Consider the following 57,500-nt stretch of genomic DNA (forward strand, 5'->3'; position numbering starts at 1 on the left):
AGAATATCAAGTCTACTGCTTCGTCCGTTAAGTATCTCTCCGCCCACTCAACCCTAAAGTTCTATCTCTAGCGCCGTGGTGTAGCTATTCTTAGTGCTAGTGAATACCAGGCTGTTAGAGTATGTGTGCGTGTGCATACTATCAGTCGTGTTGGTGCGTGGCTGCGTGTGTAAGTGGGCGAGTGACTGTTTGGTCATTGCATTTGAAGACTGAAGTTATTACTAAGTAATGTGTTTGTGAGTAATAGTGCTTCTTTGTCTTGTTAATATATTCTAGTATTAATATATTTCTAGCTTAACCTGTAGCTTCAATTTTCCTACTGAGGTATTATACCACTGACTGGCTGGCGTTTTCGGTCCTAAATGACCGGGGTAGGGATTAAAGCTTGCTTTGCCCTTTTACATCACTGCATAGTAACCCTGCCCCTGGCATTAATAATATAATAAGTGCTCAATAAAATCAATATCTTGGTCTAGAGGTGATGCTTTCCTCCCATATATAAATAAACATCGAAGGAAAGATTGTTTACATTAGGGAAGCAGGAATGGGAAGGAAGTGCATGGAGTCAGTACTGTTAAGCACCCAACCCTGTCCAGCGCCAAGGGAGAGTCGTAGTAGTATAGAGCACGAGCCTTAAAACAACGCAAGTAAGGCTTGTCGTGTATGCTGCCGCGAGCTTTAATGCGGCGAGCAGCTAGACAAGAGAGCGATGTTGTGATGGTCTTGGCGGGAGTGTGTTCTGACGACGCTGAACATAAGCCGACATGAAAGAACACAGAGGGAGAGAGGGAAGAACAGAGGCTTTGGTTTGGTCTGTATCCGCAGACGCTTCCGCCTCCCACATTAACTATTTTCAAAGCCAAAAAGGAGATTAATCGGGTTCTAGTGAGTGTTTTGGTTCATGGTACAGAGGAAGGATCGAACTACCACCAGAGTCTAAAAATTACTGCTGGAAATGACCAAAATTCCTACGAAACCCTTGCCAGATATGTTTCTTTAGGTTCATGGTACAGAGAAAGGGTCAGACTACCACCAGGGTCACAAAACTACCAATGGAAATGACCAAAACTCCTCCGAAAACCTTGTCAAATATGTTTCTTTAGGTTCATGGTACAAAGAAAGGGTCAGACTATCACCAGGATCACAAAACTACCAATGGAAATGACCAAAACTCCTCCGAAAACCTTGTCAAATATGTTTCTTTAGGTTCATGGTACAAAGAAAGGGTCAGACTATCACCAGGATCACAAAACTCCTCCGAAAGCCTTGTCAAATGTGTGAGCTGTAATGTTCGAGTACGGCCTCTGTTTTGGTCCCCGGGTAGCGAAGAAATCTCTGGGAACAGTATAGCGCCCAGGGACTGCATGCATAAAAGGTGACCTGGGTGGGGATTTATCTAGCTGGGCCGTGTTGGGACTGACCTGATCTGACCTGACTTGACCTGATCTGTGTTAGTTTTTTTTATACTTTTCTTTTTCTCTTGTTATTTCGACTTTTTTTCTCTTCTTCCTTCTCCTCCTCCTCCTCTTCCTTCTTCTTATCTTTCTATTCCTTCTTCTCCATCTTCTGTTTCTTCTTCCATTTCCTCTACTTTAACAACTTTTTATCTACCTCTTGTTCTTCTTCCTGCTCCTCCTCCTCTTCTTTTTCCTCCTCCTCCTCTTCCTCCTCCACAAAAACTGTACATGGTCTTTCCTGTTGTTCTTGATAAGCATTCACAGGAGGAGGAGGAGGAAGATAGGAGGAGGAGGAAGAGAGAGAGAAAAGAGAGAAAAGGCAAAACGAACAGGAAATGCAATGTGTGTGTGTGTGTGTCTGTGTCTGTCTGTGTGTGTGTCGTGTGTGTGTGTGAGTAAGGGAGGACGCTTGGCTTTGTAAATGAATGTCTAAGCTAAAGAAAACAATACAACAAGAGCCAAAACTAAACAAAACAGCATCAATATAGGAGTCAGAAAGGTAAACAAAGGAGTTGGATGCTACGTTTCAATACCTTCTACACGTTTCAATACCTTCTACACGTTTCAATCCCTTATACACGATTCAATCCTCTCTATACACGATTCAATCTTCTATACACGATTCAATCCCTTATACACCAATTAATCCCTTATACCCGATTCAATCCTCTATAGACGATCTTATGCCGGGGTTGGAAGAGGAGAGCTAAGGGGTTCTGAGAGGCGTTTCAACCCTCTATACACAATTATTTCTCTTAATAGATGTCATCATTAATATATTTAGACATTGCTAAGATTGGGACTCGGAATTAGGGTCTCTAACTCACCACACCCGCACGCTGACCACTCCGCCACCGCCTCCCCAAATATTTATCGTTATTATTAATGTTCTGATGTTAAAGTTAAATGAAAGTAACAAAAAGAAATGGAAAAGGATATTAGGATGTACAGTAAGTAATAATGATGATGGTAATAATATAAAACAACGGATATAAATGATAAATGAAAAATAAGATGACACAAAAATGAAAACTATGGAATAAAATGAGTAATGAAAACAAATAAAAATTAAGAAACGGTAATAGAAGTAGAAAAAAAACAAGAGCGATAAAACAAACAGTAAAGGAAAACAGAAAAAAAGAGTAACAAAAAACAAAATATAAACAATAAATAATAAATAAAAACAAAAATAAAAACAAGAGGAAAAAAATAAATAAAAACTAATAAAAAACGAGAGGAAGAAAAAAACGGCAATAAAAAACAAAAAATAAACTGCAATAAATATGAAAATAAAGAGTAATAATAATAATAATAATAATAAAAACAACAGGTCACCAATAAACAACAACAAAATAAATAGAAAATAAAAACAGTAAAGGAAAGTAAAATTAATTAAGTGAAGGAAATGTTACCTGAAAAAAACCCACTTAATTTATTTCCCGACAAATTGTTTTCAGGTGACAAGAGGGAAATTAAGAGGAGCTAATTTCCTGTTTCCACCTGTCCTCTCTCTCTCTCTCTCTCTCCTACGAACGGAATCAATACCAAGGTTGACGCTAACTAGAGAGAGAGAGAGAGAGAGAGAGAGAGAGAGAGAGAGAGGAAATGGAGGAAGGAAGTCTGTATAGAACATTAAGAGACAACGAGAACGAACACACACACCTTAATTTTGTCCCATCTCTAGTAATCATCACATTTCTCTCTCTCTCTCTCCTTTTTCTCTCCTCCTTTCTCATTTCTTCTCCTTTTATGCCTCTTTTTCCTTCTCATTATTTCTCCTTCTCTCCAATTTATTCTTCTTTATCTCCTCCTCCTTCTCCTCCTCCTCCTCCTCCTCCTCGTTCTTCCTGTCTTCTTACTCCTCTGTCTTTCCACGCTTCTCTCTTCCTCCTCTCATTTGTTTCTCCCCTCGCTTTCCTTCCGTCTCTCTCATTTTATTATTTTTCTTACTTTCTCCCTTTATTCCTTCTTCCCTTGCTGTCTTGATTCCTCTCTCTCTCTCTCTCCACTCTCTCTCTCTCTCTCCTTCCATCTTCTCTCGTCCTTAATTCCTTCCTTCCCTTCCCTCCTTCCTTCCTTCCTTCCCTCCCTCCTTCCTTCCCTCCTTCCTTCCTTCCCTTCCTTGCAAAACCTCATTTGATGTCTTCCTTTATTTGCAGACGCCATTCCCTTGTTACACACTGCGGTGGTTGCTCTCTCTCTCTCTCTCTCTCTCTCTCTCTCTCTCTCCTGACAGCGATATTCCTCAGCGATTCTACAATTACTCAATAGACAAACAGACAGACATATAGACAGACAGACAGATAGATAGATAGATTGACAGCTTATGCAAGGATGGACACGGTGGATTAAGATGAAGTAATGAGATAGTTAGAAGACATAGATAGAATATGAAGACACACAAATGGTTTATACAAGGATACAGATGCGATGAAACCAAGATGAGAAATATAGATAGATAAAGAGATAGATATAGGGACTGATAATTAACTAGAAATACATAGGGAGAAAGAGAAGAGATTTACAGAAGAATAGAAGACAAGAATGAATATGATAAAAAAGTAAATATAGAAGTAGATTATAATAGACGAAATAAGGTGAGAGAGAGAGAGAGAGAGAGAGTGTTATCAAGCGCTTCCTTTGTGTCTGTGAGTGTGTCTGTTTGTCTGTTAAAGAAACGAAACAACTGGGCGACAGACGAGCCCTGTTCAGCACCCGCTAGGAATAATTTGTGAGCTCTCTCTCTCTCTCTCTCTCTCTCTCTCTCTCTCTCTCTCTCTCTCTTTAAAATTCATCTTTACGCAAGGAGGTTCTAATACTAAAGAGGAAGGAAGAGAAGGAGGAGGAGGAGGAGGAGGAGGAGGAGGAAGAAGAGTTGTAGTGTTAGTAGTAGTAGTAGTAGTAGTAGTAATAGTCTTTCCTAATATAGTAACGCATTCATCAAGTCTATTCTGACACTAATGGTCCACTTACTTATACTATCTCTCTCTCTCTCTCTCTCTCTCTCTCTCTCTCTCTCTCTCTCTCTCTCTCTCTCTCTCTCTCTCTCTCTCTCTCTCTCTCTCTCTCCATCGCTATTTCCCTTCCCTCTCACTTTTCCTTTTTTTTTTTATCACCGGATCACTTTCCCTTCTTTTAACACCTTCGGAAAACAAAAAAGAAGAGCAATTAATTCCATCGTTTGCAGTTCACGCAGAAAAAAAAAAACTTGTCAGGTGATGAAAAATGTGTCTAGTGAAGTAAAAAGTGGACGATGGAAGAGGAGGAGGAGGTAGGTGGTGGTGATGGTGGTGGTGGTGGTAGAGGGAAGGGACGGTGGAAGGAGAGAGAGAGAGAAAGGAAAGAGAAAGTTGAGGGTAGGAAAGGAAGGAAGGAAGGAAGGAAGGAAGGAAGGAAGGAAGGAAGGGAAGGGAAAGGAAAGACAAAAAGGAGGAAGGCAAGCACTAAAAAAATAAAAGGAAGGAGAATGAGAGGAGGAAGGAAAGAAAGAAAGAGGAAAAAGAGGAGGAGGAAGAGAAATATGAAGAGGAGAAGGAGAACAAGAATAGAAAGGACAAGAGGAGAAAGCGAAACGAAGGAAGGAAAAAACAAGAGGAGGAGAAGAAGAAAGCAGGGAGGAGGGAGAGCAGGAGGATGAGAGAAGAAAGGAAGAAAGCAGAAAGAGGAAGAAGAAGAGTAAGAGTAAGAGGAGGAGAACGAGAAGGAAGAGAAAGAGGAAGAAAAAGAGAAGAAAAGGAAGGAGAAATAAGAATACCAAGAAGAAGAAGAAGAAGAAGAAGAAAACGAAGAAGAAGAAAACGAAGAAGAAGAAGAAGAGGAAGAAGAAGAGGAGGAGGAGGAGGAGGCCACGCTGAGACAATTAACTTCTTTTGCTTTAGGGTGCCCGTCGTTCCATTAGGCGTCAGCGGCGGACACGGCAGGGGACACTCCGCTAATCTTCACGCGTACGACTTTTTTCTTCAAACTTTTTTTCCCCTCACTTTTTTTTTTCGTCTCTCTTCGAAGGTCCCCGACATAGCGTTTAAACAAGAGTTGCTTCGCTTTCCTCTTCTTCCTCCTCCTCCTCTTCTTCTTTTTCTTCTTCCTCCTCCTGTTTTTATTTTTCTCGCTCTGTGTGTGTGTGTGTGTGTGTGTGTGTGTGTGTGTGTGTGTGTCAGTCTCTCTCTCTCTCTCTCTCTCTCTCTCTCTCTCTCTCTCTCTCTCTCTCTCTCTCTCTCTCTCTCTCTCTCTCTCTCTCTCTCTCTCTCTCTCTCTCTCTCTCTCTCTCTCTCTCTTTTTATTCGCATTTATTTATTTTCGTATATTCTGCTTCCTTCTTCACTCCTCCTCCTCCTCCTCCTCCTCGTCTTTCCTCTTATCCCCCTCCTCTTCTTTTATCCTTACCTCCTCTTTCTCTTCCATCCTCCTCCTCCTCCTCCTCTTTAACCTCACCTTCACCCTCTAAGAGATGAACAAACTTGGCTCCCAGAATGTCCTAACTTCGAATACTATTTACATACACTTTTTTTCGGCCACTCCTTTTTCCCTTTCCCTTCCTCTCCTTTCTGTCCACTTTTTACCCTTTTTTCTCTCATTCCGGGAAGGAGACGGAGGGCGCTCTTTTCCCCAATGGCCCCTACCTATGTGCCCCTTTGCCCCCAGTACTGTTATGGGACGTGGGGAAGGTTGATAGGGTCGTTTTAAGCCAATAGGGCCAAGCGAGCAAGCGGGCGAGTCAGTTTAAGTTTGGTACAAGCGATCGTTCTCCTCCTCCTCCTCCTCCTCCTGTTCTACTTTTTCCCGTTTTTTGGCGTAGGAGAGATAGGGTGGAGAAGGAAAGAATAAGGAGGAGAGGGAGAGAAAGGGAGAGGGGAAGAGGGAGGGAACAGAGGATGAAAGAGTGAGAGGGAGAGAGAGAGAGAGGGCGTGAGAGAAGGAAAGAAAGAGAGGAAACATGTAAAGATTGAATAGATGGATGAGAAAGAAAGCAAGGAAAAGGAAAAGAGAGAGAGAGAGAGAGAGAGAGAGAGAGAGAGAGAGAGAGAGAGAGAGAGAGAGAGAGAGAGAGAGAGAGAGAGAGAGAGAGAGAGAGAGAGAGAGAGAGAGAGAGAGAGAGAGAGAGAGAGAGAGAGAGAGAGAGAGAGAGAGAGAGAGAGAGAGAGAGGAAGGGGAGAGGAGGAGAACGAGCTATACAGTGACACACACACACACACACACACACACACACACGGTAACAAATAAGAGGAGGGGAAGGGAAGGGAAGGTGGAAAGTGAGAAGGAGAGGAAGAGAAAAAGGGAAGATAAAAGTTGAAAGAAAGAAGGAAGAGGAAGGAAAAAGAGGAAGAAAAGAAAGAAAAAGAAATAGTAAGAAAATAAAATAATAATATAGAGAGAGAGAGAGAGAGAGAGAGAGAGAGAGAGAGAGAGAGAGAGAGAGAGAGAGAGAGAGAGAGAGAGAGAGAGAGAGAGAGAGAGAGAGAGAGAGAGAGAAATGGAAGTACAACGGGAGAGAAAGAAAGATAGAAAGAATCAATGTAAGGAGAGATAGGGGAGAGAGAAAGAGGAGAGAGAGAGAGAGAGAGAGAGAGAGAGAGAGAGAGAGAGAGAGAGAGAGAGAGAGAGAGAGAGAGAGAGAGAGAGAGAGAGAGAGAGAGAGAGAGAGAGAGAGAGAGAGAGAGAGAGAGAGAGAGAGAGAAAGTGGAGGAAAAAAAGAGAGAGAGGAACGAAATAGTTACTACAGCAATAGTGAAGAAGGGAAGGGAAGGGGAGAGACAATAGATAGATAGATAGATAGATAGATAGATAGAGAAAGAGACCAACACAGAACAACAGAACAGGAATAACAGAAGACAAACAGGAATGGAAGAGAAAGAAGAGGAAAGGAGAAAGAGATAAAAACAGTGGAAATAAAAATACGACAATAACCGGAGGAAGAGGGAGAAGAGGGAGGAGGAGGAGGAGGAGGAGAATGAGAGAGAAGGAAGGAAAAATGAAAGAAGAGATAGGAAGGTGGGAGAGGAAAGGGAGGAGAGGGAGAGGAAAAGAAAAATGGAGATAAATGGGGAAGGAGAGAAAGGAAGGAGAAGAAGAAGAGAGAGAGAGAGAGAGAGAGAGAGAGAGAGAGAGCGCGAGCGAGAGAGAGAGACAATTATATCAACAAGAGAGCAAACAACCGCAGGAGGAGAGAGAAAGACAAATAAGAGAGTGGGAAGATCTCTCTCTCTCTCTCTCTCTCTCTCTCTCTCTCTCTCTCTCTCTCTCTCTCTCTCACGATAGCAATTCCAATTTAGTAGAGAGAAGACAACCGCTATCCAGGGACAATTACCGAGACTTAAAGGAGGAGGAGGAGAAGGAGGAGGAGGAGGAGGAGGAGAGTGACGAGGAGGAAGAGTAATAGGACGAAGTGGAGAAGAAAGAAGCAGAAAAAATATATTACGTTTAGGAGGAGGAGGAGGAGGAGAAGGAGGAAGAGGAGGAGGAGGAGGAGGAGGGAGATGAGAAGTAAGGAAAGGAAGGGTAGGAAGAGGAGATAAAAGAAAGGAAATAAATGAAGAAAGAAAGCTGGGAAAGGAGAAAGAGGAGGAGGAGGAGGAAGAGGAGGAGGAGAAGGAGGAGGAGGAGGAGGAGGTAAAATTGTATATCGGAAAGAAATAATTTAACCTTTACACCAATATCAAAAGATGGAGTAACTAAGATCGATAAATGGAACTATTATTGCTATTATTATTATTATTATTATTATTATTATTATTATTATTATGATCATTGAAGAGTAGGTTATAAGGTGAAGAAGAAGAGGGGAAAGTAAGGGAAGGTAAGGGAAGGGAAGGGAAGGGAAGGGAAGGGAAGAGAATGGAAGGGACAGAAAGGGAAGGGACAGAATGGAAGGGAAGGTGAGATATGGTTTGGTAAGGTTAGGTAAGGTAGGGTAAGTTAAGGTAAGGTGAGGTTAGGTAAGGTAAGGTTAGATAAGATAAGGTAAGGTAAGGTAAGGTTGGGTAAGGTTAGACAAGGTAAGGTAAGGTAAGGTGAGGCAAGGTAACATAAGGCAAGGTAAGGTAAGGTAAGGTAAGGTAAGGTTAGGTAAGGTAAGACAAGGTAAGGTAAGGTAAGGTAAATTTAGGTAAGATAAGACAAGATAAGGTAAGGTAAGGTAAGGTAAGGTAAGGTAAATTTAGGTAAGATAAGACTAGGTAAGGTAAGGTAAGGTAAGGTAACATAAGGTAAGGCAAGGTGTTGAAAGGCATTGTAAGGTAACGTAAGGTGAAGTAAACTAACGTAAGGTAAGGTAACATAAGCTGAGGCGAACTTATGAGGTGGTGAGGTGAGGTAAGCTAGCTCCCCCTTCCCCTCCTCCCTTCTTCTCCCCCCTCCCCTCTCTTTCCCCCTCCTTTCCCTTCCCCCCTCCCCCTCGGCAGCATTAAAACTCAATAAGCGTAACTCTGGTCGCCGGCGGAGGCTCGCCATGAGAAGGCAATTCCCAGCGCAAATGATCGGCGGCCTGAGTTATGGACGAGGCGCGCCGTTAGGGAAGAGCGATTGTGCCCCGCAGCTGACGACCCGCGAGGCTGAGGCTGCTGGTACTGTTACTACTGCTGGTGTTGCTGCTTTTAATATTACTGTGCTTCCTACCCGACCTCCTTACGACCCCTGGAAGCGATAATATAAGGGGAAATAAGTTAAATAAGGAAGGATGTTGGGGGGTTGATGTGGCAGCCATGATGGATTTGTATAGACGACAGAATAAACAAATGACGGTCGAGTGAGGTGATGGAAATAAGTTCTTGTGATACTACTGTTAGGGAAGAGCTATTGTTTGGGCCCAGCTGACGACCCTCGAGGCTGTTGCTACTGGTACTACTGCTGCTGCTATTACTACTGTGTTAGGGATGTTACTGCTTCTGCTACCACTAATACTGTTTCTGCTACTACTGTTATTATTTCTGTTACGATTTCTATCAACTATTACTGTTTCCTCTCCTGTTTTTGTTTTTGTTTTCCAATTTCTACTTTTTTCTTCTTTCTTTATTTGTTTTCTTCCTTTTCGTTTTTTTTTCTTCCTCTTCTTCTTTTCCTCCTGTTCCACCTCCTCCTGCTAGCTGACAACCCTCAAACCCTGCTACTACTACTACTACTACTACTACTACTACTACTACTGCTACTACCCTGCTATATAACTTCCATCTACTATCTATCTCTATCTATCTATATTTACGTCACTTTCGTATCAAAAGAAAATCGTAAACTGTTGGAAAATTCGGATCTATACTTAAACTTATAACTCTCTTAGCCTTGATGGTCCTGGGTAAGGCTTTTTATTATACTCTCTTACCTCGAAGGAATGAATGATTGAAGGAACCTTTTAGTGATGGTCATATGCACTCGATATTATGGTTGTGTGTGTGTGTGTGTGTGTGTGTGTGTGTGTGTGTGTGTGTGTGTGTGTGTGTGTCTCTCTCTCTCTCTCTCTCTCTCTCTCTCTCTCTCTCTCTCTCTCTCTCTCTCTCTCTCTCTCGTCTATATTTGGTAAGTAGTCTCGTAATGTTTAGTAAATGGATGTCTCTCTCCTTTTGTATGTATTATGTTTTATTTATTTGTGTTTTTCTTGTTTTTCTTTTTTTCTTTGTTTTTTTCTTTTTTCTTTCCTTCTTTCTTTCTTTCCTTCCTTTCTTTTCTATATATTTTTTTCGTTCTTTCGTTTCCTTTCTTGCTATTTTTTTCTTTTATCTTTCCTTGTTTTTTTTTCTCTCTCCTTCCCTGTCTTTTTTATATATTTCTTCCTATTTCTTTTTTTTTCCTTTCTTTCTTTGCTTCTGTCCTTCCTTTATTTCTTCCTTTCTTTTTCTATATATTTTTCTCGTTCTTTCGTTTTCTTTCTTGCTATTTTCTTCTCTCTTCTGTGGGTTTTTTTTTCTCTCTCCTTCCTTGTCTTTATATTTTTCTTCCTAGTTCTCTTTTTCCTTCCTTTTTTTCTCAAGTCACTGTCGAGTCTTCCTTAATTTCATCACGTTCTCTCTCAGTCTTCTCTTCGTCCCTTTTGCCGCCTTTCTTTCATCTTTCCTTTTTCATTAACTTCTGCTCGGTCTTCTTTTCTCTTTTTTCTTCATTTCTACGTCTTCCCTTTCTTCCCTTTCCTCCTCCATTCCTTTTTATCTTTTTTTTCTCTCCTGTATTCCACTATTTCTTCCTTCCTTCCTTCCTTCATTACTTCACGTCTTTTTAAATCTCTTTCTTCTGTTCTTTTCTTTATTAATTTCTACGTCTTCCCTTTTCTTTGATTCCTTTCTCCTTTATTCCCTTTTCTCTCTCCATTTTCCTTCTCTCATTCTTTCAATATTTAACGTCTTCCAATCTCTTCCCTTCTCCTGTTCTACTCTTTCTTACTTTCTTCATTTCTTTCTCTTCATTTGTTCTTAATCCCTCTTCTTCTTCTCCTCCTTCATTTCCTCTTCTCTCTTATTCAACCATTCCTTCCTTTCTTTCTCCATTACTTCGTCTTCTTAACTAACTGTCTCTCTCTTCTCGACCTTGGTAATATATGCAACAGTTCTTTTTTATCCCCTTTTTCCAGCGGGCGAGCGAGTGAGTGAGTGACAAGCGGAGGAAGGAAGGACAAGGTCAGTGGACATCAATCCCTTTTAGCCGCTCGTGTGGGGGGCTGGAGGCGGCCTTTCTGGGCTAATGGAGGCTTTTTCCGCGGCCAGGAAAGGACGAGGCACTGATGTCGCTCTGAGGGCCTTTGGGAGGGGAAAGTGCCGACGACCCTGATGCGTGGATGGACGGGAAAAGGCGGAAGAGGTAACCTCCCCCCACCCACCCCCACCCCACACACACACACAACCCCCCCCCCACCCCATCCCACCCGCATACACACACACGCCCCGCTCGCCTACCTAACCTAACCCGCGGCTTTGACCATTCTGACCCACGCAGACATTTGTTGGGTTGTGTTATGTGTGTTTAAGTTCTGTTTGTGACGTGGTGTGTATGTTTATGGTTGTGAGAGTATAGGAGAGGAGAAGATATGGATAGTCAAAGTGTGAGAGAGGAAGGATGGTAGTTGGAAAGTTTCGTTTAGTCGGCGAAACATCTGTGGTCATATACCGGAGAGAGACAGGAGACGGGACACAACCCCCGATTAATACCTGGTATCCATTCACTGCTGGGTGGATAGGGGGGTAGGGTATCGGAAAGAGGAAGGATGGTGCTGTCTGACATTCATTAATAAGATTGTGGAAATATTTATAAAAATATACGTATGAAATAAACTGTATGGAGTAAATAGTAATTGTCGTACATGAATGATAAGAGAGGAAGGAACACTGCAACCTGTCGTTCACTATAATAGAGGTTCACGGAAAACTCATAGGAAACAAGATCTGGCTGAGTAATACTGTTGGAAATGGTCTCGAGGTAATGGTCAAGAATGGGAGACCTTGTAATAAAGGGCGTAAGACTTATTCCCATCAATTTGTGTACCTTGTTGCTCTTAATAAAATGAAGATCGGGAGGCTATGGAGCTATTCAGTAAAGGAGGAAGTAAAGAAGGAAACAAGATCTGGCTGAATAATACTGTTGGAAATGGTCTCGAGGTTATGGTCAGGAATGGGAGACCTTGTTATAAAGGACGTAAGACTTATTCCCATCGGTTTGTGTACCTTGTTTCTCGTAAAAAAATGAAGATCGGGAGGCTATGGAGCTATTCAGTACAGGAGGAAGTACTCAAGGTGGTGGAAGAAGTATTACCGGTGAAGAAAGAAGTATTGCGTGTGAAGGAGGAAGTACTGTGGCGTTAGGGCCGTGAAGGAAGGAACGGGCGAGGTGATGGGACAAGGAATGAACGGTCGCGGTGATGGGACATAACGGGGAATGGGCGTGGCCGTGAAGGGAAGTACTGTGGTATTAGGAGAAAATGGGCGAGGTGATGAAGCAGTGTTGCCAAGGTGCCGCGGAGTTTACACGCCCCCCAAAATAGCAAATGCGTGATAGGTGAGGTGATGAAGCAGTGTTGCCAAGGTGCCGCGGAGTTTACACGCCCCCCAAAATAGCAAATGCGTGATAGGTGAGGTGATGAAGCAGTGTTGCCAAGGTGCCGCGGAGTTTACAGGCCCCCCTAAAAATAACAAATGCATAATAGGTGAGGTGATGAAGCAGTGTTGCCAAGGTGCCGCGGAGTTTACACGCCCCCCAAAATAGCAAATGCGTGATAGGTTAGGTGATGAAGCAGTGTTGCCAAGGTGCCGCGGAGTTTACAGGCCCCCCTAAAAATAACAAATGCATAATAGGTGAGGTGATGAAGCAGTGTTGCCAATGTATATAGTGTTAGTTACCCGCGGGCTTATGTGCACAAAAAATACCCCCAAAATAATTTAATCTGTGAAAAATATTAACCTATCCTACAAACAAACGAAAACAACAACAACAACACTGCATTTGGAGAACTTGGAGAATTAGAAAGAAGAGGAAGAAGAATTTGAAAAGAAGAACAAGAAAAAAAGAAAAAAAGGGAGACGCGATTTTTTTTTTATTGAAAGAGGAAGAAAATTTAAAGAGAAGAAGAAAAGAAAAGAAAAAAAAGACGAAATTTGGAACAGTACATCACAAAACACAATATTCTTCTTCCTATACCACCAACAAGACATCAAAAACCAGCCCAAACATAACACAAAACCCGCAACTCTCACACCTTACCCTATAACCTCCCCGGAAACAGTTCAAACAGTGCCAGGAGACAGTGAACACCCTTGCCAACGGTGCTAGCTAGGTCGGTGAGGGCCTGTATACATTGAGGGCAGCGGCGGCGAAGGTAACGGAAGAGGGTCTGACAGTACGATGGGCAAGGGCGTGAAACGTTTGTGGGAGGAATAAAGGGAAGGAGAGAGGGAAGAGAGAGGGAGAGATAACGTGTTAGGAGGAAGGGTGAGGCTTTCTGGAAACGTTCGGGCCTGTACAGGCAATAAGAAGGGAGAGGTCAGTCCCCAGTCCAGCGAGTGGAAGAGAGAGATAACGTGTTAGGAGGAAGGGTGAGGCTTTCTGGAAACGTTCGGGCCTGTACAGCAATGAAGGAAGGTTGGTAGGAGGTCCCAAGTCCATGGGCGAGGGAGTGAGACGTTTGTGGGAGGATATAAGGGAAGGGACGATGGAAGAGGGAGAGAAAACGTGTTAGGAGGAAGGGTGAGGCTTTCTGGAAACGTTCGGGCCTGTACAGCAATGAAGGAAGGATGGCAGGAGGTTCTAAGTCCATGGGCGAGGGAGTGCGACGTTTGTGGAAGGATATAAGGGGAGGGACGATGGAAGAGAGGGAGAAAAAACGTGTTAGGAGGAAGGGTGAGGCTTTCTGGAAACGTTCGGACCTGTACAGCGGTGAAGGAAGGTTGGCAGGAGGTCCTAAGTCCATGGGCGAGGGTGTGAGACGTTTGTAGAAGGAATAAAAGGAATAGAGGAAGAAATAAAGTGTTAGGAGAAAGGGGAGAAAGGATGAGGCTTACTAGAAACGTTTGGGCCTGTACAGCAATGAAGGAAGGTTGGTAGGAGGTTCTAAGTCCATGGGCGAGGGAGTGCGACATTTGTGAAAGGAATAAAGGGAAGGAAAGAGGGAATGGAGCAAGAGATAAAGAGTAAAGAGGAAGGGAAATGCACATACACAAGACCAGTAGAGGATGTCTGCTCGTAACTTAATGGGGAAGGGAGTGAGACGTTGGTGAAAAGGGAAGGAGAGAGAACAGAGCAAGATTTAATGTGAAGAGGAAGAGACGCATTCAGAAAGAGATGTCACACAGAAAATGGAAGAGAGAGAGATGAATAAATCTACAGAGGAAGAGAAAGTGGTAAGAGGAGAAGGGAAAGACAAAACCAGAAGAAGAATAAGGGGAAGGAGATGTCGAATAATAAAGAGGAGAAAGAGAAAAAGCAAAAGGCATATCGAGAATGAGCTGGAGGAGGAAGAGGAATAAAAGAGGAAAGAGGAGGAGAAGGAGGAGGCATATCTAGAAGGAGGAGAAGGACGAGTAATGAAAGAGATGATGAGGAGGAGGGAGAGGCATATGAAGAGGGAGATGAAAGGAGGAGGGAAGATTAGAAGGGACTGTCTTTGTATTGAGGAGAAAGAAAGAAGAGATAGAGGGCAAAGAAGAAAGGAAGGGAGAGGGATTGTAATGAGGAAACAGATGAAGAAGGAGATGAAGGGAGGGCCGAGTAAGTGTACAGCAACCACGCAAAGCAATCAGATCGAAGGAGAGGAACAGGAGTGAGGGAGGGAGCGCATTTCAAGTTGGTAAACAAGAGCACTAATTCGGCGACTCGTGCTCTCGGAATCAGCAACCAGCCACGCAACTTCGGCTCCGGGCAAATAATTATGAGCACTTGCGCGGCTTTTCTCGGCGGCTAACTCATCGTAATTTAGCCGACACGCGCCTTAATTCGCAAAACTTCGCCTCCAACTCACAGCTCGGAAAACATGCAACTAGTTATTGAGGAGAGCCTGCTGGGCCTTTCCTTAGCCTTTGTTCTGTTCTCTTCGCTTCTAAGACACTAATATATATAGGTAGTTATATATAGCTAGTTATTGAGGAGAGCTTGCCTGGGTCTTCCTTTACCATTGTTTTGTTCTCTTCTAAGGCACTAATATATATAGATAAAACATACATCTAGTTATTGAAGACTGCTTGCCTGGGTCTTCCTTTACAGCTGTTCCCTTCGCTTGTAAGGCGCTAATTTATATAGGCATACCGTCCATACATTATATATATGATACCTGTTTGTATGTTGGGTACAGGTATCATGTATATAGAGATGTATGGGATGGGAAGGGAAGGGAAGAGAAGGGAAGGGAAAGAGAAGGGATGGGAAAGGGAAGGGATGGGAAAGGGAAGGGATGGGAAAGGAAAGGAAGGAAAGGGAAAGAGAAGGGAAAGAAAAGGAAAGGAAGGGAAGGGAAGGGAAGGGAAGGGAAGGAAAGGAAAGGTTGAGTGAATATTACAGAGTAAGAGTATGGCCCAAGCTTTGCTACAACGAAGGACACACACACACACACACACACACACACACACACAAAGGACACTTCGCTATACAGAAAAACCTCAAGGTATTTCTACAGCAACGATCATACGAAAGTTTTTTTTTATACCTAAGCTTACATTTTCTAGGGAGCGACCATCGACCACCACCATCACCACCACCACCACCACCATCACCACCACCATTATCACCACCTCCCACATGTCCCTTGCTTTCAGACGGTGGTGATAATGTGTGTGTGTGTGTGTGTGTGTGTGTGTGTGTGTGTGTGTGTGTGTGTGTAACCTTTTAGCAGGCTGACCATAAAGACGTTTATCACTTCGTCCAACAGGCCTATTTCGACCTTCTCTCTCTCTCTCTCTCTCTCTCTCTCTCTCTCTTGGTTTGATGGTACTTAATAACGTTATATTATGAAGGGTGAGAGACGAGGGAAGGAGAATGATGAGGAATGAGGAGGAGGAGAAGGAGGAGGAGGAGTAAAGGATAAGAGGAAGGAGGAAATGGAAGAAGAGGAGAGGGAGGAAGGAAGAAGAAGAGATGAGGAAGAGTAGAAAGAGGAAGAGGACGATGGTGAATGAGAAGGCGAAGAAGAAAAAAATAATAATGAGAAAGAAGAGGAAGAGAAGGACATGGAAGAAGAAGAGGAAGAGGAGGAGGATGATGAGGAGGGGAAAGAAGGAGAGGACGCTGGTGATTGAGGAAAAGCGAAAGGAAAGCGAAAAACGAGAAATAATGAAAGAAAAAAAGCGGAAAAGTAGGAAATGGAAGAAGAAGAGGAGGAGGAGGAGGAAGAGGAGGGAAACACTTTATTTACTATGATGAACATTGGACAGAGAGAGAGAGAGCTCTGAGAGAGAGAGAGAGAGAGATGAGCGCAGAGAGAGAGAGAGAGAGAGAGAGAGAGAGAGAGAGAGAGAGAGAGAGAGAGAGAGAGAGAGAGAGAGAGAGAGAGAGAGAGAGAGAGAGAGAGAGAGAGAGAGAGAGAGAGAAAGGGATGATTAAGCCAGGCGGAATTGCACGCGAGAGAGAAAACAGAGAGACATTCGAATACCACTCAGTCCAGACCTCGATCAGGCGGTGTGTATTGGAGGTGGGAGCGAGGCACCTCCACCACCACCACCATCACCACTGTTACCATCACCAGCCTCCACTACTATCACCAGCTTCCACCACCATCACCTCCATCACCACCACCACTATCACCTTCAACACCCCCTCCCCTGTCGCCTTCAACACCACCACCTCCACCACCATAACCACCACATCAGAGTTAAAATAAGTTGCCTAGTTATCTTTTGACAAATTCTGCCAATCTTCGCCAAATAAGTAAATATGGCGTGAAAATCGAAGGGAAAATGCATAGTCTTAAGGGGCATCTTGGACGGACCCAGCCCGTAGTGGCTCACGCGAATTTTTATTTATAGTGGCTGCCGTGATGTATGACTCTTGCTTGGCCCATGCTGCTTTTTCCTGTCTTTCCTTCCTTCTGTCTCTTTTGTTAACATGGGACGGTACCTATTATTATTTGGGTCGGAGGCGTCTGGAAACCATCTCGGGCTTGGCATCGTCGGTTATATAATGGACACAAAGTTGCAGCGAGGCGGCGTTCGTTCCCTCACCAATACCTTGAGCAAATAGACACAAGGATGGGAGACAATACTATTTCCTCTCTCTTAGCACGCGTTGACGAGCCCTTTATTCCTTCCTCTCTCTCCCTCCTTCTCTGTTTCCGGAACTGTTTGGGTGTGAGAGAGAGAGAGAGAGAGAGAGAGAGAGAGAGAGAGAGAGAGAGAGAGAGAGAGAGAGAGAGAGAGAGAGAGAGAGAGAGAGAGAGAGAGAGAGAGAGAGAGAGAGAGAGAGAGAGAGAGAGGAATAAAGAAACTTGATAAACAATAAAAAAGTAACAAAGTGATAAAATGAGAAGGAAAAGATGGAAAAAGGAGAGAGAGAGAGAGAGAGAGAGAGAGAGAGAGAGAGAGAGAGAGAGAGAGAGAGAGAGAGAGAGAGAGAGAGAGAGAGAGAGAGAGAGAGAGAGAGAGAGAGAGAGAGAGACACACACACGCACACACACACACACCAGTCCCCCCTCTCTTCCTCCCTCCCATCACCGTTGCCAAACTTCGCGGGGTGGGGTGTGGGGGGGGGGGGGGGGGGAAAGACCTTCAGCAAGAGTATTGGATTTTGCCTCCCACGCCGCTTTCATTGCCCGCTGTTTTCACGGGCTAACGCGTTTTGTTCTCAGGCTCTTCAACACCACCAACACCAACACCACCAACACCAACACCACCACCAGCCGTTGCCGCTACTCTACCGCCATGCACAGCTGTCCGTGATTAGCCTACTCTGTTCTTTCCTCCTTCTCCTCTTCCTCTTCCTCGTCCTCCTCCTCCTCTTGTTCTTCTTTTTCACGCTTGTTGTTTGGGATTGTTCTATTTTCCCTCTTTTTCTTCTTCTTTTTCATCTTCCTCCTCTAATACAGATGTCCGTGAGTCCTCTTCCTTTTCCTTCCTTCTCTTCTTCCCTCCTCCTCTTCTTCTTCTTCCTTTTCCTCCTCCACTTCAGTTGTTCGTGATTGTCCTTCTTTTCCTTCCTCTTCCTCCTCTTTCTTCTCCTCCTCCTCCTCCTCCTCCTCCTCTCTGTTCGTGATTGCTAGTCATCCTCCTGTTTACTACTCCTCCTCCTCCTCCTCTTCTTCCTCCTCTTATCATCCCTTCCCACTCTCCTCACAGCTGTTCATTATCATCTTCCTCCTCCTCCCCGTCTTCTATTTCCTCCTCCTCTTCCTCTTCCTCCTCTTCCAACTCTTTGACGCAACACTGTAACTTGATTCTTCCCTCTCATCATCTCGCAACTATCGTCACGGGTGTTCATTATCTTCGTCTTCCTCTTCCTCTTCTTCCCCTTCTTCTTCCTCCTCCTCCTCCTCCTCTTTTTCCTCCTCTTCGTAATAATATTGTAATCTGATTCTTCTTTCTCTTCGTCATTATTTTCTTCCTGTTCGTTATCCTCCTCCTCCTCCTCCTCTTCTTCTTCCTCCTCCTCCTCCTCCTCTTCATTTTTTTTCTCCACGTTTTTTTTTTTTTTACACGTATTTAATTTTTTTCCTATTTTTTCACGTTTGTTATTATTTTTCTTTATATTTACACACGTATTTGTTTTTCTTTTTTTTATATATTTTCCAGGTATTTTTCTTACTACTATTACTACTACTACTACTACTACTACTGCTACTACTACTACTACTGCGCAACTCCTCTCTTATAACATCACATTTCCTAACCATATATTACTTACTAACAAAATATTATATAGACAAGAACAGTCAGCTAAGAAACATATAAATACCAGCTACTGAAAATTGGTTACATATCTATCTATCTATCTATCTATCTGATCTTGTCAAACTTATAATTATTTTTGCCTTCAATTGACATCGTATCTAATTTTTGAGAGAGAGAGAGAGAGAGAGAGAGAGAGAGAGAGAGAGAGAGAGAGAGAGAGAGAGAGAGAGAGAGAGAGAGAGAGAGAGAGAGAGAGAGAGAGAGAGAGAGAGAGAGAGAGAGAATGGTATTGATGATGATAACAATGATAAGGAAAAGGAGGAGAATAAAGAGAATGAATAGGAGAGAGAAGAAGAGGAGGAGGAGGAGGAGAAGGAGGGGGAAGAGAGGAAAATCTATCCCCTAATTCGCAAGATAAACATTTCAATTCCTTCCTCCTCCTCCTCCTCCTCCTCTTCCTCTTCCTCTTGCAAACTTTCTGATACACAAACTTTCCCTCGGCAAACTAATTTAAGAGTGAGCATCAGTAGTATAGAGAGGAGAAAGTTTTATCTAATTATTATCATCATTATTCGAATATTATTTCATGTTCAATTTACGTTTTTTTTTTCAATTTCCATCTCCCCTTCCTTTCTTTGTGTGTGTGTGTGTGTGTGTGTGTGTGTGTGTGTGTGTGTGAGAGAGAGAGAGAGAGAGAGAGAGAGAGAGAGAGAGAGAGAGAGAGAGAGAGAGAGAGAGAGAGAGAGAGAGAATAATAATAATAATAATAATAATAATAATAATAATAGTTGAGCCAGTAGCTAGCCAGGCCTGAAACTATCCCGCCTTCTCTCTCTCTCTCTCTCTCTCTCTAATATTAAGGTTTCCACACAAGCTGCTTCGTCTAATCAACTATTTTTTTTATGGGAAGGGAGGGAAAGGAAGGGGAGGGAAGGGAAGGGAAGAAAGGGAAGGGAGGGGAGGGGAAGGGAGAGGAATGGGAGGGGAAGGAAGGAGGAATGGGAAGGGAAGGGCGGGGAGGAAGGGAAGGAAATGGAGAGGAATGGGAGGGGGAGGGAAGGGAGGGGAGGGGAAGGCAAGGGAGAGGAATGGGAGGGGGAGGGAAGGGAAGGGGGCGTAAGGGTTCAATTTTTTGGGTACATAATTTCTGGATCTCTTTATTAACTGCATCGTGTTTCATTTTAATTAAAAGGCCAAAGGAGTATTGCTAATATTATTTTCCACTCTCGTTGTACCGTTCCTACTGCTCTTTCTTCCTCTTTCCTCCTCCTCTTCTTCCTTCTTTTTACTTGTTATTCCTCAAACTATCATCTAAAAGTCCCTAGATTTGTGTACTCAGTAAATTCATATATGCTTCCTTGGTAATGAGTCTTATTATTTAACCAAGTGAGGTCTTTCTTTGTTGATATACGGTACAAGTTGCCCCCTGCCATGCCTAAAGATACCCTGAATATACTTAGAGAAATATAAATCGTTACCATATGTTAGTAAAATCATGTGTTCTAATTTACAAAACCCAAAAGAGTTACCATGTGTCAGAAAAATCATATATGCTTCCTTATCAATGAGACCTTCTAGAAAACTGAGGCCTTTCTTTTTTCATTTGTTACCATGTGTCAGTAAGATCATATATGCATTCTACCTAACAAAATCCCAAATAGTTACCATGTGTCAGAAAAATCATATATGCCTCCTTATCAATGAGACCTTCTAGAAAACCGAGGCCTTTCTTTTTTAATTTGTTACCATGTGTCAGTAAGATCATATATGCACTCTATTTAACAAAACCCCAAAGAGTTACCATGTGTTAGTAAAATCATATATGCTTCCTTACTGATGAGACTTTCTATCTAACAAACTGAGGTCCTTCTTTGTTGATTCCTACCATAAATTTTAACTGCCTCTCATGTGTGTAAGAGCCCCAGACCTTATAAGCTGAGGTCTAAGCTGAGAGATGTTGATATAAAAGGTGAAATACTGAGTAACTTACCTTAGTCCTTCCTTATGTGATGTGAGGATGTGAAGGGAGGGAATGTTTCTGAGTCCCTGAGCAGTGTTGATAGATGATAAGCAGAGGGAAGGTATGTCCACTCTAGAATGAAAGGAAGGGACAGTGTCAGTGAGAAGGAAGGATTTGACTTGTAAGACTGGATAAGTTGGGTCTAAAAAAAGAGAGGAGAGAGGTGACATGACTGCGGTGTTTGAAGTGTTTCAAGGCAATGCAGGGAATAAAGTGAACTGATAGAGATGTTATGTGGGGTGGGGTATCAACAAGGGGACATGGGAATAACTGAGACAGGATACATAAATGGTTTAAAGATTTAACTTATAAGAAGACTGGAAAAGTTGAGGCTGCTAAAGAGAGGTGACGTAACTGCAGTGTTTAAGGCAATGCAGGAATAAAGTGAGCTGATTGAGATGTTTAAGTGAGGTGGGTATCAACAAGGGGGCATGGAAGTAACTCAGGATACTTAAGGGTATAATGAAGTACAGTTTTCCACATAAATATATTGCATTGTGGAGTAGCTCAGGAAATATCTCTGGGCAGGTTGGAGCCTCAGAGGTGTTGTGTGTGCCCCACCAACACAAGGATATGCCCTGCTACTTCATCATATTCAAATCTTCTGTTCTACAATCTATTTCCTACAAGACTAGACTCCTATATTCTTAACTATGTTCCCTTGCCTACTTGTGTCCCTCCCTTCCACTGTTGTTTGAGCACTTTCCTACGATACTTTTGGTTGATATTATGCATTCAGCATCTCAACTATCATCCTTTGGCAATTTAAGTATATTCCATGCTTCCGCAGTGCAGTGGTTAGTGTCTTGAACTATGAATCTAAGGGCCTGGGTTTGAATCTGGGCCTAGGTAGTTGGCATGAGGCCCATCCAACTCTCCATCCCTCCTTTCAGAATGGTCAATAAATGGGTGACTGGGGAAACCTGGGGAGGTAAACTGTGGCTCTCTCCGACCAGTCTCAAAGGGCCAACGCCAGGAAAGTAAGCTGCAATATGAGAGGAGTGAGTCGCTGGGAAAGGCAGTTGTTTAAAAGATGAGAGAAAAAAAAAGTCCTCTGGAGAAATTTGTGTTTATTTTTTGACTGAGAGATTTGTTTATTTTTTCACTCTGAGAAGTTTAGTTATTTTTTCACTCTTAAAAGAATCATTGTATTTATTTTTCACTTGGAGAAGTTTGTTTGTTTTCACACTGAGTTTATTTATTTTTCACTCTTAAAAGACTTCGTGGGTCTATTTTTCACTCTGAGAAGTTTATTTATTTTTCACTCTTAAAAGACTTCGTGTGTCTATTTTTCACTCTGAGAAGTTCATTTATTTTTCACTCTTAAAAGTCTCAGTGTGTCTATTTTTCATTATTTAAGTTAGGCCCCAAACTAGCGAGGCTTTTCTAGTCTCTTGGCCCCACTGTAGGCTGATTATTTACCTGAAAGAGAGAGAAAATTAAATGTTAAACAACCTCAAACTTCAGGCAGACAGTATTACACAAGTTCCATCGATTTCTAAGATAACCTCACAATCTCTCATTCAAACTACGTACATTAATGAGCCTTAGTGCTAGCAAAGTACAGTTAATCTCTATGTTACTACTACTGTGTTCAATTGCTTCTTATTTATTTATTTTTTTACAGGAAAGGAAGCAGCTCAAGGGCAAATATGAGAAAAAAAGTCCCATTAATCACTGCCATTATGAAAGAAAGTATACATGAGTGGATACAGCTTCTCATAAATAAACAAAACAGGTGATCAGGCAGGGATGAAGTAGAGTCCTCACCTTGTCACTCCTGGTCGGGCTTGCAGGAAATGTAGGGCCTTCGTAGGGGCTGGACCTGTGCCCCATGTCTGTAAAAGTTCCTGTGTTCCTCATTTTCCATGCGAGAGGAGGTGCTGCTGTCTCCCTGGGTCTCACTAGCATGGTTACAATCCCACTCTTTGAGCAGGACTGATATCGAGGTTTCTTGATCAGTCTCCTCTTCTTCCTGCAAAAATAATATTATGGTTAACCCCTTGACTGCAGATTTCCTACAAGAAGACATCAACAAGCTACAGGAATGGAGCAAAAAGTGGCTGCTACAATTCAATGAAAAAAATGTAAAGTCCTGCACCTTGGGAGGGGATATCCAGCATACCACCACCACATGGGAAACACTCCACTATCCACCATAGAGCCAGAGAAAGACCTGGGAGTATATGTTATCAGGCTACCAGTGAAAGACAAATCCGTGCCAGTCACAGCGGACGGGTTAAGATGCAATTCCAGTGTGAACCGTAATGTTTTTCTTACTAAATATTGTACCATAGTTCAGTTTAGTGATAAATATTGTATCAAGGTGGTGTGAGTCAACTGTAACTGCCTGTACAACCTTGACGTGATTGTTGCCGACACCGAGAGTAAGGATTTGCGGCAGGGCGCTGAAGGGGTACACGACAATGCTAGGCCTGAGTTTCCCGCTGGGCTCAAAGATCTCGAAACCACTCCTGAAAAATGTAAAAAAATCATCGTAAGCAATGTGAAAATCTATAAATGCTGGTGCTGTATGGAACTGACAGATAGCGAAAAATGTAGTGATATGAAATCAACAAAGAATGACCTCACTTTGTTTTATAGTCTCATTAGTAAAGAAGCATATATGAATTTTCTGAGTCAAGACCTATAGTAACTGTTTGGGGTTTTGGTAGGTTAAGTTTAGGGTATCTTCAAACACAAGATAGTCATTACCTTATGGTATAAATTAACAGAGAATGACCTCACTTTGTTGTATAGAAAGTCTCATTAGTAAGGAAGCATATATGAATTTTCTAAGTCAAGGTCTACAGACTACCTAACAATCTGGAGGCTGAGGGGAACAACAACTATCCATAAACAAACTGTAGGATGGAAAACTTATCATATTAAGTACCTAACTATCTAGAGGCTCAAGTGAACAACTCTCCATCTCCCCAATACAAACTTACTCCACCATGAAGAGGTAGAGCTCGGGGTCATCCTCCTTCGTGAATGTCACCCCGAGGTGCTTCACTTGGTCAAGCCAGACGTGTGGAAGGTCCGAGTCCATCACGCACAGGACGCCGCGGATCTCCATGGTCTTGATGGTCCCGAGGATGTTGAACTCGAGCCAACGTAGCCGGTAACTGTAGCATGGTGTTGGATATACGTAGTTGGAGACAGTGGGAATAAATGCTACATCTATATATACACTTTTTTGAGCTGTGAGAAGAGAGACAGAGGGTGGAGTGCTGAGGACGGTGGAGGGAATGGAGGTACTTGGAAGGAGACCATGGAGAGGAACAGTGCAATGAGACTCGAAGGTGTTAGAAATAGAGGAGGGATTAGCAGCAAGATGGAGGAGGGTCATTACACATCCAACCCCAAGAACAGGAGAAGAAGAAGAAGAAGAAGAAGAAGAAGAAGAAGAAGAAGAAGAAGAAGAAGAAACAGCTCTAAGTGTAGCAGAGTGTAGTGTCGCTGCTTACCTGTCCTGCGGTTCTGGGACGGCAGGTTCGGGCGTGGACGTGGAGAAACGATAGTCGTCATCTCCTTCGGCTGTTGCTCCTCCTGCCTCAAAGTCCATCATGTCGCTGCTGCTCTCTGGGGTGGACAAGAAATCATGGACCTTGTACTCTAGGGTATACTCATTACTTTTTTCTCCCCTATTGTTCACTATTTCCTTTTTTCCCATTCTTCCACTACTTTTCTTTCCCATTTTTCTACTTTTCTTCACTTTTAAACGTTTTATTTTCTTGGGTGCAGCTCAACGGCAGCCAAAGCAGTAAAAAATATTCTTCTCAGAAATCTACTTTTTCTTCCTTTCACAATTTCTATCTTTTATAGCCCCTAGAAGCAGCTCAAGGGCAACAAAGAGTGAGCAAAACATACTACGCCTTCTAAGAAATCAATACTCATGCTTGTTAACCCCTTGACTGTGGATTTCCTACAAGAAAACATCACCAAGCTACAGGAACAGAACAAAAAGTGGCTGCTACAATTCAATGAAACAAAATGTAAAGTCCTGCACCTTGGGAGGGGATATCCAGCATACCAATACCACATGGGAAACACTCCACTACTCACCATAGAGGCAGTGCCAATCGCAGTGGACAGGTTAATTTGTAAGCATCATTACGATCAATACAGTCGTCCCTCAAATAGTACGGTTTCCAATAGTTCGGTTTTGGTTTTATACGGATTGTCATAGAAGATCTTTTAAGGATTTTTAAATATCTTGCTCATCGGGAAATTCAAAAATCCAAAAAAAATCTTCTATGAAAATCCACATAAAACCGAAACCGAACTATTGGAAACCGTACTATTTGAGGGATGACTGTACTCATAACAACAATTACCTTCAGGCTCTCTGGTGGTGTTTGTCATATTTGCAATAGAGGACTCCATTGGAGAGTCTGGCTTCACGGCAAGTTCACTGCGGCAAGGCGAGGTGCTGTGATCAGAGGGGTTCACCCACATTGCCATTCCCTCACTCACCAGAAGCTCTGCAATGTTGACCTCCTCCCCCTTTGATGTGTCCCAGAGCTGGAGGATAGTTTTGGTCCCCCCCTGGTGAAGAAGAAAAGAAAGCATTAATACATATATCTCATCCTCAATACTATGGCCGGAATTTGTACGTAAGTGAAGATATGTATAATGTTTCGTGGCTATGTAATCATGTATGAAATTATCCTTGTCTGTATTGCTGCCTTCCTAGAATTTAAATTGAACTGAATGTCATTTTAAGAAGAAAGGCATTTGAGAACGAATAGAGAGAAGTGAAAACAAGGCATTAGAACAGTTTTGGTCTTCCCCTGGTTAACCCCTTGACTGGATTTCCTACAAGAAGACATCACCAAGCTACAGGAATGGACCAAAGAGTGGCTGCTACAATTCAATGAAGAAAAATGTAAAGTCATGCATCTTGGGAGGGGATATCCAGCACACAAATACCACATGGGGAACACCACTATCCACAACAGAAGCAGAGAAAGACCTGGGAGTATATGTTACCAGGCTACCAGTGAAGGCCAAATCCGTGCCAATCACAGCGGATGAGTTAAGAGGAAAGCCATTTGAGAAGGGGTAATGAGAAATGAAACCAAATCATAAATACATAAATTCGACTTATAACAATACGACTCAGGGAGGGTTTGCTGTGCTAATCTATCTTTACCTGCATGTCCATCACCTCTGCCTTCATTTTCTGGTTCTCCACCATACGGAGGAACTCATTGGAGATCTTAATGGGCCACCGAGACTTCTTCTTCGGGGGCGTCACATTGTACAGCGCGCACTGGCAATGAGCAGATAGATAACATAGCAGACAAGTAGATAGGTATAAGAGCAAAGGGAAAACAAATTAGCAGTCATGCCGTAAAAATGTCAGATATATGGAAAGATAGGCAGAAAAAAAAGAGATAGATACTGTAACCATGTTGTGTCACTCGGATACTCGGATAATCCACAGTACAAGTGTAATTTATGACATTTAAAAGAGAATTACTTGTGCTCATATTTGTTTAAAGTGTTCATTTGCAAGAGAATCTATATAAGTTCTGTGTAAGGGAGTTCTATCTATACATATAAGTTCTATTAGGGAGATCTTGCTTATAATCTTGCTTGGCCAAAGGTGTGTGTATACAATTTATTTAAAGTGATCATTTGTAAGAATCTATATAAGTCCTATGTAATGGAAATTCTATACATAAAAGTTCTACATATAAAGTAAATCTTGCTTATAATCTTCCTTGTCCAAAGAGAATCCATATATGTTATTTGTAAGGGAATTCTCTCTCTCAATACATACAGGTTCTATGAGGGAAACTGTACCTTTATGGCCTGAGCTGGGAGGTCGAAAAATCTTCTATGCATCAGTCGAAGGCAGTCGTAGGGGCAGTTGTAGATCGTCCCGTAGTCAACAAAGAGAACCTGAAAAAGAATCCTGGAGTTATGGAAGTCAATAGAGAGGTTTGAACACGGCTCCCTACTCGAGCTAATCCCTACTCTGTCCAAGTCTCTAATGCAGGAGTTAGCCACTATTTTTATTCTTTCATCCCTTTCACTGGTATAAATCCTTGACAATTATGAGAGTACCAATGTGTTCCATAGAGAGGTTTGAACATGACTTTATATGCCAGCTAATCCCTATCCTGTCCAATTTTCTAATGCAGGGGTTGACCACTATCTTAATTCTTTCATCCCTTTCACGGGTATAACTTCTTGACAATTATGAGAGTACCAGAAGTGTTCCATAAAGAGGTTTGAACATGGCTCTCTACTCCAGCTAATCCTTATTCTGTCCAATTCTCTAATGCAGGAGTTGACCACTATCTTAATTCTTTCATCCCTTTCATGGGTATAACTCTAGGGCAGTCTTCATACCTTCAGTCACATTTCACTTGTCCTACAGCTAAAAAAGAAGAAAAGAGGAAAATAGGGAAGGGAAAAGACACGAGGAGAGGAGAAGAGCGAAAGAGATATACTTACCTTGACAGTCTTGAGGTCCTCCACCGACAAGACAATGGCCCTGTAGAAATTCCTGTCATTCATGTACAAGGCAACCAAGGGTCTCTGGTGGCTTACTTTACCCTCCTGCACCCGGTAGCGCTCACTCAAAGGGCTGCTGTAGAACACACTGTGGGAGGAGGAAAAACTAAAATAAAATACCCTCCAAAAAGACTACAACTAGACTACAAGTGAATGTCGAGGCAAGATCATTAGCCACTACTCACATCATATTGTCCATCAGTGTGTCCAGGTCGAAGGAGTAGCCCTCCCCGTAGCGCATGACCCAGAAGAAGTGCGGTGTGTAGACATCCCCGACTATCACGTCCAGGCAGCCCGGGGTGAGGTCCTCCAACACAGGGAAGCGCTCCCCCTCCTTGACCACTGCCCCGGTGTAGGAGGTGTTGATCTGGAAGGGAGAGAATTGTGTAAAGGCTTGTTCAGGGGTGGATAGGTAGAGAGAGCACTGTGTAAGGCATTGTCCAGAGGTGGAGTCAAACAGAAAATAGAATGAGAGGCAATGAGAGGTCAGTTTTGGAGACTATGTATTAACAGAAGTAGGGGAGGAGAAGAACACACCCTGAGACGAACACTAAACTTTGAGAAGGCAGAAGACCACCAGGAAGGCCAAGGAAGATGCAGAGAAGGGTGGTGGAGGAAGATCTGAGGAGGCAGAACATCACGGAAGAAATGGCTATGGACCGGTAACAGTGGAGGAGGCTCATATCCCGTCCAACCCCACCATAGGGAATAAATGGACGTTAAACAATGATGATGATGATGAAGAGGGGAGGACTAGGAAGGGGGAGAGGGCGGTGGTTAGGTTAAGTTAGGGTAGGTGAGATAGAATTCCACTTTTCATTTGTTTTTTGCTGCGTTTGATGCCTAAAAATGATGAAAAAGGAGGAGATAATAGAAGTAGGGAAGGACTAGGAAGGGAGAGGGGGGTCATGTTAGGGTAGTTTAGGTTCTATGTATTACTCAATGGAAAAAAAGTACCAAGAAAAGAAGAAAACAACAACATCCATCTTTCGGCCCCATGTGACATCACAAAATTATGGGTGGGTCTCCTCGGTACTCTTGAGAAATTGTCACTATACTCACGTGTTCGGGTGTGATCGTCTCCAAGGGCGTGGGAGGCAGGATGTGCACAGCGTTTTGGCAGTTGACGACCGTGGCGATTTTAGGCCGGGCAGTGAGGTAGGCCTCCAGCGTGCGATAGCCATACTTCTCGTAGTTCAGCTCCTCCACTCCCGTGCCGTACAAGCCCTGCAATTTTTTTTTTTTTTTTACAACAAAGGAGACAGCTTCAGGGCACCAATAAGTAAACAATAATTTTTTTCCTACAACAAAGGAGACACATATAAAATTATAAGTTTACAATATATATTAGAATGGTACTTTATGGTTTTTTTTTCTTTTACATCAAAGGACACGGCTAAAAAAAAAAAAAAAAAAAAGAAAAAAAGCCCGGAACTTGCCGCTTTCATAACAGATAACAGTAAAGAGTAGCCGAAAGAGAGGTCATGATAAACCTTAATTTCTTCACCACAGCACTATCAGTTTATGCAGGCACCTTTTTTCAACTACAATCAAGTTCTTGGTCCATCTCTCTTAACCTGGTAGCAGCGACGGGCTAAATTTGTGCCATGATTTAACCCCCCAAAAACAGATGATACATAAACTGATCACAAATGCTTTGATATATATTATGAAATCGTTTGTGTGAGGGGTGATTTTTTCTCATTTTTCTCACTTAGAGGGACCATTAAGAAACACGATCCCCGCTGCTGCTGGGTTAACGTAATGAAAGAGTTACGGTGATATGAGGCCATAATACTGCCATACAGGAGACAATTAACTAAATACGTAATATCTACTGCCAACACTAGACCAAGACTGATAAACTTTCTTTCTGACTTTCTGAATATAATACTTTAAATGTCCAGTGTACTTAACAGGCAGAAAGTATAAAAAGTACTGACCTTGTACGCACCAGACAGCTCCTCTAGCTTCAGCCCATACGGAAAATCCTCCTGGAGAAGTTGCTGGAGGTTCTCTGCGGCTCTGATCTCACTCTTAAGCTCGGCCTCGTCTTCTGCAGTGTCTGTATGTATTATTATCATTATTATTATTATTATTATTGTTAGTAGTAGTAGTAGTAGTGGTAGTAGTATTGACATCTACGGAGGGCATTGAGGGAGGATAAAAAATTGATAAAGACCCAAACAATTCCTTCTAATGAGCACACTTGGATATGAAAAATGAATGACTCAAAAAAAAAAAAAAAAAAAAAAAAAAATAAATAAATAAAGGATATGAAAACCAAGAGACAGACATAAAAAAGGATGGATATAAAACACAAATGAGTGACAGAAAAATGTATGGATATGAAAAACAAATGAGAAAGTGACAGAAAAGTATGAATATGAAAAAAACAAAAGCAACAGAAAAAAAGTATGGATATGAAAAACAAGAGAAACAGTCAGAAAAAGGTTTTAAGACAATACGAGACCTTCCATTCACTTACCTTGGGGCTCCGGTGTTTCGCTTGGCAGGTTCAAGGCCATGTCAGGTTCCACGATGATGACCCTGCCGCGGTACTTCATGACCTTGAGATCCCCGGCCATGTGGTTCAGGAAGGCGGGCAGGGACGTGAACCCCAGCTCCTGAAGGTCAAGTTTCTTCCCGGTTCGTGACTTGAGAGAGTTCGGCGGACGTTTGCGCAGCGTGAGAAGAGAGGGAAAAAATAAATAAGAATAAGAATAAATAAATACGTAAATAAGTAAAAAAAAACCCATAGAGTAAGTAAGACAAGAGAAAAAAGGAAATTGAGAAAAGAAAAGAAAAAAAGAGAAAAAAAAAAACAATTATCGTACATACACTAATCAAAAATAAATCAAAATAAAGAATTCCACCACCCCTCATTTTTTTGTGTATTTTTCTGCCCTTGCGCTGCCTCCGTTACTGATAAAAAAAAGTAAAGGTGAAATAATCAAAGGTTTCTCCGCTCACCTCGTACTCGGGAATGATGGAATCCAACTCGATGCCTTGCAGCTGCTTGACGATGTAGAGGACCATCTCGACAACCTCCTGCAGCTTTGTCTTGCTTGGTGGCTTCTCCATTTCTTGCTCGACTGGCAGTGGTGGCGTACTTGTTTTGTCCTTTGCTTGCTTGACTGGAGGTGTTGGTGTACTTGTCTTGTCCTTTGCTTGCTTGACTGGAGGTGTTGGCATACTTGTCTTGTCCATTGCTTGCTTGACTGGAGGTGCTTGCATACTTGTCTTGTCCATTCCTTGCTTGACTGGAGGTGTTGGCATACTTGTCTTGTCCTTTCCTTGCTTGACTGGAGGTGTTGGCATACTTGTCTTGTCCATTCCTTGCTTGACTGGAGGTGTTGGCATACTTGTCTTGTCCTTTCCTTGCTTGACTGGAGGTGTTGGCATACTTGTCTTGTCCTTTCCTTGCTTGACTGGAGGTGTTGGCATACTTGTCTTGTCCTTTCCTTGCTTGACTGGAGGTGTTGGCGTACATGTCTTGTCCATTCCTTGCTTGACTGGAGGTGTTGGCATACTTGTCTTGTCCATTCCTTGCTTGACTGGAGGTGTTGGTGTAATTGTCTTGTCCATTCCTTGCTTGACTGGAGGTGTTGGCGTACATGTCTTGTCCATTCCTTGCTTGACTGGAGGTGTTGGTGTACTTGTCTTGTCCATTCCTTGCTTGACTGGAGGTGTTGGTGTACTTGTCTTGTCCATTCCTTGCTTGACTGGAGGTGTTGGCGTACATGTCTTGTCCATTGCTTGGTTGACTGGAGGTGTTGGCGTACATGTCTTGTCCATTGCTTGGTTGACTGGAGGTGTTGGCGTACTTGTCTTGTCCATTGCTTGGTTGACTGGAGGTGTTGGTGTACTTGTCTTGTTCATTCCTTGCTTGACTGGCAGTGGTGTCATACTTTGTGTCTCCATCTCCTTTCTCTCTTGTTTGACTGAAAGGACATTATGTAACTTAATGACTATGAAAAGTTTAACCCTTTGACTGTGGATTTCCTACAAGACATCACCAAGCTACAGGAATGGAACAAAAAGTGGCTGCTACAATTCAATGAAGAGAAATGTAAAGTCCTGCACCTTAGGAGGGAATATCCAGCATAGCAATACTACATGGGGAAACACTCCACTATATACCAAAGAGGGAGAGAAAGACCTGGGAGTATTATGCTACCAGGCTACCAGTGAAAGCCAAGTCCGTGCCAATTCGCAGCGGACGGGTTAACTGAAAGAGCATTATGAAACTAGTAGTGATTATAAAAAGACATTGACCTCTAGAACCTAACCTATATATGCTAGTAACAGAAGTTTGGCAGTCAACAGAACAAGAGCTAGAACAATATATACCTCATCTATCTTTTTGTAATGATAATAAGACATTCATAGGAGGAGTAATTAGCGGGCTTTTTGTTTTAATACATTTTCGCCCTTGAACTGCTTCCTTTACTGTTAATAATAATAATAATAAAAAAATCAGTGGTGTACATTTTGATATTTGAAAGTAAATTGCAAATTCAATCAATAAAAATAAATAAACATCCCATTACCATCTCCTCCAGTGGACTTCAAATGGACAATCCACTTCCCCTCCTCCGGCTGAACCCATTTAATCTCCAAAACGTCCTGAAATGAGTCCACCAGTTTCCCCATGCCCGAGAAGCCTAAATTCATTGGAGAGATCCACTCCCTATACTTCATAAAGTAGGCCTGGTTAAGGTTCTCCGCGTACAGGCCATTCGGATACCCCATCAGCACCTTTCGAACCCTCTCCTTGATCAGCATTAGAGGTTCCTGTTTTGTGCCACTCCAACCTCCAGTGGACGAACCTATGGAAGAGAGCGAATACGGCATTATACCTACATGACCTGAGTGGGCTATGGATAAGTGATAATTTACAGGATACAGAAGCTTGGGAATAATGCCAACATGTTATTTTTGTTAGGTTGGGGAGAGTGGCTAAGCGGTCAGTGTGCAGGCGTGGTGAGCCCATGGACCTGGGTTTGAGTCCCACCGATGCATGCTGACAATTTTTAACCATCGCTGGGTGGTGGAAGATTACCCACGTGCTGCCTGGATCTTCAATTAACCCTAACTTCAGCGACTTCATTCAAGTGGAGAACTGAGGGGAAGCATGGGCCAAGCAAGTCATACATGTGGCAGCCAATATACATAAAATAGACGGCACCTAAAAAAAAAATTAAAAAAAAAAAAAAAAAATTATAATAATGATGAAAAGTAACAAGTGACCTCAAGATGCCCTGGGCTCCATAACAGTAATAGTTTAGTGGCTACGGAAGCTTGTGGAAGAGAGCAAATGTGTAGGCAATTGGCTTAACTGAACTTTATCGCACAAAACATATTGCCTTCACCTCTGTGGTACTTTGAGAAGAGAACTTTGCGGAGTTTCACTTTATGCCTCAGGTCCACGATATGGTGAAGGGATCGAAGCATGTCTGCCACACCCCTGTAGCCAAACTCCTCAGGGATGACCTCCTTTCTAAACACATGCTGGTACGCGGCCACAAACTTATCCAGCTCGATGCCCCGTGGATATCTATGCAGCAGAGTTAATATGTTCCTTTTGGTCTCCAGCAAGCAGCGCAGGTCCAATTGTTGATTTACATCACCTGCCAGGCCTTTCCGCATTCCTAGTGCCATATTTTCAAGGCTTAGTTTGGATGGGGTACGCTGCATAAGTACCGGATTTTCTTGCAGGGGGGCCTTAAACCTGGAAGAGGATTATTACTATTATTATTTATTACTATGAAGAGGCAGATGATGTACCCAAAACCTGGAAATCACCAAAAAAAGACTTAGGCAATTTCTTTACAAGGGTGACGGTGTGGCTCTATGAAATGGGTGCCTGGGGGAAACCTGAGGAAGGTAAACTGTGGGAACCTGAATGTCAAACTGTTATAACCTTGTGTTCTAGGGTAATGGGTCCTTATCCATATAGGCTCAAGGGCTGCTGCTATGATATGAAATGAGTACCTAGGCCACATCCAGCTACTTTAGCTCAGGCTCCCTAAATAAAAAATAAATAAATAAGTGGTTCATTCTCATATAAGAAGACTGATTGGTTATTGTAAGTAGGTATCGGTTATTGCAAGTAGTGGAAATCTCTCAGTTACTTGAATATTGAAAAAAAACAACCCAGGATAGAAAGGCCCTGCAAATGATTCTAGTATATTAGTTTCCCCTTCTGGCTTCTTATAGATAGACGTGAAGCTGGGCTTGATACATTCACCTCACAGCTTCCATATTTCACATAGCACAAAGACCCTGAGAGTATGTGGTTAGTTAATTTAATATTAGATGAGCATATGCCCTTTTGATGCTATGGTACATAATTTACTCAAGAGAAGTCATGCTGGACTGCCACACTCATCTCACAGCTTCCATATTTCACACAACACAAGCCCTGGGAGTATGTGGATAGTTAGTTTAATATTGGACAAGTTGAGGCCATTTTGATGCTTCTGGTATAAAATTCACCCAATAGAATTGATGCTGGGCCAGACACACTCATCTCACAGCTTCCATATTTCACACAACACAAAGACCCTGAGAGTATGTGGTTAGTTTAATATTGGACAAGTTGAGGCCCTTTTGATGCTTCTGGTATATAATTTTACCCTTTTTCTGGATGTGATGCTGGGCCTAACATCTCACAGCTTAGTATTTCGCACCACACAGACCTTGATCATAGGGTTAGTTTAATAATACATACAAGGTCTCAAAATGTTACATCATAGCTCAAATGTAGGCAGACGCCCTAAAACATACCACAGCTTAAATATTTCACACAAAACAGCTGCTTGACATCTTAACTGCCATTCTTCACTATATCTAATACCTTGGAAATTATGCTAACACTACCAGACGTGATGTTGCCAGACTCCACATGTGCTGTAAGTGTATGTGAAGGCTGGGGTGAGGTGAAAAGATGTGACAGTGTAACGCCAGAGGGTTAAGTTAAATATGGAAGGTACACAGGCTCACAAAAGTAGGTATAAGTATTGTAAGTAATTAAGTGTCTCCCTCCGACCGTTCTTATACCTACTTTTGTGATCCTGTGTACATTGCATACATAACTTAACCCTCTGACATTACAAAAAGTCCTTGATATAACCTAAAATAAAGATGTAAAGATGTAGGTTGATGTCAGGTAAGGTAAATATCATATGGCGTCCCTCAAGGTCACACGTGCTCACACCTCATTACTGTAACCATCATTATCACTAGTTTCCCTTATTTAAAACTTCACTGCCGCTGTACATTTATTCTCTAGTGCCTTGGCTAATAATGGACGTATGGTTGACCTATCTCCAGTGTCTCCGTGATGGTGTAACGGCCGTATAAGCTTCAGATGAACCATTATGTAGCAACCTCAGTGACATTAGCTCCCACCCGCTGACTTAAACCTTCATTATCACCAGTTTCCCTTATATAAAACTTCCCTGCCATTGTACACTTATTCTCTAGTGCCTTGGCTAATAGTTTATGTACGTTTGGCTTACCTCCCGTGTCTCTGCGGTAAAATAAGGACCGTTTTAGCTTATGATGCGAAGATTCATCCCGGGCTGAGAGTGAGTCAGTGAGGTGTGCAGTCTTTCTCGGTCTGGGTGTCTTGTGTTTCTAAACCTCTTTACGTCTCCTCTTCCTTTCTTTTCTTTTCTCTTTTCTGCCAAAATTTATATAGTACTGTCTTTACTGTCTCCATTCCTGTGTTTTCAAAAAGAGCTCTTCCAATGGTGTTCTCTTCGTCCTGGTGATATGGAGGCTGCAGTGCGGGGATGCTGTTCTGTATCTAACCTGAGGAGGAGGTAGAGGAGGAGGAGGAGAGAAAAAACAGCAGGAAGAAGAGAAAGAAAAACAATAAGAGTATGAGAAAAAAACCAATAAAATAAAATAAAGGACATTGCTGCTCCTCTCCTCGTCGTGGGCCGGGCAGTGCAGGATGAAGTGCCTCATGTCGGTATTCTTAAACGCTCTCTTCTCACATCAACGCTTTCCTTAGGTCGAAAAGGAGATTAATCGGGTTCTTGGGAGTGTTTTTTCAGGTTCATGGTACAGAAGAAGGGTCAGACTACCATCAGGGCCATATAACTACTTCTGGAAATACTCCAAACTCCTACGAAAGCCTTGTCCAATATATTTACAAGGGCGGCGAAGTGTTTAAGAATATGGGCTTCAGGTCCTCCAGCTCGTCTCCACACATGATGCACGCCATACTCTCGTTGTTAAATCTTTTCCTATCTCTCAGCCTCATGTTGTACCGTTTACCGTTTACCGTTGATGAGGTTTCTGGCCCCGGTCCGCCGCCGTAGCAGCGCTCCACAGGGCCGCTAACATTATATAACATTAATATTAGCACCTAAAGTTGTCCTCAATCCTCATATTTGTTAAGTCGTAGGATTTAGTGAATGAGTCTTCAGCACTTTCTTGAAGATTGCCAGACTGTCACTGTTCTTAACATCCCCGGGTAACTCATTATAGAGCCGCGGGGCACTCTTCTCAAATGCTCTTATATGCAAGAACACAGCAGACAGAACAGAGAACAAGAACAGAACGAGAATATAACGAGAACAGAACGAGAAAGATTGAGACGAGGGAGATCAAGAGAAAGAGATATATTATTAATTAAGAGTTAGCGAGACCATGTATAAATTATTAACTATCAATTTAGTATCATCCAAACCAGCGGGCGAGGGAGGCTGAGGGCGAATCCGACAACTACCTCAAACCCAACACTTAAATGAGGTTTAGGAGCTTGGATTCATCCTTCCTGCCCCTATAAACTACATCAACGACTAGTGTTTATGTACAGTGTTCGATTGCATGCCGTTAATGATGTGAATGTGATCGCTTTTAGCTGGAAACCGTTGAAGACAATGTGCTGGGTAGGGCAATCTGGTAACTTGGGCAAGTGGGCGGGGCTTCTAGCGGGGAGAGGAGGGAGACTATAGTAATTCCTATATTAGCTGTTCTATGCCTATTGGAAGACCAACACCTACTTTTCTATGCCTTTCAATGCCTATCCCTATCCCCTATCTAGTGGTGGTGGTAGTAGTAGTAGCAGTACTATATAGTGGTAGTCGTCGTCGTCGTGGAAGTAGTAATAGTAGTAGAATTAGTGGCCCATCCCACCTGAGACAAAGTAGCTCGTGACCGTTCAGAGCGGCTCGCTGAGGCAGAATTGCGAGATTGAGGGGTACGGCCGGCCGGCAGCTGGGCCGAGCGTAACGGTCTTTACAGGAATAGCTCTCCCGCGCGTGGCCAGCGGGGGGCAGCGAAACCCCGGGCGGGACGGTACTCAAGAAACAGGTAGCGAATATGGTAGGGGAAGCGAGGGTTGAGCGAGTCGGCGGCGGACTTGCTCCACAACCCGCTCGAGCTTCCCCGGTGTTAAGGGCCGGCGCGTGTTGCACCCACCAGAGCGACTAATCGTTTGCCAACTTCTCAGACCGGGGCCAGCAAACATGGGTGGGATTAGTCTCTTGTGTTGCACGCACCGATCTCAACACGCCGTTGAACTGTATCCTAGTTCAAGCACCCTCCTGCGGGCTAAGACTCGGCATCGCTCACTTCCACCTGGCAATCCTCATTCTCAGGTTGATGTTGACAGCCTTGTCTTGCCCGCCCCTCTCTTTCATGAGAAGCTTCTCGGCATTAGCTGCGGCTCCTCGTGGCGGCGCACGTTCTTACCGTGTTTGTCAATACGATCAGCCTTCAATGCAGCGACCACTCTCTCTCTCTAGGTGATCATAACTAATCTCCGTGCGATAACTTATCCCGAGGGTGACGCCGCACGCAAAGTCGTCGGTTAGAACCCTCTCTACTGTTAACGAGCGCGGTGTCGCTGACCAGAGCTGAACTGAGCGATCTCCTTGACGGTGTGAATAGCCTACTGACGCAGCTTCTATCGAGCGGTCGGTTGTGCCCAAAAAGTGTTTTGAGTGCGAGTGACGTGGGGGCAGTCTCTCCTCTCTACTGCTAATAAGGGGCGCGGCGTCGATGACCAGAGCTGTCCGACACTGAGCGATCTCCTTGACGGTGTGAATAGCCTACTGACGCAGCTTCTATCGAGCGGTCGGTTGTGCCCAAAAAATGTTTTGAGTGCGTGATGTGGGGGCAGTCTCTCCTCTCTACTGCTAATAAGGGGCGCGGCGTCGCTGACCAGGCTGACGCTGAGCGATCTCCATGACGGTGTGAATAGCCTACTGACGCAGCTTCTATCGAGCGGTCGGCGTGTTTTGAGTGCGAGTGAGGTGGGGGCATTCTCTCCTCTCTACTGCTAATAAGGGGCGCGGCGTCGCTGACCAGGCTGACGCTGAGCGATCTCCTTGACGGTGTGAATAGCCTACTGACGCAGCTTCTATCAAGCGGTCGGTTGTGTCCAAAAAGTGTTTTGAGTGCGAGTGACGTGGGGGCAGTCTCTCCTCTCTACTGCTAATAAGGGGCGCGGCGTCGCTGACCAGGCTGACGCTGAGCGATCTCCTTGACGGTGTGAATAGCTTACTGACGCAGCTTCTATCGTGCGGTCGGTTGTGTCCAAAAAGTGTTTTGAGTGCGAGTGACGTGGCGGCAGTCTCTCCTCTCTACTGTTAATAAGGGGCGCGGCGTCGCTGACCAGAGCTGTCCGACGCTGGATCTCCTTGACGGTGTAAATAGTCTACTGATGCAGCTTCTATCAAGCGGTCGGTTGTGTCCAAAAAGTGTTTTGAGTGCGAGTGACGTGGAGGCAGTCTCTCCTCTTTACTGTTAATAAGGGGCGCGGCGTCGCTGACAAGAGCTGTCCGACGCTGGGCGATCTCCTCTACCTTACGGCTCAGCGAGCATGCGGCACGCCTCCTCCTCCTCCTGGTGGTGGTGTTGTGTTCGTTCGCCGCTTGGCCTGCAGCTAACGGCATAGCTACCTGGTTGATCCTGCCAGTAGTCATATGCTTGTCTCAAAGATTAAGCCATGCATGTCTAGGTACAAGCCGATTTAAGGTGAAACCGCGAACGGCTCATTAAATCATCAATGATTGATTGGATCTGTACCCACACAGTTGGATGAATGTGGTAATTCTAGAGCTAATGCACCACATCTAAGGAAGGCAGCAGGCACGAAAATTACCCACTCCCGCAGGTAGTGACGATAAGTTAACGATGCGAGATTGACTCATCGGAGGCCTCGCAATCGGAATGAATACACTTTAAAGCCTATAACGAGGGCAAGTCTGGTGCCAACAACCGCGGTAATTCCTCAAGTCTAATAACTCCAATCCTCCAAACAGATACCGCCCTAGTTCGAGACCTAAACGATGCTGACCATCCGCCGGCGTAATTCCCATGACCCGGCGGGCAGCTTCCGGGTAACCAAAATCTTTGGGTTCCGGGGGAAATACAGTATGGTTGTAAAGCTGAAACTTGACGGAAGAGCACCACCAGGAGTAGAGCTTGTGGCATAATTTGACAACACGGGGAACCTCACTAGGCCCAGACACCGGAAGGATTGACAGATTGAGAGTTCTTTCTCGATTCGGTGGGTGGCAGTGCATGGCCGTTCTTAGTTGGTGGAGCGATTCGTCTGGTTAATTCCGTTAACGAACGAGACTCTGGCCTTCTAACTAGTCGTTCGCAACTTCAGCCGCACGAGATTGAGTAATGACAGGTCTGTGATGCAAACTAGGCTGGAGATTTCGTCACGCACCCCGATGGCGGCATTTCCACACGGGCCTACTCTGGCGCTACAGAAGCGTGTGCCGTGATGATGAAAAATAAAGGTCCCACAGTTGCAGCAGGACGGAGATACGTTGTTGGGAAGTATAAATCTTAGCGGGACAGCAAAAACCTATTACCGCGCTGCAGAGGCATATAAAGAGTGGCGAGCAGACGCATATCTCAGATATGGCCGTTTGGCCCACTCGCAGCGACGGCCGAACGACCCGAAAAAGTTGGGGTGGGCGGTTGAGTTTTACCCAATCCGCCTGATGACATGGGTGAATTTTACCGACCGCATTGGAGAGTTTCGCCTGCTTTTGTAGCGGGTGTTCCCTTAAAGATATGAGTACCGACCGCGTCACGCCTTTGGCGCCGGTGTGTATGTCCACAGACGACTTACGGTCAGGGAGTTGTTGGCGGCAGAGTAGCATCCTCACTGCGATTCGTTAAGACTTCTCCCTAACAGGCTGGAGGTTTCGTCACGCAACCTGATGACGGAATCCTCCGACTACGAGCCTTAAATTTGTTGCTTGTCCGCGGAGATCACTCCTCCGACCGACGAGGGGGTGCCTCGCTTCCTCATACGGTGGTGGGGTGATCCAGCGTCATTTTAGCAAGTCGTGTGCTTACTGCTATGACAAGCTGGGTATGTTCCCTACAAGTGATTGGAGAATTTTCCTGACTTTTGGAATTGTACAAGTCGAGGAGATACTACTGGCTCTTCATACGACATACAATTTGTCGTGTGGCGGGTAAACAAGTAGTCTGACCTTCGCCCTATACATTGATACGTTAGATAGTTTACACATAATTACTCATTCACGCACACTCACATACGCTCACACAGCCACCCATACGCCAGTACATTACACACACTGGCCCTTCAAGGAGATTAAGAGAGAAAGATGTATAAGGGGTAGCGAGATAGTAGACAAGAACACAGCAGACAGACCAAAGAACGAGAACAGAACGGGAATAGAACAAGAACAGAACGAGAAAGATTAAGAGACGAGGGAGATCAAGAGAAAGAGATAAGCTATAAGAGTTAGAGAGACAGTAACTATCAGCCGGCGAAGGAGGCTGAGGGCGAATCCGACAACTACTTCAAACCCAACACTCAAATGAGGTTTAGGAGCTTAGATTCATCCTTCCTGCCCCTATAAACTACATCATCGACTAGTGTTTGTGTACAGTGTTCGATTGCATCCCGTTAATGATGTGAATGCGATCGCTTTTAGCCGGAAAGCGTTAAGACAATGTGCTGGGTAGGGCAATCTGGTAACTTGTGTAGAGGCAGGTGGTCGGGGCTTCTAGCGGGGAGAGGAGGGAGGATATAGTCATTTATTCCTATATTAGCTGTTTTATGGCTATTGGAAGACCACCACCTACTTTTCTATGCCTTTCATTGCCTCCAGCTTCCTCACGCCTAAGGAAACCACTGTATCATGCCCAGAACATTCAGAAACACGGCTTTTGAGGGCGGAGACGAGGTAGGGTGACAATTTATACCTTTAAGAGCTGCTCCATGGACATGAGGAAGCTATAGGCATAGAAAAGGTATGGATAAGAAGGTGGTGGTCTTCGCTACAGAAATAGAACAGGTAATATACACGTAAATTCATTTATTCCGCTTCCTCTCCCTCCTGAGAAGCCGCGCGCGCATCCACCTAAACACTAGTTACCAGATTGCTTTACCCAGAACATTGTATTCATCGTTTTCTGGCTAACAGCGATCACATTCACATGATTTTGGCATACAATCGAATACTGAACATGAAAACTAGTCATTGATGTAGTTTGAATGAACGGGAAGAATAGATCTAAGCTCGTAAACCCAGAGCTGGGCGCGTTACTGGATATCGGGTAGTCCGGTACCGCTCCTCCGCACCTCGAAACACATATAGTCCGTACCTGTACTTCCGCGCCTAAAATTTTTTCACTCGTTCCGGTACCGCACTCACACCTCCGGTACCGTACCCAAAACTATTAAAGCGCCTGAAAATCTAGTCCGTACCTTAAAAAAAAGAAAGACAAGGCAATACTGCAGCAGCATTATTATTATCATTATTATTATTATTATTATTATTACCAGTGACGTCACCGTCATACCTTGTGCTTTTAAATTTAAATCTTGTCTAAATTTAAATTATCAGGTTTTAAATCTGTGAGACTGTTGCCATACCTTCACCATACAGTTCACTGCTCTGATAATGATAGCTATGAAGTCCTTTTCTTCCAATATAAAGGTTGATACGCAGTAATTAAAGTGGTAATCTAAGCGACATTGTTTTAATAATGTGACCGTTTCTTTCATTCCCAGTTTTGTACAATATGGCAACAGGACACGTGTGTCTCGACGTAAGGAAACCAACACCTTGGGTTCTTGCTATCCGTGCACATGGTGTTGTCATTGATGACGCACTTCCTTTAAGACGGACGACAAACGGTATATTTTGAACCGGGCCGTAAATCTGAATGAGTGACGTCACTCAAGTGGCGGGAAAACATGCCCTGCAGCACAGACCGCGTAAACGACCGGAAGTATTACTGCTGAGCGCGGACTGTTTGTCGTTTTCATTTTTTTTATCCTTGAAAACCTCAGGTGCGGAGGTACGGACTTAAAATACTGCCGTTCCGCACCTGTTACTTCCGCACTTTTGAAAAACTTTCCGCACTTCGGACCTCCGCACCTCGTTTAAAGGTCCGCAGGTCCGGAGGAGCGGAGGTGCGGACAGAGGTACGGAAGTGCCCAGCTCTGCGTAAACCTCATTTGGGAGATTTGTTTGAGGATAGTTGCCAGACATGTGGCCTCGCCCTCCTCCTCTTTGTTATAAAGGTTCTTTCTCGCCCTTAATAGCTATTATCTGGCTACGAAAAGACCACCACCTGCTTTTCTATGATTAAAACATCCTCACGTCTCAGGAGATCACTGTAACAAGCCTAAAACATGGAGAAACAGCCCCACAACATTGGCCTTTCACGGGAGACAGTACGCGGAGGTTATTGACCCCCAAGGGGAGGCCGTGAACCGTTTATATTTCCTTTATTTGAGAAACCTAGGGAGACCATCGCTTGCTTTCCTATTAGAACGCGATTGATCTTTTCAGCGTTTGGAAATGTTGAAGTGAGGGTCATACTCTTAAATACATGACTGACAATCTTGCGTATGAGCTGAGGGCATTTCCAGGGGTAGTTTAAAGACTCTGGTGGTAGTTTGATCCTTCTTCTATGCCAAGAGCCTACAGAAGGAGTCATTACAACGCGATTGCTCTCCTTTCAGCATTTGGAAATAGGTGATGTGAGGGGTGGAAGCGTCTGGGAATACCGACCTCAGAACCAGAACCTCAAAATCCTCAAGACACAGTTAGGCGAGAGTAAAAGTCAATCGCAGAACGAGAAGATTTCAACGACGGTCTCACAGTCCCTCTCCAGGCCCTCATAACCTCTCCTTACCCTCTCATATCCCTTCCCCAACCCCTCATAGCCCCCTGGAACCCCTCATAACCCCTGGAACTCTTCATAACCCCCTGGAATCACACATAACTCCCTGGAACCCTCATAACCCCCTGGAATCACTCATGTCCCCCTAGAACCCCTCATAACCCCCTGGAACCTTTCATAACCTCCTGAAAACCCTCATAACCCCCTGGAACCCCTCATAACCCCTTAGAAACTCTCATAACCCCCTGGAACTTTTCATAACCGCCTGAAAACCCTCATAACCCCTGGAACCCCTCATAACCCCTGGAACCCTTCATAACCCCTGGAACCCCTCATAACCCCCTAGAACCCCTCATAATCCCCAGGAACCTTTCATAACCGCCTGAAAACCCTCATAACCCCTGAAATCCCTCATAACCCCCTGGAACCCTTCATAACCCCTGGAACCCCTCATAACCCCCTGGAATCCTTCATAACCTCCTAGAACCCCTCATAACACCCTGGAACCTTCCATATCCCCTGGAACCCCTCATAACCCCCTAGAACCCCTCATAACCCCCTGGAACCTTTCATAACCGGGTGAAAACCCTCATAACCCCTGGAACCCCTCATAACCCCCTGGAACCCCTCATAAACCCCTGGAACCCCTCATAACCCCCTGGAACCCTTCATAACCCCCTGGAACCCTTCATAACCCTCTGGAACCCCTCATAACCCCCTGGAACCCTTCATAACCCCCTGGAACCACTCATAACCGCCTGAAAACCCTCATCTCGACCAAATTCTGATAAATGCGGTAATATAGGCTCACGTTCCAATTGTTTATCATCCATCGGCAAAGTTCAGATAAGGAAATCTCCTATCGAAAAAAAAAAAAAAAAAGGTTGATGAAAAACTGAAATCGGGAATAAAAAGTGAGGAATTTTGCGCCGGGTTTCTGTTCCTGGCCGGGCCGGGGCGAGGCGGGATAAACTGGCGGGCGTGAGGGTGCGAGGGTGATAACGGAAGGGGAAAGAGGCACGATACGGGATGAAAAATGTATATCATAGAGTGGACACAGCTCACGCGAGGCCCTGAATGACTGGCCCACGGGGGTGATGCAGGGCCCGACGACGCACGCCACCTCTCCCTTTCCCTCGGGTTCATGCCCTCGGGAAATGACTGGTGGAGGAGAAGGAGGAGGAGGAAGAGGAGGAGGAAGAACACGCGGGCATGGGTTAGAAAGTTGATATTCCCAGACGCTTCTACCTTACATCATTTATTTCCAAGGGACAAAAAGGAGATCAATCGGGTTCATTAACTATTTCTAAAGACCATAAAAAAGCTCAATTGGGTTTTCAGACGCTTTCACCTCAAGTCAATCATTTCCAAAGGCCAAAAAGGAAATCAATCGGGTTCTCACGTGTTTATTTAAGCTTACGGCACAGAAGAAGGGTCAGACTACAACCAGGGTCATCAAACTAGCCTTAGAAATACCAACAGAATCTATACGAAAAATGATTCGGGTTCTTAAGTTTTTTTATTTTCACGTTCATGGTGCAGAATCAGGGCGTGTCAAACTACCACCAGGCTCATGAAACTACCCTTGGAAATACTATCAATGCGTCTGGTATGAAAGCCTTATCAAATGTGGATGTCTGAGCCAGGAGATGTTTAATCAGGAATATGGATCTCTCTCTCTCTCTCACGCACACACACACACACACACACACACACACACACGAACTGAAGGCAACGAGGCAGCTATATCCTAAGCAATTATTCCCGTCGAAACACTCGCCAGCGCAGCTTCAATCTGTAGTACTGGAGAGCAATGAGGTCCCTCGCTCCCTCCCGCCCACTTTCCATGCATATATCCCGGGGAAGAAAAATTCGGTGTAGACTTGTCATTCACCCTGGTCTGATCATGTGCTGGAGCTGGACTCGTGGTCGCCAGCCATTACGACCTCACGAACTGGCAACTCAAGTGACTGTTTGCTTGGGTATGACAAGACCTTACGTGAGAGATAGATAGATAGATAGATAGAGATTGAGAGAGAGAGACCTGTCCATTTTGTGAACTATATATATTGGCTCTCATATATCCATTTAAAAACTCTCATGACACGATATCGCTTACATTATTTCTCAGGGTGAAGAAATAACTTTGGGATGAATATAAAGAAAGGGAATTCCTGACCTTAGTGACAATATAATATAGATCACAATGTTAGCCCTATTATTATAGAAGTATTTTTAAACCCTTGAAGCTTAAGTCAAGAATGGGAAGATGAACAAATTATCAAGTTCCAAATTTAAGGATCATACTGAAAGTTTTATTGTTGAAACTCTACTCACTTATTCGTATCTTACCATAAACAACTCTCTCTCTCTCTCTCTCTCTCTCTCTCTCTCTCTCTCTCTCTCTGTCCCTTCCCGCCTTTCAACCTCTCTAAACGCGATGTTCCTTTGTCTGTCTGTCTGCCTCCCCCACTCCACCCCCTCTCTCTCTCTCTCTCTCTCTCTCTCACTGTGGACTCGCCAACGCTCCACTTCTTGTCAACAGCTACAGTAAATACCAAAGACCTCTCTCTCTCTCTCTCTCTCTCTCTCTCTCTCTCTCTCTCTCTCTCTCTCTCTCTCTCTCTCTCAAGTAGGTAGGTGGACGATGCCTGTGTGTGTGTGTGTGTGTGTGTGTGTGAGAGAGAGAGAGAGAGAGAGAAAGGAGGAAAGATTGAATCGTAGGAGAGGGAAAAATACGAGACAGTTTTCCTGCGTTTTCTTTTTATGAAGCGAAAACGAAGCAAGGAGGAAAATAAAAGGGAAGGGAAAAGAAAAAAAAATATTGGCAACAGGAAAAGCGGAATAAACAACAACAACAACAACAACAACAACAACAATAGATAAGTGAAATGGATGCTAGCCTCCTCCTCCTCCTCCTCCTCCTCCTACTACTACTACTACTATCTATCTATCTATCTATTTATCTATTTCCTTATCTATCTACCTCTATACTCTTTGGAACTACTACTGCTACTACTACTACTACTACTACTACTACTACTACTACTACTACTGCTTCCACCACCACCATCACCACCACTACTACTACTACTACTACTACTACTACTACTACTACTACTACTGCTACTACTACTACTACTACAATAATGATAATAATGTTAATAATAATGGTAATAATAATAATAGCGTAAAATTCATATCGCACTAAGTGAATAACGTTAAATTATTTCGTTAAGAGAAAATTCATTTGCGATTTTAAAATGTTTTCAGGTCGTCCCTCTGAGTGTCTGTCTGTCTGTCTGTCTGTCTAATGCGAATGGCGCGTAGCATCTCACGACAGACAAAAACTTTTAAAGCATTTACGAAAGCATTATATAGCGTCCCGTGCTCTCTCTCTCTCTCTCTCTCTCTCTCTCTCTCTCTCTCTCTGGAAATCATTGTTATTTTAGTATTTTCCTTTTATTTTTCTTTCTTTCTTTCTTTCTTTCTTTTTTTTCTTTCTTTCTTTTCTCTGTTTCTCTTTCTTTCTCCCTGTCTCTCTCTTCAGAATGTCTTGCTTCTTAAATATCTTTCTTTCTTTCTTTCTTTCTTTCTTTCTCTCTTTCTTTCTTTCTTTCTTTCTTTCTTTCTTTCTTTCTTTCTTTCTCTCAGTATTTTGTTTCTTTTTCCTTTTTTTTTTCTTCCGTCATTCCTTTTCCTTTTTATTCCTTTTCTTCCTCATTTCCGACGAAGCTTCTTTGGGGAGACATAAACCTCAATTAGTCTCTCTCTCTCTCTCTCTCTCTCTCTCTCTCTCTCTCTCTCTCTCTCTCTCTCTCTCTCTCTCTCTCTCTCTCTCTCTCTCTCTCTCTCTCTCCTTTTTCTCTTTTCTTCTCCTCCCCCTCCTCCTCCTCCTCCTCCTCCTCCTTCTCCTCCCCCTCCTCCTCTTTCTCTTCCTCTTCCTCCTCCTCCAAAATTTCCATATTTTTCTAGTTTTCTTTTCCGCTGTATTTCTTTTTTTTTATATATTTATTTTCTTCGCTCTCCGTTCGTCCTCAGGTCTTCCAATACTCTCTCTCTCTCTCTCTCTCTCTCTCTCTCTCTCTCTCTCTCTCTCTCTCTCTCTCTCTCTCTCTCTCTCTCTCTCTCTCTCTCTCTCTCTCTCTCTCTCTCTCTCTCTCTCTCTCTCTCTCTCTCTCTCTCTCTCTCTCTCTCTCTCTCTCTCTCTCTCTCTCTCTCTCTCTCTCTCTCTCTCTCTCTCTCTCTCTCTCTCTCTCTCTCTCTCTCTCTCGCTTGCTTTGTTGAGGTGTTTTCAATTAAGACGAAAAACGTTTTGGTTCTTTACAGGTATGATACGCGTGCGTGTATTTCATTTACTTTAAGAATTTGTTTGTGTATTTATTTTAATTCTTTATCTTTCTTTGTTTATTTGGAGAGTTTTGTTTACGTTCGAGTATTTCTCTTCTAAAGTATTTCTGGGGATATTTTTCTCGGCTGGCGGCGGGTTTTGTTACGTTGGTATATGTTGGTAAGTGAATTTGTTAACTCCTGGAATGTACGTTGGAAGACTCAGTTGATATGTAAGTCAGTCAGTTAGGATGCCAGTCAGTCAGTCAGTCAGTCCGTTAGTCATTCAATTGTTTCTTCTTTTATCAGTCAGTAAGTCAATCAGTGAGTCAGTGAGTCAGTCAGTCAGTCAGTCAGTCGGTCAGTCAATCAATCAGTCAGTCAGTCGGTTAATTATACTTTTTTCTCCTTCCTCTCTTATTGCTTTCCTTTTCTTTTTCTTTCTTTCTTTCTTTCTTTCCTTCCTTCCTTCCTTCCTTCCTTCGTTCTTTCATCCACTCAGTTAATCAATCAGGCATTCAAATTTTCATTCTCTCCTCTCCTTTCCCTTTCCCTTCCTTCCTTCTCCCTCCCCCTTCCTCCCTCCTTCTCTCCCTTTCTCTCCCTCCCCCCCTGCTACGGAATTCCCTTACTACTGTTTGTTATAAGCGCATCCCATTCCCTCTGTTTTGATGTGGTATTTGATTCTCTTCTCCGCCCGTGAGCTTGCAAGACTTGGCGGGAAGGGGATTAGGGAGCGAGGGAGGAGTCTATTAGCGAATGTTTCTCTATGTTGGGGTGGGTGGGGGTGAAGAGAGAGAGAGAGAGAGAGAGAGAGAGAGAGAAAAGAGGCTTACGCTGTGCAAATTTATAGTTTTACGTGCGATTTTTCATCTTTATTCTCTCTCTCTCTCTCTCTCTCTCTCTCTCTCTCTCTCTCTCTCTCTCTCTCTCTCTCTCTCTCTCTCTCCCTCCTTCATCCTTCCTCCTTTCCTCCCCATCCCTTAGCTTTCCTCCCTTTCCCTCCTGTTTCCTCCTCTTTCCTCCTCTTCCTCCCCTCCCCTCCTGTTTCCTCTTCTTTTCCTTCTTTCCTTTCCTTCCTCCCCCCCTTGATCACTTCTTCCTCCAGACTTTCTTTGCGACACTTTGAGAGACTTAAAAAGGTTTGGAGTATCTTGCTTCACCTCTCTCTCTCTCTCTCTCTCTCTCTCTCTCTCTCTCTCTCTCTCTCTCTCTCTCTCTCTCTCTCTCTCTCTCTCTCTCTCTCTCTCTCTCTCTCTCTCTCTCTCTCTCTCTCTCTCTCTCTCTCTCTCTCTCTCTCTCTCTCTCTCTCTCTCTCTCTCTCTCTCTCTCTCTCTCTCTTTATATATTTTTTTGTCTCTGTTTTTCTCTTTTTTTCTTGTTTCTTTTATGTTTTTCTGTTTTTTTGTCTGTCTGTCTGTCTGTCTGTCTGTATGTATGTATGTATCTCTCTCTCTCTCTCTCTCTCTCTCTCTCTCTCTCTCTCTCTCTCTCTCTCTCTCTCTCTCTCTCTCTCTCTCTCTCTCTCTCTCTCTCTCTCTCTCTCTCTCTCTCTCTCTCTCTCTCTCTCTCTCTCTTGTATAACGCATATAATCTCTTAGCATCAAACATTCTTATTTTCATCCTTACTACTACTACTAGTACTACTACTACTACCACTACTACTACTACTACTACTACTACTACCACCACTACTACCGCTACCACCACTTTCACCATCATCTTCATCACCATTACCATCATCATCATCATCACTATCATTACTCCAAACGGTGAAGTCGATTCCCTTCCTCAGCCTTTTGACCAAAACTTCCAATTTCATTCGGTTTCCAGCGCGATGGATCAGCCAGCCTTTTCACGGCTCATATTTCATGCATGGAGCTGCTTGCGTGTATGAGAGGCGGAGGAAGGGAGGGAAGAGGAGGAGGAGGGAAGGGAGGGAAGGGGAGTGGAGGGAAGGGAAGGGAAGAGGATAGGAAGGGAGAGAGAGGAGAGGAGAGGATGTCAGCGTGTATGAAAAGGATGCAGGGAAAGGAAGGGGAGGAGTGGAAAGGGAAGGGAAGGAAAGGGTAGGGAAGAAGAGGAAAGGGAAGGGAAAGCTACACAGAAAGACGGAAAGGAAAGGGAAATGGAAAAAAGGGAGGGGAAGGGAATGAAAGGGTAGGGAAAAGAAGGGAAAAGGAATGGGTGATGAGAATGCGAAAACACAATATGAAAATGATAATCAGGAAGAGAAATGAAAAAAAGAGTAAATCAATAAAAATCAATATCATTCCATCGACTTCGTGAACGGGGGAAGCAAATCAAGCTCGAGGAAACATTAAAAATTCATCCCCCACACGTGCGCGCATTTGACGCCACAAAGAGAGGGAGAGAGAGAAAGGAATATAAAGGAACGCAAGAAAAGTTGGTTGGCGACTAAATTATGAGAGTCACGCGAACCGACGATGAAATAGAAAATAATAGAAGAAACTCAACCATTATGATTCATCCTATAACTGCCTGACTGCCTGACTGATTGAATGACTGACTGACTGGCTGACTGACTGACTGACTGGCTGACTGACTGATTGAATGACTGACTGACTGGCTGACTGACTGACTGACTGACTGGCTGACTGATTTACTGATTGAATAGCTGATTAACTTTATGTCTGACTGACTAACTGATTGAGTGACTGACTGACTGACTGATTAGCTGATTAATTTTGTGACTGACTGACTGACTGATTAGATGATTAACTTTGTGACTGACTGACTGACTGACTGATTAGCTGATTAACTTTGTGACTGACTGACTGACTGACTCATTAACTGATTAACTTTGTGACTGACTGACTAACTGAGTGACTGACTGACCGACTGATTGACTGGGTGATTGACTGACTGGGTGATTGACTGGCTGACTGACCGACTAGGTGATTGAGCGACTGACTGACTGGGTGATTGACTTTGTGATTGACTGACTGACTGACTGACTGATGGACTGACTTGTTGGATAACTGACTAGGTGACTGACTGACTGGCCGATTTACTGACTGACTGAGTTGCTGATTTGTTGACTGAGTGAGTGAGTGACTGACTAACTGGCTGATTTGCTAACTGGTTGAGTGGCTGACTAATATCTGACTGGCTGACTGGTTGACTGACTGACTACTGACTGATTGACTGACTGGCTGGCTGCATTCTTTCTTCGTCCACACACACACACACACACACACACACACACACACACAGACACACACACACACATCGCACTACCCCCTCCCCTCCCCCTATCTCTTCCTCCTCCCCCCCTTCGTCATCCCTCCCCTCCCCACCCACACACATGCACGAAGTCGAGAGCGATTCATATGAGGCGAAAAAGCCGTAAATTCGAGTCTCAATGGCATGAGGCACGATTGGTTTCATGTCGGAGTCTAGTTTCTCAGTCACACAAGCCCGCGAACCGGCTCTCACCACGCCGCAAAAAGGGTTCCCAGTCGGCCGGTTCCTGAAGCCTGAGGCGAACACCTGCCCGCGATGAGATGCAGGTGGAAATGAGGAGAAAGTAAGAGGAGTAAGAGGAGGAGGAGGAGGTGGTGGGTGAGGGTGTTGAGGGAAAGTGAAAGAGTAAGGAATGGTTGGTGTGAAAAATGAGGGAAGGGATGGAAGGAAGGAAGGAAGGAAAGAAGGAAGGAAGGAAGGATGGCTTGTGTAAGAGATAAATGAGAAGAATAAGGGATGTGAAGGAAGGGATTAGAAGGAAAGGAAGGAAAGGAGGGAAAGGAAGGAAGGGGTTAAGAAAGGATGAAAAAAAGGAAGGAAGGAAGGAAGGAAGGATGGCTTGTGTAAGAGATAAATGAGAAGAATAAGGGATGTGAAGGAAGGGATTAGAAGGAAAGGAAGGAAAGGAGGGAAAGGAAGGAAGGGGTTAAGAAAGGATGAAAAAAAGGAAGGAAGGAAAGAAAGGAAGGATGGCTTGTGTAAGAGATAAATGAGAAAGATGAGGGATGTGAAGGAAGGGACTAAGAAAGGAAGGAAAGGAGGGAAAGGAAGGAAGGGGTTAAGAAAGGAAGGAAAGAAAGGAAGGAAAGAAGGAAGGATAATTGAGAAGGATGATGGATGTGAAGGAAGGGATTAAGAACGGAAGGAAAGGAGTTAAAGGAAGAGAAGTTAACATGAAGGAAGGTGAGTGAGGGGAGGCGGTGGTCGAGTGGTCAGCGAGCGAGTGTGGCCAGCCCGGGGACCCAGGTTCGAGCCCGACCGATGCACACTAACAATTCTCAACCATCGGAAGACTACCCACATTCTGCCCACGAGCGAACGAACAGACAAAACGAGAAGAACGAGACGAAGGAGAAGGAGAGAGGAGACGGAGACGGACGCAGAAGAGAAGCTGGGTGAGTCAAGAGGCTGCAGAGAGCGCCAGGAGGGAGAAAAGAGGAGAAAGAGGAGACGGTGGAGAAGAAGAACAAGAGAACAGACGCAGAGGAGAAACAGGTTAGTCGAGAGGCTGCAGAGAGCGCCAGGAGGGAGAAAAGAGGAGAAAGAGGAGACGGCGGAGAAGGAGAAGAACAAGAGAACGGACGCAAAGGAGAAGCAGGTTAGTCGAGAGGCTGCAGAGAGCGCCAGGAGGGAGAAAAGCTCCGGCCTCAAGTGTCCCGGTCAAGAAAAGCTCCCGAGATCTCCATTAAGATGCTCAGACGGGGCGGGAGGGAGGGAGGGAAGGAAGGAGGGATGGAGAGGGAAAGAAGGAAGGAATGGAGGGAAGTTATGTAGGTAGGTAGGAAGGGAGGAAGGTAGAGAAAGAGGGGTAAAGCTGGGAGATAAAATAGAAAGATGTTGAGAGAGAGAAAAGGAAGAGGAGGAAAAGGAGGGAAGGAGAGGAGAAGGAGGAGGAGGAGGAGAGAAGAGTTTAGAAGGAAGGCAATGACGAGGAAAATGGGAGTAGAGAAAAAAGAGAGGAAGGAAAGAAGAGAAAGATAGACGCCAAAGGAGGAGGAGGAGGAGGAGGAGGAGGAGGAGGAAGAGGAAGAGGAAGAGGAGGAAGAGAAGGCGTCAGGAGCAGGAGTCTTGGATAAATGACTTGTTTGTTTTGCGTCCTAGTGAAGGATTAACTTGAGAGAGAGAGAGAGAGAGAGAGAGAGAGAGAGAGAGAGAGAGAGAGAGAGAGAGAGAATGATATATAGTAAACAGAAAGATTGAGATAATTATAGACAAACACCTAGACAAATAATGATAATAATAATAATAATAATAATAATAATAATAATAATAATAATAATAATAATAATAATAATAATAATAAAAAGAATAACAATATGTACAACTACTACAGCTACTTCTACTACTCTTACTACTACTACTACTACTACTACTGGTACTACTACTACAACTACTACTACTACTACTACTACCACCACCACCACCACCGCCTTCACCACCAACACCGTCAATAACAATAAGTCCCAGCTCCCTAATCCTCTTCAGCTAACAATAGAGAATTTGATCCCTTGCAGCCTCCACAATAAGGGTTTTAACACCACAAAAAGAGAACACCAGCCAATGCTCTTCCTCCCACGTCGACAGAATCCTTCGTAATGGTGTGTGTGGGAGGGGGAAGACCTTCAGCCCCTCTAAGACCCTGGGGGAGCGACCTGGGGGACACATTTCTCGGTACCCTTAAAAGAGGTTTGCTGCACCCAACTTGTGAGAGGGAAAGAAGGAAGGGAATGGAAGGAAGGGAAGGGAGGGAATGAGATGAGCGATAGGGAGAAAGAGAGGGAGGTAAAGTAGAGGAAAGGAGAGAAATGAGAGGAAGGAAGGGAGAGAGAGAGAAAGAAAGGAAGGATGTAGGAAGGGAGATAAATGAGAGGAAAAAAAAGAATAAAGAGAGAAAGGAAGGAAGAAACAGAGAGAGAGAAAGAGAGGGAGAGAGTGGGAGGGAAGATGAATGAACAAGAGAGATTGAAAATGAGAGAAAATGAGAGATAAAAAAAGAGAGAATGTGAGAGAAAGTGAGAGAGGGAGAGAATGGAGAGAAAGGGCAGAGGAAAGGAAGATAAGAGAAGGAAGGAAAGGGAAAGAGAGAGAGAGGAAGAGAAAGGAAATACAGGAAGGAGAGACAGAGAGAGAGAGAGGGAGGAAGGGAGGAAGAAGCGAAGGAGAAGGGAGGGAGGAATAAAATAAGTTAGAAAGAAGTGGAGAGATAGAGCGAGATAAAGAGACAGGCAGGGAGGGAGGAAGAGAGAGGAGGAGGAGGAGGAGGAGAAGGAAGGGAATAAAGAAAATGGGGAATACTACTTTTAATTCTTTATAATGGAACTTCTTTACATCGCTTCCTTTGTTCAGTTATTCTCTTTATATTCACGGGAGAGAGGAGGAGGAGGAGGAGGAGAAGGAGGAAGAAGAAGGATGGATGCAAGAAGAAGAAGAAGAGGAGGAGGATGAATCGAAGAAGAGCAATGGGAAAAGAAGAAGAAAAAGAAGAGAAAGTAGCAATAAAAAGCGAAAAAGAGACCTGATGAAAAGTGTGAGAAAAAAGTAAGCCCCAGACCCAGACCCCAACCCAGACCGAGACCAAGAGAACGAGAGAGGTAGAAGTGATGTCGGTGATGATGTCCTAAGTTTCCCAGCAGCATCTCCCCGCCAGCCAGCCTCTCCCACGCCCGGCTCATCTCGCCTTCAATTTTTCTCACCTTTGCTCCGCGCCACCTAAACTTTTAATTAAACCCGAACTCTTATTTTTCCTCTCGGCGGGGCGGCGGACGTGCTCAGGGGGTTGTCCTCAAAGAATCTACTCAAGCCCCCCTTCCCCCCCCCCCCCCCCCGCTTCATCCTCCTCCTCCTCTTCCTCCTCGTCCTCTTCCGCCGCCTGCTACTTCTACTACTATGATATTTTTTTCCTCCTCCTTTTGGTTATATGATTTTTTCTTTGTGGGTTGATGAGGTTAGGAGAGAGAGAGAGAGAGAGAGAGAGAGAGAGAGAGAGAGAGAGAGAGAGAGAGAGAGAGAGAGCACGTGTGTAAGAACGTTTTCACACGCACGTTCTCATCTCGTTCCTCTCCTTCACCTTTACGACTCTACCAAAGGAGAAGGAGGAGGAGGAGGAGGAGGAGGAGGAAGAGGTTGGTTCAAGATACTTACAATGAACCCAAATGAAAACGCAGGGGAGAAGAGAAGAGGAGGAGGAGGAGGAAGAGGAGGAGGAGGAGGAGGAGGATCAAGGAGACGGACTATCTCTTGCTAAACATGTGTCTTGGAGGAGCTGTGAGGCATAAGGAAAAAGAAGAAGAAGAAGAAGAAGAAGAAGAAGAAAAAGACAAATACGGGTGAAGAAATAAACGTTTGGAAGAAAAAGACAAATGCGGGTGAAGAAATAAACGTTTGGAAGAAAAATAAACAAAAAATACACATAAGGAGAAGAAATACCACGAAGAGAGAGAGAGAGAGAGAGAGAGAGAGAGAGAGAGAGAGAGAGAGAGAGGAATTCTTTTTTGTGACAGATGAGTATTGGGATGAATAGGACGGAAGTAGTAGTAGTAGTAGTAGTATTAATAGTAGTAGTAGTACTGGTAGTAGTAGTAGTAGTAGTAGTAGTAGTGGCTGGCATCGGTCACCTCAAAAGGAAATGAACGTGTCAGGAGAACGTTCTGATTAATCCTCGCCTCAGGAAACATACATCTCTCTCCTCTCCTCCTCTTCTCTCCTCCTCTTCCGGGCTGCCCAGAGGAGGAGGAGGAGGAGGAGGAAGTGAAGCAAGGAATCAAGGAAGGAGATAGAGAGGGAGATAGGAAAGGCAGAGACAGAGAGAAGAAAGAGAGAGAGAGGAATGGAAGGGAAGGAAGAGGAAGGAATTGGAGGGGAAATTCGAGGTAAATGAAGACGCAGGAGAAGAAGAAGAGGAGAGGGAGAGAAAATGGAGGAGGAGGAGGAGGAGGAGGAGTGAGAAGAGGAGGTGAAGCAAGAAATCAAGGAAGAAAAAGGAGGAGGAGGAGGAGGAGGAGGAGGTGGAAGGGAAGGAAAAAGGAAGGACGAATTGATGGAAAGAGAAGAAGTTGATGAAGAAAAGGAAACAAGAAAGGAAGGATCAAAAAGCGAAGAGGAGAAGAAAGAAGAAGAAGGAAATAATGAAAGAAGAAAGAAGGGGAGGAAGAAGAAGAAGGAGAAGAAGGAAGGAGAAAGGACGAATTGAGGGAAAGAGGAGAAGTTGATGAAGAAAAGGAAACAAGAAAGGAAGGATCAAAAAGCGAAGAGGAGAAGAAAGAAGAAGAAGGAAATAATGAAAGAAGAAAGAAGGGAAGGAAGAAGAAGGAGAAAGGACGAATTGAGGGAAAAAGGAGAAGTTGATGAAGAAAAGGAAACAAGAAAGGAAGGATCAAAAAGTGAAGAGAAGAAAGAAAAAAGGAAATAATGAAAGAAGAAAGAAGGGGACGAAGAAGAAGGAGAAGGAGGAGGAGGATGAGAGCAGAAATATTCAAATCCCCCATGAAAACCCTTGTAAAAGTGTGCATCGGGCTCCTCTTATATATGCATGAGCAGGGTTAAGGATCCATGCATTTCTGTCTCACTCCCTCCGACGCCTCGCTCGCGGCCCACAACCTTGGGTGTGAAGTTTGATTCCTGCAATTTCCAACACCCTGACGCTTGCAATACATAACGCTATCTTCCAGTTTCATATAACACCCAGTATATATCTTGCATCTATGTTGTATCTAACCCTCTCTATCCCACAATCTTGGCTAGGAGGTTTGATTCCTGCAATATCCAACACTCTTACATTTGCAATACAGTATAACACTCTCTATATTGCGAAATCTACCGCCCACTATGTTGCAGTATCCAACGCTGTATATCCCATAACCATGCAATATTTAACTCCATCTATCTTGCAGTATTCAACCCTCTATATCCTACAACCTTGCAATATCCAGCACCGTTAACTATGCTATACCCAACGCCCTATAAGCTGGCAGTACCCAACGACCTCTAGGATGCGAAACGAAGGGATAAGGAAGGCGAAAAGAGACGGAGAGAGATGTGAAGGCCAGTGAGGACAGACTAACGTAGCTGCATGTTATTGTTATGCCTGTATGGTAAGTGTGTGTGTGATTTTCCCGCCGGGCACAACATTTTTTACGGGGTTACTAATCAGAACTTGTGTGACATCTAATTGGAAAACATGTTGACTCCCATTGCTGGCCGTCCCCATGTAGAGTGACGGGAGTGAATGGAGTGTAAACAAGAGTACAGGAGACAAGTTAGTGAATGAATGAATGAAGGAAGAAGGAAGGAAATGAAAGTAAGAGTTCGGGATATCAAATTAGTGAGTGAAGGAAGAAAGGAAGGAAGGAACGAAGGACATTAGTAAAAGAATGAATGCATGAATGAATGAATGAAGGAATTAAGTCTAGCTAAGAGTCGGAGAAAATAAGTCAGGGGGAAAGATTTTAAAACGAGTAATGAAATGATGAATGAACGTATGAATGAATGAAGAGTAAGCAAGAGTCCGCGGAAAACAAATTAGCCAGAGTGAAAAATATAAAAAAAAGAATTATATAACAGCGACTAAAATAAAGGGTAAAGTTGAAGAGATTGGACGGAGCTGGAAAACTTATTAAATGAAGGAGGAAAAATACATAAAAAAACGCACAAAATTTTAACAATTGGAAAGAGATTTGATGTAATAACAGAGGAGGAAGAAAAAAAGAAAATTGATTGAAACTGACTGACTAATTGACTGACTGACTGACTGACTGACTGACTGACTGCCTGACTCACTCACTCACTCACTCACTAAATAAGACTAATTAGCATAATATGACTTCGCAACATCAAAAGTTAGCATGGAACACACACACACACACACACACACACACACACACACACACACACACACACACACACACACACACACACACACACACACACACACACATATACACACACACTGACCCCCCCCCTCTCTCTCCCACCCCTCCCCACCCCCCACCCACCTCCACACCCACAGACAGACACAGATTTCAGCAGACAGACAAACACTTACATTTCGTGCCCGGGAACAACACAACAGCAAGACGCCCGCCCAGTAAACAATTAGAGCCATTAATGACAGCGAGACCCAATTATACCTTCTCGTGATGTAATTAGGTCTGAGTCTCTTGGGAAGGTCTCTCTCTCTCTCTCTCTCTTACTCTCCTTCTCTCTCTCTCTCTCTCTCTCTCTCTCTCTCTCTCTCTCTCTCTCTCTCTCTCTCTCTCTCTCTCTCTCTCTCTCTCTCTCTCTCTCTCTCTCTTCTCGACTCATGTGTAATTATTAAATAGGAAATGCGGCCTCTTCGACCGCCTGTTCTTCCCACTCTCTTGCGTTCAATCCCTTGCTATAACGAATCTATTTCCATTTGCTGCAGAGTTTGTATGTACGACGACGAGGAGGAGGAGGAGGAGGAGGAGGAGGAGGATACGGAGGTAGAGAAGGAGAAAGACAGAAGTAAAACAATTAGAAGGAAACAAGGAGTAGAAGATTAGGAAAAGGAGAAATTATAGAGAAGGAGGAAGAGGAGGAGGAGGAGGAGGAGGAGGAGGAAAAAAAAGACAAGTGAAACAATTAAAAGAAGAAAGAAAAGAAGTAGAAGCATTAGGAGGAGGAGGAGAAATGAAAAAAAAAACAGATAGTGAGAGAGACGAGAAGGAGGAGGAGAACGAGAGAAGGAGGAGGAAGATGAGAGGGAGAAAGAGAGACAAGTGAAAC

At 43.9% G+C, this 57,500-nt stretch overlaps 1 protein-coding gene and 2 long non-coding RNA genes across 20 annotated transcripts; 1 reads left to right on the plus strand and 2 right to left on the minus strand.

The window, feature by feature from the left end:
- Positions 1-21,808: 21,808 nt before the first annotated feature.
- Positions 21,809-30,494, minus strand: LOC126998221 (tudor domain-containing protein 5-like). Its single transcript, XM_050859710.1, has 14 exons — positions 30,258-30,494; positions 29,773-29,941; positions 29,228-29,349; positions 28,347-28,511; positions 27,470-27,651; positions 27,225-27,372; positions 26,568-26,666; positions 25,912-26,031; positions 25,094-25,304; positions 24,224-24,338; positions 23,705-23,881; positions 23,113-23,227; positions 22,524-22,728; positions 21,809-22,175 (listed from the first exon to the last, which is right to left on the minus strand). The coding sequence occupies exons 1-13, from the start codon at positions 30,492-30,494 to the stop codon at positions 22,528-22,530; spliced, it is 2,061 nt and encodes a 686-aa protein (XP_050715667.1). The 3' UTR covers positions 21,809-22,175; positions 22,524-22,527.
- LOC126998222 (uncharacterized) lies at positions 30,282-31,230 on the plus strand. Of its 18 annotated transcripts, none has more exons than XR_007752704.1 (5): positions 30,282-30,427; positions 30,554-30,595; positions 30,638-30,847; positions 30,890-31,057; positions 31,142-31,228. It is a non-coding gene; the product is annotated as an uncharacterized LOC126998222 (long non-coding RNA). The 18 variants fall into 18 exon arrangements; XR_007752713.1 differs by having other exon boundaries at positions 30,326-30,469; positions 30,554-30,637; positions 30,722-30,847; XR_007752712.1 differs by having other exon boundaries at positions 30,364-30,511; positions 30,554-30,637; positions 30,680-30,847.
- LOC126998225 (uncharacterized) lies at positions 31,090-35,128 on the minus strand. The gene is made up of 4 exons (XR_007752714.1): positions 34,811-35,128; positions 32,660-33,018; positions 31,838-32,116; positions 31,090-31,228 (listed from the first exon to the last, which is right to left on the minus strand). It is a non-coding gene; the product is annotated as an uncharacterized LOC126998225 (long non-coding RNA).
- Positions 35,129-57,500: the final 22,372 nt, after the last annotated feature.

Source organism: Eriocheir sinensis, chromosome 13 (assembly GCF_024679095.1).
Source record: "Eriocheir sinensis breed Jianghai 21 chromosome 13, ASM2467909v1, whole genome shotgun sequence".
Lineage (NCBI taxonomy): Eukaryota > Metazoa > Arthropoda > Malacostraca > Decapoda > Varunidae > Eriocheir > Eriocheir sinensis.

Coding starts and splice junctions, on each gene's coding strand:
- LOC126998221 (XM_050859710.1), bottom strand. CDS start 30,494: ATGGACAAGACAAGTATGCCAACACCTCCAGTCAAGCAAGCAAAGGAC. Junction 29,942..30,257: donor CCATCATTCCCGAGTACGAG/GTGAGCGGAGAA, acceptor AACTCTCTCAAG/TCACGAACCGGGAAGAAACT. Junction 29,350..29,772: donor CGAAACACCGGAGCCCCAAG/GTAAGTGAATGG, acceptor TAATACATACAG/ACACTGCAGAAGACGAGGCC.